This window comes from Molossus molossus, unplaced genomic scaffold (assembly GCF_014108415.1).
Source record: "Molossus molossus isolate mMolMol1 unplaced genomic scaffold, mMolMol1.p scaffold_m16_p_4, whole genome shotgun sequence".
Taxonomy (NCBI): Eukaryota; Metazoa; Chordata; class Mammalia; order Chiroptera; family Molossidae; genus Molossus; species Molossus molossus.
In genome coordinates this window covers 49,092,828-49,164,916 of record NW_023425377.1, presented here as the reverse complement: position 1 = coordinate 49,164,916, position 72,089 = coordinate 49,092,828, and the positions used below count along the sequence as shown (strand labels likewise).

Genomic DNA, 72,089 nt, shown 5'->3' with positions numbered 1-72,089 from the left:
CAGTGTCTTGGAATGTAGCCATGGTGATTTGCATAAAAGAATTTCCAGAAGGTGTGATGTATGCTGATTTTTTATTTTTTTTTTATAAATTTTTTATTTATTTTTTTGTTACAGATATTTTAACTTTTTTACCCCATTGGCACCCCCTTCCCCAACCTACCCCAGTCCTGTCCCCAGCTTAGTTGTCCATGTCCATTGGTCATGCATACATGCATATACATTCTGTGGTTTATCTCTTTCCACCCTCCCACACCCCTCTTCTGAGGGATGTCAGTCTGTGCCCTACTTCCATGTATCTGGGTCTACTGTATTCCTCAGACTGTTATGTTCATTATATTCTGTATGTAAGTGAGATCATGTGGTATTTGTCTTTTTCTGCTTGGCTTATTTCACTTAGGATAATACTTTCCAGGTCACTCCATGTCGTCTCAAAGGATAAGAGATCTTTCTTTCTTACCGCTGCATAGTACTCCATTGTGTATATGTACCACTGCTTTTTTATCCATTCATCTACTGATGGACACTTGGGCTGTTTCCAGATCTTAGCTATTATAAATAGTGCTGCTATGAACATGGGGGTACATATAATCTTCCTGATTGGTGTTTCAGGCTTCTTAGGGTATATTCCTAGCAGTGGGATCACAGGGTCAAATGGAAGTTCAATGTTTAATTTTTTGAGGTAACACCATATTGTTTTCCACAGCGGCTGCACCAGTCTGCATTCCCACCAGCAGTGTATTAGAGTCCCCTTTTCTCCACACCCTCGCCAAGACTTGCAGTTTGATGATTTGTTGATGGCGGCCATTCTGACAGGTGTGTGGTAATATCTCCTTATTGTTTTAATTTGCATCTCTCTGATGATTAGTGATTTTGTGCATTTCTTCATATGTCTCTAACCATTTATATGTCCTGTTTGGAGAGGTGTCTATTCAGCTCCTCTGCCCATATTTTAATTGGGTTCTTTGTCTTCCTTTTGTTGAGTTGTATGAGCACTCTATATATATTGGAAATTAACCCCTTATTTGATACATCATTGGCAATGATGTTCTCCCATACAGTGGGTTGCCATTCCATTTTGATGATTGTTTCTTTTGCTGTGCAGAAGCTTTTTAGTTTGATGTAGTCCCATGTGTTCATTTTCTCCTTTGTTTCTGTTGCCTTAGGTGATGTATCAGTGAAAATTCTGCTCCGTATGATGTCTGGAATTTTGTTGCCTACATTTTCTTCTAGAATTTTTATGGATTCACGGGTCACATTTAAGTCTTTTATCCATTTTGACTTTATTTTTGTGTATGGTGTAAGTTGATGGTCTAGTTTCATTTTTTTGCATGTAGCTGTCCAATTTTCCCAACACCATTTATTAAAGAGGCTGTCTTTACTCCACTGTATGCTCTTGCCACCTTTGTCAAATATTAATTGAGCGTATTGCTTTGGGTCCATTTCTGGGTTCTCAGTTCTGTTCCACTGGTCTATATGCCTGTTCTTGTGCCAGTACCAGGCTGTTTTGGTTACAGTGGCTTTGTAGTATAACCTGATATCTGGTATTGTGATCCCACCTACTTTGTTCTTCCTTTTCAAGATTGCTGTGGCTATTCGGGGTCTTTTTTGGTTCCATATGAACTTTTGAAGTATTTGTTCTAGTTCTATAAAATATGTCGTTGGTATTTTGATGGGGATTGCATTGAATCTATAGATTGCTTTGGGTAGTATGGACATTATAATGATGTTAATTCTTCCAATCCATGAACAGGGTATGTGCTTCCACTTTTTTATATCTTCCTCTATTTCTTTTTTCAATGACCTGTAGTTTTCTGCAAATAGGTGCTTTACTTCTTTGGTTAAGTTTATTCCTAGGTATCTTAATTTTTTTGGCGTGATGGTAAATGGGATTGTTTTTTCAGTTTCTCTTTCTGTGAGTTCATCATTGGTGTACAAGAATGCCGTCGATTTTGACGTTAATTTTGTATCCTGCTACTTTGCCAAATTCATTTATTAAGTCTAGTAGATTTTTGATGGAGTCTTCAGCGTTTTCTATGTATAATATCATGTCATCTACAAATAATGACAGTTTCACTTCTTCCTTTCCAGTTTGGATCCCTTTTATTTTTTCTTCATGTCTGATGGCTGTGACTAAGACTTCCAGTACTATGTTAAATAAGAGTGGTGAAAGTGGACATCCCTGTCTTGTTCCTGTTCTTAAGGGAAATGCTTTTAGTTTCTGTCCATTGAGTATGATGTTGGCTGTAGGTCTTTCTTATATGACCTTTATTATGTCGAGATATGATCCCTCTATTCCCACATTGCTGAGCGTTTTTATCAGAAATGGATGCTGGATTTTGTCGAATGCTTTTTCAGCATCTTTTGATATGATCATGTGGTTTTTATTCTTCATTTTGTTTATGTGGTGTATCACATTTATTGATATGCAAATATTGTACCAGCCTTGCATCCCTGGGATGAATCCCACTTGGTCATGGTGAATAATGTTTTTGATGTATTTCTGGATCCGATTTGCTAATATTTTGTTCAGGATTTTGGCGTCTATGTTCATCAGGGATATTGGCCTGTAGTTTTCTTTCTTCGTAGTGTCTTTTTCTGGTTTTGGAATTAGAATTATGCTGGCCTCATAGAACGTGTTTGGAAGTCTTCCTTGTTCTTGAATTTTTTGAAATAGTTTGAGGAGAATGGGTGTTAGTTCTTCTTTGAATGTTCGGTAAAACTCCCTCATGAAGCCATCTGGCCCTGGGCTTTTGTTTGCTGGGAGAGTCTTGATTACCTCTTCAATTTCCTGAGTTGTTATTGGTCTGTTCAAGTTTTCTATCTCTTCTGGGTCTAGATTTGGGAGACTGTGTGTTTCTAGAAATTTGTCCATTTCGCTTAGATTTTCGAATTTGTTGCCATATAGTTGTTCATAGTAGTTGTCAATGATCTTTTGTATTTCTGTGGTGTAAGTTGTTATCTCTCCTCTTTCATTTCTGATTTTGTGTATTTGGGTTCTCTCTCTTTGTTTCTTGGTGAATCCAGCTAAGGGTCCATCAATCTTGTTTATCTTTTCGAAAAACCAGCTCTTAGTTTCATTGATCCTTTGAATTGTTTTTTTGGTCTCTATGTCATTTATTTCTGCTCTGATCTTTACTATTTCCTTCCTTCTACTTGCTCTGGGCTTTTCTTTTTGTTTGCTTTCTAATTCTTTAGGTTGTGAGGTTAGACAGTCAATTAGAAATTTTTCTTGTTTTTTGAGGTAGGCCTGTAGTGCTATGAACTTGCCTCTCAGAACTGCTTTCGCTGCATCCCATAGATTTTGTGTTGTTGTGTGTTCATTTTCATTGGTTTCCAGGAAGTTTTTAATTTCTTCCTTGATCTCCTCGGTTACCCATTCATTGTTTAATAACATGCTATTTAGCGTCCATGTGTTGAAATGTCTTTGCATGTTCTTGTTGCAATTGATTTCTAGTTCCATGCCATTGTGATCTGAGAAGATGCTTGATATGATTTCAATCTTCTTGAACTTGTGGAGATTTAGTTTGTGTCCTATCATGTGGTCTATCTTTGAGAATGTCCCATGTGCACTTGAGAAGAATGTGTATTCTGTAGTTTGGGGGTGTAATTCTCTGTAGATATCTATTAAATCCATTTGGTCTAGTGCTTCATTTAGAGTCTCTGTTTCCTTGCTAATTTTTTGCCAAGAGGATCTATCCAGTGCTGTCAACAGGGTGTTGAAGTCCCCTGCTATAATTGTATTGTTGTTGATTTCTCCTTGGAAGTCCTCCAGAAGATTTTTAATATATTTTGGTGCTCCTATATTGGGTGCATATATGTTTATAGGTTATATCTTCCTGTTGGGTAGATCCTTTCAATATTACGTAGTGGCCTTCTTTGTCTCTAGTTATGGTCTTCATTTTGAAATCTATTTTATCAGATATGAGAATTGCTACCCCAGCTTTTTTTTGCTTTCCATTTGCTTGGAAAATTTTTTTCCATCCCTTCACTTTCAACCTATGTGAGTCTTTTGTTGTGAGGTGGGTCTCTTGTAAATAATATATAGATGAGTCATGCTTTCTTATCCAATCAGCTCCTCTGTGTTTTTTTATGGGAGCATTCAATCCATTTACATTTAAGGTGATTATTGATATGTACTTAGTTATTGCCATTTTTGTTTAGTGTGGTTCTATTTTTCTTCCCATATCTACTGCTAATTACAGCAGTCCTTTTAACATTTCTTGCAGTGCTGCTTTGGTGCTAATGTATTCCCTTAGCCTTTTTTTGTCTGGGAAGCTCTTTATTTGACCTTCTATTTTGAATGATAGCCTTGATGGGTAGAGTAGTCTTGGATTCAGATTCTTGTTTTTCATGACTTTGATTACTTCATGCCAGTCTCTTCTGGCCTGTAGTGTTTCTTGTGAGAAGTCAGCTGAGAGCCTTATGGGGTTTCCTTTGTAGGTAACCTGTTGCTTATCTCTTGCTGGTTTTAGGATTCTCTATTTGTCTTTAATTTGTGGCATTTTAATTACTATGTGTCTTGCTGTGGGCCTGTTTGGGTTCTTCTTACTTGGGCCTCTCTGTGCTTCTTGAACTTGAATGCCTTCTTCCTTCACCAAATTGGGGAAGTTTTCTGTCACTATTTCTTTGAATATATTCTCTATCCCTTGCTCATTTTCTTCTTCTTCGGGGACTCCTATGATGCGAATATTATTACGTTTCCAGTTGTCCCACAGTTCTCTTAAGCTGTCTTCCTGTTTTATAATAGTTTTTTTCTTTTGTTTTTCTGATTGGTTGGTTTTTCTACCCTGTCTTCTAATTCACTGATCCGGTCCTCAGCTTCCTCTACTCTGCTTTTCAAACCTTCCAATTTGTTTTTCATTTCTGATATGTCATTTTTTATCTCTTCTTGATGGTTTTTAATTTCCAATTTGCTTATTTTCAGTGTCTCTATGTCCTTGCTCATGCTGTTCAGCTTCCTGAAGATCATGGCTCTGAATTCTAGCTCTGTTAACATGCCTAATTGCTCCACATTGATCTCATCTTCAGTGGAGGTCTCTTGCTCTTTCATTTGGCTTCTGTTTCTGTGTTTCACCATTTTGGCTCTCCCAGTGGGCTTTGGAGCCTGTCAAGTTTTCCCTGTGGGTGTTGGTGTTCTGCTGTTTGTGACTCCCTCTCCTGTGTTAAGATGAGTGAGGGAGGACCCATGTTGAACACCACTGTCAAGTCTTACTTTCCTGGTTAAAGTTGCTAGGCCAGGAAAGGTACTGTTATCCTCTAACTTTTTGCCTGGAGGCTAGCAGTCGAGGTTACTTGATGAGTTTTAGGTTGTCAGTTGATTGAAAAGCTCCCTCAGGTGCTCAACACAAGGGGATTTCACAAGGGTGGGGCAGATGCTGGTTGTTAATGAGCCTCAATTAGCACTTCAGTGGCCCACAGGGTGGGGTTGCGTCTCCAAGGGAGGGGCTGCTGCCTCTCCCCAGAGCCCTGGGATCGAGCAATGTGGCTACCGTCCTGAGTGGCTGCACTCAGCAAAAGCTCTGAGTGCCCTCCAAATCCCAAGTGTCCCGACACAGTTCCCATCCAGTCTGCCCTCCCTCTGCCGGAGCCCAAGGTGAGTGGCTGTGGCTGTTTTAGCCTCTGTCCCGGCTCTGCGCTGTGGAGCCGCCTGGGAGTGTAACCCGAGGGCGCCGCTCACAGCTAAGGCCGCTGCCGAGCTGCCGACTGTGGGCTCCCAGCCCCCCTCTCTCGCTTTCGCAAGCCTACCAGGATCGAGTCAGTGTCCCTGGTTATATGGTCCTCACAAGCTGCTTTTCTGTTGCTTTTTCCCGTCAATCTGTCTGTTTTATAGTTGTAATTCCAGTTTGGTTCTGGGAGACGGTCTGTGCAGCCTCCATTCACTCTGCCGCCATTTTTCTATCTCGTGTATGCTGATTTTTAATGAACCTCAATTTGCATTTTTTGTCTCACCTGGGAAAGGCTGAATCTCTAAGGGGGTGTGTGGTGCTCTGCTGCTTTTCCTACAGCTCTGGGAAGAAGCACACTGGCCACCATCCTTTTTGGCCACAACTCAGCAAAAACTCTGAGTGCCCTCCAAATCTTGGTGTCTGCACAGAGTTCTAGTCCTTTCTGCTCTCCTTCTGCAGTAGCTTCTTGGTAAGTGGTTGTGGTTATTTTAGCTCTCTGTCTTGGTTCTCTGCACTGTGGAGCGGGCTTGGTCTTTATTCCTTAAGGGTGCTGCTCACAGCTAAGACTGCTGCTGTTGTGGGCTCCAGCCTGCCACCCTCTGAAGCCTCCGCTGATCCTGCCAGTGTCCCTGGTTATATGGTTCTGTCCTGCTGCTTTTCTGTTGCTTTTTTTTTTTGAGGATTTGTCTTTATTTTAGTTGTAATTCCAGTTTCATCCTGGGATATCCTGTGCTACCTTCTATTCACTCTACCTCTGTTTTCTACATCCTCTATGCCTATCTTGTGCACAGCTGGGGTGTACAGGCCTTCCTGGTGCCCCTGCACCCTACAGGTCCTGAGGGTAACTGGATCACACAGTCCCTTTGGGGACCCGGCTCTATGCCTATGTTATGGGCTGCTGGGTTGCAGAGGCCTCTGGTGTTCCCACACCCCGCAGGTCCAGTGGGCGGGCAGCTAGATCACACCAGTCTCTCTAGGACTCTGGCGTCCCACTGCTTTTGTGAGCTACTGGACCGCACAGGCCTCTGTGGAGCCCCAGGTCCCGCCACTGGAGGCTGGGGAGTGCTCCTGCCCCATGGAGCTCAACTCTTGCTCACCTTTTGTTGTACTTTTTGGGATGAGTCTCAGCTGCTGGTCTGTGCTTCTGTTGCCTGGGGATGGATGTCTGCTCCCCAACCTCTGTTGCTGGGGGTATATCTTGACTCTGATCAGGCTGCTACTATGTGGGATGGTGCTGGGTTCCGGGCTGTCTGTGGCTTTTGTGACCAGCACCTTGGGAGCTCACTACTTTGCACTGATTAGTGTTGACACAGAGTGTCCCCTGGTCCAATGGTGCCAGGTGTGCTGTTGGGCTCGTGTTCCAACACATTCCTGATAAAAACTCTCAGCAAAGTCGGAATAGAGGGATTATACTTCAATATAATAAAGACCATGTATACCCTGGCTGGTTTGAATCAGCAGTTAGATCATCAACCTGTGGACTGGAGAGTCCTGGGTTCAGTTCTCACTAATGGTATGAATCTCAGTTGCAGTTTGTCCCCAGCCCTGGTTGGGAACCTGTAGATTGCAACCACTCGATGTATCTCTTTTACATTGATGTTTCTTCTCTCTCTTTCTTCTCTCCTCTCTCCCTCCCACTTTATCTGAAGATAAATGCAGAAATGTCCTTGAGTGAGGATAAAAAAATAAAAACGAAAGACCATATATGACGAACCTCAAAGGGAAAAATTTTAAAATGTTTCCCTTAAGAGTAGGAACAAGACTGAGTTGTCCACTTTCACCACTCTTGTTGACATAGCACTAGAAGTCCTAGCCACAGCAATCAAAAAAGAAGAAAAAATAAAAAGCATCCAAATTGGAATGAAGGATGTGAAACTCAGTAGTAGCAGACGACATGATATTGTATATAGAAAACCCTAAAGATTCTACCAAAAAAAAAAAAAAAAAATGAATAGGTTTAATAAATGAATTTGGCAAAGTGGCAGGACACAAAATTAACATCTGAAACTGATGGCATTTTTATATACCAATAATAAACTCTCAAAATGAGAATCTATAAAAACAATTCCATTTACCATTGCAACGAAAAATTAAGATGCATAGTAATAAACTTAACCAAGGAGGTAAAAGTTCTGTACTAAGAAAACTACAGGGCATTGAAGAAAAATAGAGAAACATACAAACAAGTGGAAGAATATACTGTGTTCATGGATTGGAAGAATTAACATCATTAAAATTTCCATACTACCCAAAGCAATCTATAGTTTCAATATAATTCCCATTAATACACCAATAGCATAATTCACAGATCTGAAACAAATATTCCAAAAATTTATATGGAATTGAAAAGATCCTGAATAGCCACAGCAATCTTGAGAAAGTAGAACAAAGTTGGAGGGGTGACAATAGTGGATATCAACTTATACTACAAAGTCATTCTAATCAAAACAACCTGGTATTGGCACAAGAACAGACATATAGATCAATAGAACAGAACAGAGAACCCAGATATTGACCAATACCATATGGTCAATTAATATTTGGCAAAGGAAGCAAGAACACACAATAGAGTACAGACTGTCTTTTCAATAAATTGTGTTGGAATAATTGGACAGGAACATGCAAAAAGATGAAATTAGACCACCAACTTACATCATACGCAAGAATAAACTCAAAATGTATAAAAGATTTAAATGTAACTCGTGACACCATAAGAATTCTAGAAGAAACCATAGGAAGAAAGATCTGAGACATCTCATGTAGCAGAATTTTCACTGGTAGATAGCCTAGGGCAAGGTAAACAGAAAAATAAACAAACAAATGGGACTACATCAAAATAAAAAGCTTCTGCACAGGAAAACAAACTATCAACAAAATGAAAGGGATCCCACCACATGGGAGAACATATTTGCCAATGATGTATCTGATAAGTGGTTAATTTCCAAAATATACAAAGAATTCATACAACTTAACAAAGGGATGATAAACAACCCAATTAAAAAAATGGACAGAGGACGTAAATAGACACTTTCCCAAAGAGGACATACAGATAGCCAAGAGACATGAAAAAATGCTCAAAGCCACTAATCATCAGAAAGATGCAAATTAAAATGATAATGAGATATCACCACATAGATATCACTTGCCAGAATGACTAGCATCAACAAATCAACAAATATCAAGTGCTGTTGAGGATGTGGAGAAAAGGGAACCCTAGTACGTTGCTGATGGGAATGCAGACTGGTGCAGCCACTATGGTAAAAAGTATGGAATTTCCTCAAAAAATTAAAAATGGAATTTCTATTTGACCCAGTGATTTTACTTTGAGGAACATACCCTTAGAAGCTTGATACATCAATCTGAAAGAATATATGTATCCCTATGTTCATAGCAGTGCTAATTACAATAGCCAAGATCTGGAAACAGCCCAAGTGCCTATCAGTAGATGAGTGGATAAAAAAATCTGTGGTACATTTACACAATGGAATACTATGCAACTTAAATAAGGATCTATCACCCTTTGAGACAGCAGGGACAACCTAGAGAGTATTATCTTAAGTGAATAATCCAATCAGAGAAAGACAAGTGTCACGTGATCTTACTTACATGTGGATTCTAGTAAACAACATAAACTGATGAACAAAATAGATCCAGAGATATGGAAGCATGTAGCAAACTGATTACTCTCAGTTGGAAGGCAGGGTGGAAAGAGATTAACCAAAGAATTTATATGCATATATGCATAACCCATGGACACAGACCATAGTGCAGTGTAGGCCTGGGGTGGGGGTGGGAACTGGGTACAGGGGATCAATGGGGAAAAATAGGAGACATCTGTAATACTTTCAACAATAATCATACATTTAAAATAAGTAAATAATAATAATGTTTAAAGTTTTGTTTTCCTGTTAGTAGTGCTTGACTTCATTTCACAAATTTTGGTATATTCTTTCCAAAATCATGCAAAGAAAATATTTTCTAGTTTTCCTTGTAATTTCCTCCTTGGTACTTTGGTAATTTAGAGGTGTGTCATTTAATTTCCAAATATTTGGGGATTCTCCAGATACAATTTTCTTTATTTCTAGTTCCATGTTCATTTTCCTGATTTTTGCATGCCTGGTAGTTTTTAACTAGATATCAGACGATATGAATTTTATCTTGTTGAGTGCTGGATATTTTTGAATTCCTACAAATATTCTTGAGTTTTGTTCTGGGATGTCAAGTTTTTGGAAACAATTTAACCATTTTTGTTTTTGTTCTTAAGCTTTGTTAGGTGGGATTGTAACAGTCCCATCAAAGGTATGTATTTGGGTTGCAGATATAAATAATTAGGGCCTCCAATATTGTCGAGCTCCAGATTCTCTTCAGACATGTTTGCCTTTGCGGTCAAATACACCACATTAATAGAGATATTTGTAATTAAGATTATGGCCTGGAGTCCTTGGAGTAGCAAGTTGGGTTTCAAACTTCTCTCACAATCCATTTGATAAGTGGATGAAATCAGATAATAACCAGAGGCACAAAGCTTGCAATCTCTGGTGACTGCAGCACTGATAATTATTGACTAATTATTATAGTATAAAAACTATATCACAAAATGGCAATAATTTCTATTACACATCTATTTATTGTCTTAGACATTTTCTGGGACAAAAGCCAGAGCTAAATCTAATTTAAAAAAAAAAGGTTTGGAATGAGACCAAATTTGTTCCCAGAGAAAATTGTTGAAGCAGAGCTGTCCCCCAAAATCACCACAGACAGACTGACAGAGATGATGCCACAGTTGGGGCTGCAAGTGTCAGAGGTGGGCACAGAAGCCTGATGTCCCCATGTTTGTGTCTCAAATAAAAGGGATGGGAATCACAAGGTATTTCTCATCATACTCAGGCTCATCCCCATTTGAAAGTAGTTGCACCTAAGAACTACACCTTGTCCCTATCACTTTCATATTGAACTATGCAAACACAGGGGATTAGGCATGGGGGCAGAGAAAAAAGGAGGGGAGATGGGTCTATGGAGACCATATGTGAAACTATATATGAAACTGCCAGATTCACTCTGACCTCTAATCCATTTGAAAAAACATCAAAGAGCAGTCCCACACAGGCTATAAAAATAATAAAGAGCAGATGGTCTACTGGTTGCACAGTACTTAATGGGAATGTAAAATAGCCCGACTTACAGGGAAGCTGCAAAACATTGACAGTAGCTCAAACTGACCCTGGAACCACAGTTAGAAACCTTCACAAAGGTGCCTGAACCTATGTGTATGGGGGAATACCTGAGCACCTCATATCTGAGCACTCTTACAAAGTTGGTTCAAGTCTGCATGAGTTCATTGCTAACTTAAACCTATACTAGGTCAGAAGCCTATTGGAATCTGACCAATGAACTGTGCTCCCATCTAATGAAAAAATGTAGGGGATGCAGACTAAGAAAAAAAGCTTTCTTAAAGTGATAATTAAAGCATGCTATGTGAGTGGCTATATAAATAATGACAATTCAAACTAGAAAGCATAACTTTGTTCTTTGTGATTGAGGTAAAATTGTGCTGTGAGATTTGGAAAAGTCATAAAGGGGATCATTGTGGGATATGAGAAAGAAGAGACATTAAGATCATCTCACATTTTTTCCCTGAGTAGTTAAAAAGATGAAATTTCCATTAACTGAAATATTTTGTTTAACCATAAATAGGTGCTGAATTTTGTTACATACTTTTTCTGCCTCTATTGATCTGATCATATAATGTTTATTTTTCATTTTGTGTAATGGTACATCACATTTCTTGCTTTGCAAGTATTAAACAATCCTAGCATCCCTAGAATAAATCCCATCTGAGGGTTGTCAGTCTGTATCCTACTTCCACCTCTCTGGATCTACCCTATTCCTCAGACTGTTATGTTCATTATATTCCACAAATAAGTGAGATTATGTATTTGTCTTTTTCTGCTTGGCTTGTTTTGCTTAGGGTAATACTTTTCAGGTCCCTCCATATCATCTCAGAGGATAAGAGATCTTTCTTACAGCTGCATAGTACTCCATTGTGTATATGAACCACAGCTTTTTTATCCATTCGTCTACTGATAAACTCTTGGGCTGTTTCCAGATCTTAGCTATTGTAAATAGTGCTGCTGTGAACATGGGGGTACATATATTTTTTCAGATTGGTGTTTCAGGCTTCTTAGGGTATATTCTTAGAAGCGGGATCACTGGGTCAAATGGAAGTTCAATTTTTAATTTTTTGAGGTAACACCATATTGTTTTCCATAGTGGCTGCACCAGTCTGCATTCCCATGTAGTCTATCTTTGAGACTGTCCCATGTGCACTTGAGGAGAATATAAATTCTGCAGTTTTGGCGTGTAATTTCCTGTAGATATTTATTAAATCCATTTGACCTAGCCCTTCATTTAGAGTCTGTGTTTCCTTGTTAATTTTTTGTCTTGAAGATCCATCCAGTGATGTCAGCGGGGTATTCAAGTCCCCTGCTATGATTATATTGCTGTTGATTTCTCCTTTGAAGTCCTCCAAAAAATTTTTAATATATGCTAGTGCTGCTAAATTGGATGCATATTTGTTTACCAAGGTTATATCTTGCTGTTGGATAGATCCTTTCAATATTATGTAGTGGCCTTCTTTTTCTCCATATATGGCCTTCATTTTGAAATCTACTTTATCAGATATGAGTATTTCTACCCCTGCTTTTTTGCTTTCTGTTTGCTTGAAAGATTTTTTTCATCCCTTCACTTTCACCCTATGTGAGTCTTTTTTTGTGGGGTGGGTCTCTTATAAACGACAAATATGTGAGTAATGCTTTCTTATCCAGTCAGCTACTCTGTGTCTTTTTATCACAGCATTCAAATCATTCACATTTAAGGTGATAATTGATATGTACTTATTTATTGCCATTTTTGTTTAGTGTAGTTCTATTTTTCTTCCTATTTCTTCTACTAATTACAGCAGTCATTTTAGCATATCTTTTAGTGCTCGTTTGGTGTTAATGTATTCCATTAGCCTCTTTTTGTCTGGAAAGCTTTTTATTTGACCTTCTATTTTGAATGATAGCCTTGCTGGATAGAGTAGTCTTGGACTCAGATCGTTGTTTTTCATGACCTTGATTACTTCATGCCACTCCCTTCTGACCTGTGGTATTTCTGTTGAGAAGTTAGCTGAAAGCCTTACAGGGTTTCCTCTGTAGGTAACCTGTTGCTTATTTCGTGCTGCTTTTAGGATACTCTCTTTGTCTTTAATTTTTGACATTTTAATTACTCTGTGTCTTGGCGTGGGCCTGTTTGGGTTCTTCTTACTTGGGGCTCTCTGTGCTTCTTGAACTTGAATGCCTTCTTTCTTCACCAACTTAGGGAACTTTTCTGTCACTATTTCTTCAAATATATTCCCTAACCCTTGCCCATTTTCTTCCTCTTCAGGGACTCCTATGATGCGAATGTTATTACATTTCCAGTTGTCCCACAGTTCTCTTAAGCTGTCTTCCTCGTTTTTAATTGTTGTTGTTTTTTTCTTTTGGTTTTCTAATTGGTTGATTTTTTTTCTACCCTGTCTTCTAATTCACTGGTCCAGTACTTGGCTTCCTCTACTCTGCTGGTTAATCTTTCCACTGTGTTCTTAATTTCTGATCTGTCATTCTTCATTTCCACTTGGTTCGTTTTCAATATTTCTATTTCTTTACTCATGATGCTGATGTCCTTACTCATGCTGTTGAACTTCCTCAAGATCATGGTTCTGAACTCTAGCTCTGATAATTTGATTAGCTGCATCTCATTGATCTCATACTTGATAGAGTTGTCTTGTTCGTTCATTTGGGATTTGTTTCTTTGTTTCACCATTTTGGCTATCTCAGTGGGCTTCGGAGCCTGCCAAATTTTCCCTTTGGTGTTGGTGTTCTGCTGTTTGTGGCTCCCTCTGCTGGGTTTGGATGAGCCTAGGTAGGCCCATGTTAAACACCACTGTAAAGTCTTACTTTCCTGCGTAGATTTGCATGCCCAGGAAAGGTTCAGTTATCCTCTAGCTTTTTCCTGGAGGCTAGTAGTATCAGTAACACAGTGCCTTGGAATGTGGCCCTGCTGTTCTGCATTAGAGGATTTCCAGAGAGTGGGATAGATGCTCGTTGTTAATGAACCTCAATTTGCATTTCTTTGGCACACCGGGGAAGGCTGAATCCCTGAAGGGGGGGTGGGCTGCTGCTTTTTTCCACAGCTCTGGGAAGGAGCACACTGCGCACTGTTTTTTGTGGCTGCAACTCAGCAAAAGCTCTGAGTGCCCTCCAAATGCCAAGGGTCCCCTTAGTGTACCAGCCCAGTTTGCCCTCCCTGTGCCATAGCCTCCAGGTGAGTGACTGTGGCTATTTTAGTGCTCTGTCCTGGCTCTCTGCACTGTGGAGCGGACTTGGTCTTTATTCCTTAAAGGCGCTGCCCCCAGCTAAGACTGCTGCTTTCCATGGGCTCCCAGCTTGCCACCCTCTCTGATCCTAGCAGTGTTCCCTGGTTATATGGTCCTGTCCTGCTGCTTTTCTGTTGCTTTTTCCCGATGATTTGTCTTTATTTTAGTTGTAATTCTCATTTGGTTGTGGGAGATCATCTGTGTAGGTTCTATTCACTCTGCCTGCATTTTCACATCCTCTATGCCTATGTTGCTCAGCTGGGTCACACAGGCCTTCCCGTTGCCCCCGCACTCTTCAGATTCCACAGGTAGCTGGATCGCACAGTACCTTTGGGGACCTGGCTCTATGCCTATGTTATGAGCTGCTGTGTTCCACAGGCCTCTCTGGTGCTTCAGCATCCCACAGGTCCCATGGGTAACTGGATGGTACAGTCCTGCTGGGTCACGCAGGCCTCTCTGGTCCTCAATGCCCCACAGGTCCTGTGAGTAACTAGATTTCACAGTCCGTGCTGGGTTGCACAGGGCTCTCTGGTGCGTCAGCACCCTGCAGGTCTCGTGGGTAACTGGATGGCACAGTCCCTGCTGGGTCATGCAGGCCTCTCTGGTGCTTTGGCACCCCACATGCCCAGTGGGTAACCAGATCATGCAGTCTCTGCTTGGTGGCACAGACCTCTCTGGTGCTGCAGCACAAAGCAGGTCCCATGGGTAACTAGATCCCATAGTCCCTGCTGGGTCTCACAGGCCTCTCTGGCATTTCAGCACCCCGTGGGTCCTGGGGGTAACTAGATCGCACAGTTTCTTCTGGGTCACAGAGGCCTCTCTGGTGCCCCCACACACTGCATTTCCTGTGGGCGGGCAGCTGGATTGCACAAGTCTCTCTAGGGTTCCAGCTTCCCACTGCTCTTGTTTTTTTTTTTTTGTCTCTCTGTCATTTATTTCTGCTCTGATCTTTACTATTTCCTTCCTTCTACTTGCTCTGGGCTTTTCTTTTTGTTTGCTTTCTAGTTCTTTAAGGTATGAGGTTAGATAGTCTATTACACATTTTTCTTGTTTCTTGAGGTAGGCCTGTAGTGCTATGAACTTCCCTCTCATAACTGCTTTCACTGCATCCCATAGATTTTGTGTTGTTGTGTGTTCATTTTCATTGGTTTCCTGGAAGTTTTCATTTCTTCCTTGATCTCCTCGGTAACCCGTTCATTGTTTAATAACGTGCTATTTAGCCTCCATGTGTTCAAATGTCTTTGCATGTTTTTGTTGCAATTGATTTCTAGTTTCATGCCATTGTGATCTGAGAAGATGCTTGATATAATTTTAATCTTCTTCAAGTTGTAGAGAATTAGTTTTTGTCCTAACATGTGGTCTCTCATTGAGAATGTCCCATGTGCACTTGAGAAGAATGTAAATTCTCTAGTTTTGGGGTGTAATTCTCTGTAGATATTTATTAAATTTATTTGGTTTAGTGCTTCATTTGGATTCTCTGTTTCCTTGCTAATTTTTTGTCTAGAGGATCTATCCAGTGATGTCAGCAGGGTGTTGAAGTCCCCTGCTATGATTGTATTGCTGTCAATTTCTCCTTTGAAGTCCTCCAGAAGATTTTTAATATATTTTGGTGCTCCTATATTTGGTGTTCATATATGTTTATCAAGGTTATATCTTCCTTTTGGATAGATCCTTTCAATATTATGTAGTGACCTTCTTTGTCTCTAGTTATGGCCTTCATTTTGAAATCCATTTTATCAGATATGAGTATTGCTACCCCAGCTTTTTTTCCTTTCTGTTTGCTTGGAAGATTTTTTTCCATCCCTTCACTTTCACCCTATGTGGTCCTTTGTTGTGAGGTGGGTCTCTTGTAAACAACATATAGATAAGTCATGCTTTCTTATCCAATCAGCTACTCTGTGTCTTTTGATCGGAGCATACAATCCATTTACAATTAAGGTGATTACTGATATGTATTTATTTATTGCCATTTTTGTTTAGTTTTGTTATATTTTTCTTCCTGTTTCTTCTACTACTTACAGCAGTCCTTTTAACATTTCCTGCAGTGCTGGTTTGGTGTTAGTGTATTCCCTTAGCCTTTTTTGTCTGGATAGCTCTTTATTTGACCTATTTTGAATGATAGCCTTGCTGTGTAGAGTAGTCTTGGATTCAGATCCTTGTTTTTCATGACCTTGATTACCTCATTCCATTCCCTTCTGGCCTGTAGTGTTTCTGTTGAGAAGTCAGCTGATAGCATTATGGGGTGCCTTTGTAGGTAACCTGTTGTTTATCTTTTGCTCCTTTTACAATTCTTTTTGTCTTTAATTTTTGGCATTTTAATTACTGTGTTTCTTGGTGTAGGCCTGTTTGGGTTCTTCTTACTTGGGGCTCTCTGTGCTTCTTGAACTTGAATGTCTACTTCCTTCACTAAATTAGGGAAGTTTTCTGTCACTATTTCTTAAAATATATTCTCTAACCCTTGTCCAGTTCTTCCTCTTCAGAGACTCCTATGATGTGAGTGTTATTACATTTCCAGTTGTCCCACAGTTCTCTTAAGCTGTCTTCCTGTGTTTTCATTGTTTTTCCTTTTGTTTTTCTGATTGGTTGATTTTTTTCTATCCTGTCTTCTAATTCACTGATCTGGTCCTCAGCTTTCTCTACTCTGCTGTTAAGACCTTCCAATGTGTTCTTTATTTCTGCTATGTCATTCTTGATTTCTTCTTTGTGGTTTTTAATTTCCAATTGGTTGATATTTAACATTTCTATGTCTTTACCATGGTGCTGATGTCCTTACTCATGCTGTTGAGCTTTCTCAAGATCATGGCTCTGAATTCTAGCTCAATTAACTTATTTAACTGCTCCACATTTATCTCATCTTTGATAGATATCTCTTATTCTTTCATTTGGCTTTTGTTTTTTTTGTTTAACCATTTTGGCTATTACAGTGGGCTTTGGAGCCTGCCAAATTTTCCCTTTGGGTGTTGGTGTTCTGCTGTTTGTGGCACCCTCTACTGGGTTTGGATAAGTGAGCGAGGACCCACATTAAACACTACTGTCAAGTTTTACTTTCCTGGTTAGAGTTGCTAGCCCAGGAATGGTTCAGTTATCCTCTAGTTAATTTCCCGGAGGCTATCAGTAGTGGTTACTTGAAGAGCCTTGGGTGCTCAGTTGAATGAAAAAACCCCTGAGGTGCTCAGTGTAAGGCGATTTCCCCAGGGTGGGGAAGATGCTGGTTGTTAATAAGCCTCAATTTGCATTTCAATGGCCACCTGGGTGGGGTTGAATCTTCGAGGGAGGGGCCACCACCTCTCCCCAGAGCCCTAGGAAGAAGTAAGATGTCCACCATCCTGCTTGGCTGCTACTCAGCAAAAGCTCTCAGCACCCTCCAAATCCCAAGTGTCCCCACACAGTTCTAGTCCAGTCTGACCTCTCTCTGCCAGAGCCCAAGTTGAGTGGCTGTGGCTATTTTAGCATCTGTCTCGGCTCTGGACTATGGAGCCGCTTGGGAGTTTAACCCGAGGGCACTGCTCTCAGCTAAGGCCACTGCTGTCTGTGGGCTCCCAGCCCCCCTATCACGCCTCTGCCATCCTATGAGAATTGAGTCAGTGTCCCTGGTTATATGATCCTCACAAGCTGCTTTTCTGTTGCTTTTTCCTGAAGATTTGTCTTTATTTTAGTTTTAATTCCAGTTTGGTTCTGGGAGATGATCTGTGTAGCTTCCATTCACTCTGCCATGATTTTGGAATTTGCTTTTAATATTTTTTTTCCAATACATTTTCTCATGTAAGAGAAATAAAAGAATATATAAACAAATGGGACTACATCAAGTTAAAACATTTTTGAACAGCAAAGGAAACCATCAACCAAACAAAATGACAACCTACTGAGTGAAAGAAGATATTTGCCAATGACACATCCTATAAGGGGTTAATATTAAAATTTTATAAAGAATTTAACAACTCAACTCCAAAAAACAAACAATCCATTTAAAAAATGGGCAGAAGACCTGAATAGACACTTCTCTGAAGAGGACAGACAGATGACCAATATACATATAAAAAGGTGCTCAACATCAATAATCATCATAGAAATGCAAATTAAACCACAGTGAGATATCACCTCATATCTGCCAGAATGGTTATCATAAATAAATCAGTAAACAATAAATGTTCAGGAGGATGTGGAGAAAAGGGAACCCTCGTCTTGGGATTGTAAATTGGTGTGGCCACTATGAAAAACAGTATGTAGGTTCCTCAAAAATTTCAAAATAGAAAACTGGGAAGTATGGTGTTGACACTGAGCAGTGTTGGAATCCTTTTTTAGTTCAGAGACAGTCTCTAAAAGTTTCTTATTAACTTCCTGAAGAGAAGAAATTTTTATCTGAGAGTTCAGAAACAGTCTTTAAAATTTTCTTATTAACTTCATGAAGAGAAGAAAATTTATTTGTGCTCATTTTAGAGGCTTCTATTTTTCAACCAATGTAAGCATTCAGTTCAATTTTAGAGCCTGCTTTTTTCCAATTGAGCATGTAAAATATTAACTCAGGCTATCAAAATAACCCCATTTTGGACACCTTAAGCTAAAATCACTTTTAATTAAATTTCTCTATTTGGTAGATATTTGAAAGTTGAGGTTCCATACGAATTGTACATTAAACTTGCCAGAGTACTAATGGGAAAGTTGACTGTTGTGGGACTTTTTGGCCAAAGGGTACCATTTTCCATGTTAATTTTTATTTTTATTTTGAGCCAATTAAAAAACAAACAAACATGAAATTAAAAGCAGCCACATAAGAACAGCTCAAATAAAGCCAGAAACCACTACCTAAAGCAGGTTGTTTGGGGATTCTAAGAGCAGACTTATCCTAGTTCACCTGATTTGAAGCAGAGAGTCAATGGAGTACATGGGCCTTTGCTGGTACCAAACAGCTGGTCCAGGTTCCTGAGGTGGTCCTGGGTGGGCTTCTTCAAAATTCTGCCTTATTATACCAAGTATATGTTCATGTAAGAATGTCCAAACCTAAAGAGAATTTTTCTAAAAATGTATCTTAGTCAAACAAAGGATATTCCTGGAAGCAAGATTCAACAGACTGAGATAAATACTTCAGCAAATAACAATTTCTAGTTTCTTTTATTAACTTGGAAGTGAGAAGAAACCTTAAGGAAGATTACCTGAAGGTGGGAAAGAGGCAGGGATCAGATTACAGGTTGCAAAATTATGTGTTCTCTTGAGGGTCTTCTCCTTTAGAAGAATGTGTCTGAAAAGGTAGTCATGCTTTAGAAGGAGGGGTTTGAAAGAGACATTTCAAAGGTTCATTTACCTAGATGCACAGAAACAATGGACAGGGTTTGCTTAAGACAAAGATAAGCCTTTTACTAAAGAAGTTATATGCCTGGGGTGTGACTACCCAGCATGACCTGTCCAGTTAGGAATTTATGATCAGATAACTCTGAGAGGTTATTTTCCATAGAACCTATTATTTATCCACAAAAACAGCATACAACGTTCTTCCCCAAACACATTGTATAAAAGATCACTGTCAGCTCCAAGATGGCAGATATCTTTTCCATGTAGCTTGGCTGCTGGTACTTTAGACTATATGACCCAGGTACTGGCCCCATTTTTTCTGGCTAGCATATGGCTCAATAAACCCTTTCTTTCAGAAAAGCTTTCAGCTGAGATTGTTTTTAACAAGGCAACTAGGGTTACAATTGAGTTAATTGCTTAGTGGTATTGGAAAAATACTAGTTGGACAGTTAATAAGCCCTTCTGTGGATGGATGTTGAGCTGCAGACAGAGTTGACATTAGCAAGTAAGCCCACAAAGGTTCTGATTGACATCACTTTTTAAATAATTTTAACATTAGCCCTGGCCAGTTTGGCTCAGCGGTTAGAGCGTCGGCCTGCGGTCTGGAGAGACCCGGGTTCGGTTCCCGCTAAGGGCACGTACTTCGGTTGCAGTTTGTCCCCGGCCCTGGTTGGTCGTGCGGGTGGCAGCCACTCGATGTGTCCCTTCATGTCGATGTTTCTCTCTCTCTCTCCCTTCCTCACTCTCCCTCCCACTCTATCTGTACAGAAAATGGAAAAATATCCTCGGGTGAGGATGAAAAAAAAAATAATAATAATAATTTTAACATTATATTTTGCTTACTTTAAAAAACTCTCTCTCTGCCATTTGAAGAATTCAATATTTTCTTTTTAAAATCATTTTTTATTTTCAATTACAGTTGACTTACATCATTATGTTAGTTTCAGCTGTACACCCCAGTAAACAGACATTACATAACTTAATAAGTAATCACTGCAATAGATCCCATACCCATCCAGCACCATGCCTAATTATTAGAATATTATTGACTATATTCTCTATGTTGTACTTTACATTCCCATGATCATTCTGTAACAACCAATTTGTACTTTTTAATCCCTTCATCTTTTTTGCCCATTCCCCAACACCCTCCCATTTGGCAACCAATAAAAGTTCTCTGTATCTATCAGTCTATTTCTGTTCTGCTTGTTCATTTTGTTTGTAGATTCAATTGTTGATAGATATGTATTTATTGCCATTTTATTGTTCACATTTCTTCTTCTTCTTTGAGACCTTTAACATATCCTATAGTACTGGTTTGGTGGTGATGAACTCTTTTAGCCTTGTGTGCGCGTGTGTGTGTCTGGGAAGTTCTTTCCATGTTCTTTGATTCTAAATGATAGCTTTGCAGGATAGAGTAATACTGGTTGTAGGTGCTTGCTTTTCTTTTCTTTTTTTTAGAATAGAAAGTTTTTTATTTGATTTTTAGATTTTTAGACATAAATCTTTCTCTTTGGCAATTTTTATTAATTTATTTTTGTTAGATATTTCTCATTTTTCCCTCCTAGACACTCTCTTCCCCATCCCGCCCCCCTTCCCAGCATTGTTGTCTATGCATATAAGTTCTTTGGTTTATCTCATCTACAGGCCCCCTTCCACCCTCATCCTCTGAGGTTTGTCAGTCTGAACCATACTTCTTTCTATGTCTCTGGGTCTATTTTGTTCATCAGCTTATTTTGTTCTTTATATTCCACAAATAAGTGAGATGAGTAGGTCCCTGCTTTTCATCACTGAATATTTCTTGCCAGTACTTTTTGGCCTGCAAAGTTTATTATGAGAGATCAACTGACAGTCTTATGAGAGCTCCCTTGTAGGTAACTAACTGCTTTTCTCTTGCTGCTTTTCAGATTTTCTATTGGTCTTTAACCTTGTGCATTTTAATTGTGATGTGTTTTGGTGTGGGCCTCTTTGGGTTCATCTTGTTTGGAACTCTCTACACTTCCTGGACTTGTATGTCTGTTTCCTTCATCAAGTTAGGGAAGTTTTCTGTCATTATTTTTTTAAATAGGTTTTCAATGTCTTGCTTTCTCTCTTCTTCCAGCACCCCCACGATGCAAATGTTGATATGCTTGAACTTGTCCCAGAGGCTCCTTACACTATCTTCATAATTTTGCCTTTTTTTTTTTTCTGTTCTCATTGGATGTTTTTCGCTTTCTTATATTCCAAATCAATTATTTGATTCTCGGCTTTACCTACTCTACTGTTCATTCCCTATAAATTAGTCTTTGTTTTAGTTATTGCTTACTTTTAAAAACTCTCTCTGCCATTTGAAGAATTCAATATTCTCTTTTTTAAATAATTTTTTATTTTCAATTATAGTCAACATACATTATGTTAGTGTCAGGTGTACACCCAGTACATTACATAACTTAATAAGTGATCACCCGAGTAGATCCCACACCCATTTAGCACCATGTCTAGTTATTAGAATATTGCTGACTATATTATTAACTATTTCTGACTGGTTATTTTTTATGCTGTTGAGATCCTCACTAAGATCCTTGAGCATCCTTATAACCAGTGTTTTGACCTCTACATCTAGTAGATTACTTGTCTTCATTTTGCTATTTTTCTGGAGTTTTGTTCTGTTCTTTCATTTGGGATATACAGTGATACCTCAGTTCTCGAACATAATTCGTTCCAGGAGGACGGTCGAGAATGAAATTGTTCGAGAACCGAAGCAATGAAACCCAATAGGAAATAATGGAAACTGGATTAATTCGTTCCAAGCCCCAGAAAATGCCTATTTACTGGCCTAATTTGTATATAATATGTAGAAAAACATAAGTCTCAACAAGAAATAAAAGTGTACAGTATGTCTAAGGGTTAAATTCAGTGTAAAGCGTGACTCTCTCCACAAAGCGTGACTCTCTCCACAAAGCGTGACTCTCTCTCTGCACTCACACTGATGACGCAAGCAAGGCGCTCTGGGCCGAATGAACGCCATTCGGCTCAACTCGGCTCATCTCGGAAGTTCGAGTTCCAAATATTTGTTCGGATTCCAAGACAAAAGTTTCTCGAATCTCCTGGTCGAATACCGATTTGGTCGAAATCCGAGGCGTTCGAGAACCGAGGTATCACTGTATTTCGTTGTCTCCTCCTTTTGTCAGCTTCCCTGTGTTTGTTTCTGGGTAGAGCTGCTTTGTCTCTAATGTAGTTGGTGTCCTGTAGGGTCCAGTGGCACAGCCTCCCTAGTCAACCCAGCTAGGTACTCAAGGAGTACTCCCTGTGTGGGTTATACACCCTTCTGTTGTAATTGAGTCTTTTTTTCCCCCTTTATTAATTTTACAGAGAGAGGAAGTGAGAGGGAGAGAGAAATAGAAACATCAATGAGATAGAACATTGATTGGCCACCTCCAGCATGCCCTCCACTGGGGATTGGGCCCACAACCTGGGCATGTGCCCTGACCAGGACTCGAACCGGCAGCCTCTTGGTGCATGGCTTGATGCTCAACCACTGACCCACACCAGCCGGGCTGTAATTGAATCTTGATTGCTGTTGGCACATCAATGGAAGGCATTTACTCAGGCTAATCAGCTACAAGGACTAGCTATGACCACTGACCATCAACCTTCAACTGCCTTGGAGGGTCAGCTGTATAGTGACCCACTACAGAAAGCAAGACTTACTTCAGCAGAGCTCTGGTATCCACTGAGTCCACCCCTTGACTGTGTTGCTTGTGGAAATAGTTGGATAGCAGTGCTTTGACATGATCAGAAGCTGGGTGTGATGGCTCTGGGGCCTCTCTGGAAGTGCAGGTCAAGCAAGGTCAGTCACTGCCTGTGTTCTGCCTGGGGCCACCAGGCAGAAGGTGCAAAACAATCTGCTTATAGCTGCTTCTTGTGCTGGGCTTAGAGGAGCTCAGGCAAGGCCAAGCTGTGAACCAAGGCTCACTGCTGCTAGTACTGAGCCTGGGGCCACTTAACAACACACATGGGGCTCACTAAGGCCAGATGCTGCTTGTTTGAGAGATTTTAGGGAAATCTGAAGCATGAACCATGACAGGCCATTTGTATGAAAAAGCCACTGGAAGCAGCTTAGGTGGGCCCAAAAGTTGGGTGGGGCAAACAGTGCAAGCCAGGTTGATGAAGTCTCAAATATGGTGCCGATCTGCTGGCTCTGTAGGGGAGGGGCTCATCAAAGGAACAATGGCCTCTGCCAGCACTTTTGTCTGAGAAAAAGCTGCCTCTTTAGCTTTCACCCTGATCTCATTCTCTCCCCATATGTCTCTGGTGACTTTCAACCTGCTGTCCCTGCACTGGAGCTCAGAGGGAGTGAGTCCAAGTAAGTCCATGCATAAGCCCTTTAAGAGGAACTACCTGGGACTCCAGTAGCCTCAGCCTCCTTCAGTCTCAATCCCTGATGGTTTTCTTTTTTTATTATTTAATTAAGTTATTTATTTTTGTTACAGATGTTTCTCCCCCCCCCCTCCCTACCCTCTCCCCAGCTTTGCTGTCCATGTCCGTTGTTCATGCATACATGCATATAAGTTCTGTGGTTTATCTCTCCCCCAACTCCCTCTTCTGGGGATAGTCAGCCTGATGGTTTTTACAGCCAGAAGTAATGGGGACTTCTCTTCCGAGCTCAGGGGTCTGGTATGGGACTGGGATTCCTCCCACCTCAGTGGGGAACTCCACAGCTGAGATATACCACCTGATTTTTATCCATAACATGTAAGTGTTGGACCAGCCCTTCTGCATCTCTACTCCTCCTACCTGTCTTGGTGTGGCTTCTTCTTTTATTTCATAGTTACAGGATTTCCATTCAGATTGATTTCAGGCAATTCTGAATGATGTTCAGTTCTGCAGTTTAGTTGTAATTTTGACGTGGTTGTGGGAGGAGGCAAGTACTGTGGTTACCTGCACCACCATACCATCTCGGAAGTCTCAATATTTTCTTGACCAGAGCCCTCATTGCTTTGTTGTCACCATATACACTCTCTGAAAAGCAGTGCATTATTTGACAGTGTTTATTCAATGGATAAGAAGGAATTGTTTAAAAAAATTTACCATGACTCCCAAATTGATGAAATATCTGGTTTCAGGGCCTGGATACCCCATTTTCTAATAAAATGCTTAACTGCTGACAGAACTCTGATTAAAGACCCATGTTCAGGATCTTTCATTAATCAGGAAAGAAGCCTTAGTGGACAATTGTTTTTAGCAGATCTAGAGGGTGGCACATCAGAGTTTTACACCTATGGGCACTGCATCATTTTAAGAGTTTTCTGCTGAGTGGGGAGAGGGCTATTTAAAGGTATGAAGAAGCCCCCACCAGGTAGCTAAGCTGATTGGAGCATCATCTCATACACTAAGGCAATTGTAGGTTCGATTCCCCCATCAGGGTACATTCCTAGGTTGCAGGTTCAATCCCCAGTCGGGGTGAGCATAGGAAGCAACCAATCGATGTTCTCCCCCACCCATTCTTCTCTCTCTCAAATCAATAAACATATCCTCAGGTGATGATTAAAAAAAATAAAGGAATGAAGAAGAGAGAACATAATCTTCCTTTTGTAGAAGAGTACAAATGAAAACTGTGGCCTCAAAACTATGTACTCCTAGGATAGCTTTCATCTATACATAGATACACAAGCATCTGCAAACTCTAGAATAACTCATGATATAGTATACTAGCCTGTACAGAATGTTTTCAGCAACATATGTTACTTTCTTTATTATGGCAAACTATACATAATGTAAAATTTACCAAATTAATAATTTTAAGTGTACAGTTCAGTAGTATTAAATGCACTCATAATGTACAATCATCACCATGTGCCACCAAACTTATCTTGTAATAGTAAAATGCTGTACCCATTAAACATTAATTCCCCATTTCCCCACCCTCCCACCCCAGCTCCTGACAATCACTTTCTGTCTCTATGATTTGACTCATCTAAGTATGTCATGTAAGTGTAATTACAGAGTATTTTTCTTTTTGCAATTGGCTTATTACAGCAGCATCTTTTTAAAAACTATCATTACTCGTGTCTGAAAATGATAAATTAAAAAACCCTTGAGATAGAGTCATTATCTTGTCTATTGTGAGCCATTGATTAATGACAGATAAAGAATTTTGTTTTAGTTTGTTTTCTGCTTCTTGTTCTGTTTTTCTTTTCTTGCCTTTCCAGGGGTTACTGAAAATTTTTTAGAATTTCATCTTGATTTATTATAGTGCTTTAAAAATATGACTTTGAATATATATATGTATATATAATTATATATTTATATATATTAATATATATGTATATGTTAGTGGTTGGTCTAGATAACAGCATATATATATAACTTACCAGTCAGCAAAATGCAGAAATCTTACTTCCATTTAGGTCCTTCTGCCTCCACACTTAAAAAATATAATTATCCTGAAAAAGCTGAGCAGGAGTTGAGCCCCACAGGGCAGCAGCACTCACCAGCTGTCAGCAGCGGGACCTGGGGCTCCACAGAGGCCTGTGAAGTCCAGCAGCTCACAAGAGCAGTGGGAAGCCGGAACCTGAAGAGACTGGTATGATCCAGCTGCCCACCCGCAGAAACTGTAGGGTGCAGGGGCACCAGAGAGGCCTGAGCGACCCAGCAGGGATGTGCGATCTACTTACCACAGAACCTGCGTGGTGCTGAAGCACCAGAGAGGCCTGTGTGACCCAGCAGCCCATAACATAGGCATAGAGCCCGGTCCCCAAAGGGACTGTGAGATCCAGCTACACGCGGAACCTGCAGGGTGCAGGGGCACCAGGAAGGCCTGTGTGACCCAGCTGCACACAAGATAGGCATAGAGGATGTGAAAATGGAGGCAGAGTGAATATAAGCTACACAGACAATCTCCCAGGACCAAACGGGAATTACAACTAAAATAAAGACTTAAATGTGACTCATGAATCTGTAAAAATCTTAGAAGAAAATGTAGGCATCAAAATTTTAGACATCATGTGCAGCAGAATTTTCACTGATACATCACCTAAGGCAACAGAAACAAAGGATAAAATGAACACATGGAACTACATCAAACTCAAAAGCTTCTGCACAGCAAAAAATACAATCATCAAAATGGAAAGGCAACCCACTGTATGGGAGAGCATCATTGCCAATGATATATCAGATAAGGGGTTAATTTTCAATATATATAGAGTGCTCATACAACTCAACAAAAGGAAGACAAAGAACCCAATTAAAAAATGAGCAGAAGAACTAAATAGACACCTCTCCTAACAGGACATACAAATGGCTAAGAGACATATGAAGAAATGCTCAACATCACTAATCATCAGAGTGATGCAAATTAAAACAACAATGAGGTATCACCTCACACCTGTTAGAAAGGCTGCTATCAACAAATCATCAAACAACAAGTGTTGGCGAGGGTGTGGAGAAATGGGGACTCTAGTGCACTGCTGGTGGGAATGCAGACTGGTGCAGCCACTATGGAAAACAATATGGTGTTACCTCAAAAAATTAAAAATTCAACTTCCATTTGACCCAGTGATCCCAATTCTAGGAATATACCCTAAGAAGCCTGAAACACCAATCAGAAAGAATATATGTACCCCCATATTCATAGCAGCACTATTTACAATAGCTAAGATCTGGAAACAGCCCAAATGTCCATCAGTAGAAGAATGGATAAAAAAGCTGTCATACATATTCTCAATGTAGTACTATGCAGCTTTAAGAAAGAAAGATCTTTTATCCTTTGAGATGACATGGATGGACCTGGAAAGTATTATCCTAAGCAAAACAAGCCAAACAGAGAAGGACAAGTATCATATGATCTCACTTATTTGTGGAATATAATGAACATAACAGTCTGAGGAATGGGATAGTCCCAGAGACGTGGAAGTGGGTTACAGACTGACAATCCCCAGAAGAGGGGGTGATTGAGGAGAGATAAACCACAGAACTTATATGCATGTATGCATGAACAATGGACATAGACAACAAAGCTGGGGACAGGGCAGGGAGGGAGTGGGAGTGGAGAATGGGTGAGGGAAAAAGGAGAAACATCCGTAACAAAAATAAATAAATAAATTTTTAAAAAGTAAAATAAAAAAGAAAAAATATATATGATTATCCTAAGTATTTCTTTTATATACATTTAGTAGCACATCAAATGACAGTATCATTTTGTTTCATCCCTCATGTATGATTTAAGAAACTCATAAATAGGACAATCTATTTCATTTATCCCTATCTTTACCCCCTCTGATGTTGTTTTCTCATTTCCCCTGTTCCAAACTTTTCCTGTCATTGTTTACTTTGTTTAGAGTATTTTCTTTAAGTACTTAATGTTTAGTTGGATAAGTTCTATGTGGTATACCACCCTTTCCCTGGTTTGACTAAGAGGAATAGGTTGTCTTAGGACTTTTTGACTGTGTCTGCTGGAGGTTATGGCTCGGAAGCTTCTGCAACATCTAAGCTGAGAAATATGGAAGGTGATAGGGATAACAAGAGAATTTACCAGCATGTTGTTCTTCAGCCCTGAAGTTCTAAAACGGCTTATCTTCTTTCTACATTTTAGAGTCTTTCTATGCTTGTTTGTTGTGTTATTTCCAGTGTTTTTTAGTTGTTAGAGGGATGAACTGGAGGGAATGGAGCTACCCTGTTTTGGCTCAAACCCCAGACACAGAGTGTTTCCCAAATTTTATCATGAAAAATTTTAAACACAAAGTAAAATTGAAAGCATTTTACATTTAACACCTGTATACCGTCACCTAGATTCTATCATTAATATGTTACTAAATTTGTTTTATCATGATTTTTAATAGCTAAACTTGGCAAAACCCCAAATGTCTATCTACAGTATAGTGGGTATACCTACATGCAATAACAAGAGTGAAACTGATAAATTATTTAGAGAACACAGCACACAAAAATACAGTTGTATGATTATATTATATAAAGTTAGGTAAGACTATTGTATAAGGATGTATGAATGGGTGGTAAAACTATAAAAGCACAAAAAATATCTATCTCAAAAGTCAGGATAGTAGCAGTGATTAGGAATGAAGTACTGAGTGTTAGCAGGGATCTAATTCTCAACCTGTGTGGAAGTTTACAGGGGTGTTCTCTTTATAATTGTGAAATATAGAATAAAATGGTATCACTTTATAAGGGCCTTTAAAATGGAGCCAGGAGGCTATTAATGAAATGGGTCTTATGCACATCCTAACCAAACAGAATATGAACCATCTGAATCAGAATACCCAAATTGCAATTTCTTTTAATCCCAAATAAACACTTTTTCTTTGCTTGATTTTTGTCTACTGAAAATTTTCAGTTAACATATCCATGTGTTATACTAAAATATATATGTTCTAATGGGTTTTCTGTGTATATATTTCACATTTTTAAAAGGTATGAGAAACATGATTCTATTTTTGTTTCATAGACACAAATGTGTATATATGTATACACAATAGCATATATAAATATTTGTTATCAATTTTTCTGATTTATAATGAACGGTTCATTTTCATATGGTAAACGACAAAGCACCTTTTCTTTAAAAATTATACATATATAATATTTCAAAATGATATCAAAATTTTGAACATTTGACCCTGTCCAGTTTGGCTCAGCAGTTAAAGTGTCAGCCTGCGAGCCAGAGAGACCTGGGTTCAGTTCCGCTAAGGGCATGTACCTCGGATGCAGTTCGTCCCCAGCCCCAGTTGGGGTCGTGTGGGCGGCAACCAGTCAATGTGTCGCTCCCACATTGATGTTTCTCTTTCTTTCTTCCTCCCTCTCTCCCTCTCGCTCTATCTGAAGATGAATGCAAAAATGTCCTCGGGTGAGGATTCAAAAAAAATTTTTTTTTGAACATTTGAATAGAAAATGGCCTAAGTACAGGCAATTAACTTCAGAAAATATCCAAATGTTTCAATAAACATAAGACATTATATTGCATTTCACAAACACTCAAAATTAGATATTAAAAATTGCTCTATATAAAAAAAAAAAGCATTTTCTAAAAAAAAGCATTAAAAATAAAAAAAATCAATAATAGGCATGGGTGCTAGGCACATATTGTCATGTATTTTAAAACCTTCCAGGAAAGCAACTATGTAACAGAGTGAAATGCTGGGTTTCTCTGATTTCATCTTGTGTTCAAGACTGCATTGTTGCCCAGGCCTTCAGGCTAATAGCTCTTCCTAATCATTAAAAGAGGTCTCCTTCCTGCCTGTTTTTATCAAAACAGTCCCTTCCATTTTCCCTTCCATTGACAAAATAGAAGCCTGAACTCTTGTTACTTTCTGTGAACAAAAAGGGGCCAAATGCTAACCTGACAAGTTTAGGGAACTCAAAGACCTAAAGTAACCACAAAGGATGGTTTGAAATTAAAACTTTTTAATGAAAAGCAGTTTATGGCAGGTAGTCATGTCCTAGGCTGGCATCTTCCCTGACAAAGGTTTATCTTTACCTTAACTGAAACTGTCTATTGTCTTTTTGCACCTAGGATAACATATCTTTGAAAAGACAAAGGAATTTTCCTTTTTCCGGACCCCCTCAAAGCACAGGCATAACTCTGAGTATACCACAAATTCCCTTCTAGTTGACTGTTATCTATGCTGTACCCCACTATGTAAAAGAAGTGTGTGTCTATCACTTTACTTTTCATCCAATCCCAGAGGTTCCCCTGCTTTCCTTTCTCCCACCTCTCTAATCTATCACCAGTGGATTTCATGTAATTCACTTGCGTATTCTATTTTGATTGTAATGTGTAAAATAAGGTGCAAAACTGCCATTCTCTGGAGCATTATCTCAATCCCTTGAGATTTTGCTTCCCAGAAATTGTCGACAGTTTTGGCTCAAATGAACTCAAAAAATTCTTCACAGGTTTGAATGTTTCTTTTATTTCTTTAATATTTTTATTTAATTAATTAATTTATTTTAGTTACAGATGTTTCTCCTTTTCCCCCCACTGATCCCCCCCTCTCCCTCCCTCCCTCCCTGCCCCCATTTGTTGTCCATGTCCATTGTTCATACATACATGCATACAAGCTCTGTGCTTTATCTCTCCCCCAACTCCCCCTCTTCTGGAGATTATCAGTCTGTACCCCAATTCCACGTCTCTGGGACTACCCCATTCCTCAGACTGTTATGTTCATTATATTCCACAAATAAGTGAGATCATATGATACTTGTCTTTCTCTATTTGGCTTGTTTCGCTTAGGATGACAAGTTCTTCGCTTAGGATGACAATATCCAGGTTCTTCCAAGTCATCTCATAGGATAAAAAATCTTTCTTACAGCTGCATAGTACTCCATTGTGTATATGTATGACAGCTTTTTTATCTGTTCATCCACTGATGGACATTTGGGCTGTTTCCAGATCTTACCTGTTGTAAATAGTGCTGCTATAAACATGGGGGTACATATATTCTTTGTGATTGATGTTTCAGGCCTCTTAGGGTATATTCCTAGAAGTGGGATCACTGGGTGAAATGGAAGTTCAGTTTTTAATTTTTTGAGGTAACACCATATTGTTTTCCGTAGTGGCTGCACCAGTCAGCATTCCCACCAGCAGTGTACTAGGGTCCCCTTTTCTCCACACACTCACCAACACTTATTGGTTGATGATTTGTGGATAAAGGCCATTCTGACAGGTGTGAGGTGATACCTCATTGTTGTTTTAATTTGCATCACTCTGATGATTAGTGATGTTGAGCATTTCTTCATATGTCTCTTAGCCATTTGTATGTCCTGTTAGGAGAGGTGTCTATTTAGTTCCTCTGCTCATTTTTTAATTGGGTTCTTTGTCTTCCTTTTGTTGAGTTGTATGAGCACTCTATATATATTGGAAATTAACCCCTTATTTGATATATCATTGGCAATGATGCTCTCCCATACAGTGGGTTGCCTTTCCATTTTGATGATTGTATTTTTCGCTGTGCAGAAGCTTTTGAGTTTGATGTAGTTCCATGTGTTCATTGTCTCTTTGGTTCCTTTTGTCTTGGGTGATGTATCAGTGAAAATTCTGCTACGTATGATGTCTGAAATTTTGTTGCCTACAGTTTCTTCTAGGATTTTTATGGATTCATGAGTCACATTTAAGATCTTTTATCCAATTTGAGTTTATTCTTGTGTATGGTGTAAATTGATGGTCTAGTTTCATGTTTTTTTTGCATGTAGATGTCCAATTTTTCCAACACCATTTATTAAAGAGGCTGTCTTGACTCCACTGTATGCTCTTGCCACCTTTGTCAAATATTAATTGAGCATATTGCCTTGAGTCCATTTCTGGGTTCTCTGTTCTGTTCCACTGACCTATATACCTGTTCTTGTGCCAGTACCAGGCTGTTTCGATTACAGTGGCTTTGTAGTGTAACCTGAAATCTGGTAATGTGATCCCTCCTACTTTGTTCATCTTTTTCAAGATTGCTGTGGCTATTCAAGGTCTTTTTTGTTTCCATATGAACTTTTGAAGTATTTGTTCTAGTTCTATGAAATATGTCGTTGGTATTTTGATGGGGATTGCATTGAATCTATAGATTGCTTTGGGTGGTATGGACATTTTAATGATGTTAATTCTTTCAATTGATGAACAAAGTATGTGCTTCCACTTTTTTATATCTTTCTCTATTTCATTTTCCAATGACCTGTAGTTTTCTGCGAATAGGCCCATTATTTCTTTGGTTAAGTTTATTCCTAGGTATCTTAATTTATTTGCTGCAATGGTACATAGGATTGTTTTCTTAGTTTCTCTTTCTGTGAGTTCATGGGTGTATAAGAATGCCATCAATATATAGACCAGTGGAACAGAACAGAAAATCCAGAAATAGACCCAAGGCAATATGCTCAATTAATATGTGACAAAGGAGGCAAGAGCATACAGTGGAGTAAGGACAGCCTCTTTAATAAATGGTGTTGGAAAAATTGGACAGTGACATACAAAAAATATGAAACTGGACCATCAAAATACTCCATACACAAGAATGAACTCAAAATAGATAAAAGATCTTAAATGTGACTCATAAATCCATAAAAATCCTAGAAGAAACTGTAGGCAACAAAATTTCAGACATCATACACAGCAGAATTTTCACTGATACATCACCTAAGGCAACAGAAACAAAGGAGAAAATGAACACATGGAACTGCATCAAACTCAAAAGCTTCTGCACAGTGAAAGATACAATCATCAAAACGGAAAGGCTACTCATTGTATGGGAGAGCATCATTGCCAATGATATATCAGATAAGGAGTTAATTTCCAATATATATAGAGTGCTCATACAACTCAACAAAAGGAAGACAAAGAACCCAATTAAAAACTGAGCAGAAGAACTAAATAGACACCTCTCCTAACAGGACATACAAATGGCTAAGAGACATATGAAAAAATGCTCAACATCACTAATCATCAGAGTGATGCAAATTAAAACAACAATGAGGTATCACCTCACACCTGTCAGAATGGCCTTCATCCACAAATCATCAAACAACAAGTGTTGGCAAGCGTGTGGAGAAAAGGGGACTCTAGTACACTGCTGGTGGGAATGCAGACTGGTGCAGCCACTACGGAAAACAATATGGTGTTACCTCAAAAAATTAAAAATTCAACTTCCATTTGACCCAGTGATCCCACTTCTAGTAATATACCCTAAGAAGCCTGAAACACCAATCAGAAAGAATATATGTACAGCCATGTTTGTAGCAACACTATTTACAACAGCTAAGAACTGGAAACAGCCCAAGTGTCCATCAGTAGATGAATGGATCAAAAAGCTGTGGTACATATACACAACGGAGTATTATGCAGCTGTAAGAAAAAAAGATCTCTTATCCTTTGAGACGACATGGAGGGACCTGGAAAGTATTATCCTAAGCGAAACAAGCCAAACAGAGAAAGACAAGTATCATATGATATCTCTTATTTGTGGAATATCTCATGGGGAATGGGATAGTCCCAAAGATGTAGAAGTGGGGTACACACTGACAATCTCATGTAAAGGGGGTGATGGGGGAGAGATAAACCACAGAACTTGGATGCATGTATGCATGACCAATGGACATGGACAACAAAGCTAGGGACAGGCCGCAGTGGGAAGGGGAGGAGGGAATCAATGGGGGGGGGGGGAGAAAGGAGATACATCTGTAATAAAAATGAATTAATTAATTTAAAAAAAAAAGAATGCCATCAATTTCTTGATGTTAATTTTGTATCTTGTTACTTTGCCAAATTCATTTATTAAGTCTAGTAAATTTTTTATGTAGTCTTTGGGGTTTCCTATGTATAGTATCATGTCATCTGTGAATAATGACAGTTTCACTTCCTCCTTTCCAATTTGGATCCCTTTTATTTTTACTTCCTGTCTGATTGCTGTGGCTAAGACTTCCAGTACAATGTTAAATAAGAGTGGTGAAAGTGGGCATCCCTGTCTTGTTCCTGTTCTTAAGGGAAATGCTTTTAATTTTTGCCCATTGAGTATGATGTTGGCTGTAGGTCTTTCATTCTGTCGAGATATGATCCCTCTATTCCCAGATTGCGGAGTGTTTTTATCAGAAATGGATGCTAGATTTTGTCGAAGGCTTTTTCAGCATCTATTGATGTGATCATGTGGTTTCTATTCTTCATTTTATTTATGTGGTATATCGCGTTTATTGATTTGCGAATATTGTACCAGCCTTGCATCTCTGGGATGAATCCCACTTGGTTATGGTGAATAATTTTTTTGATGTATTGTTGGATCGGATTTGCTTGTACTTTGTTCAGGATTTTGGCATCTATGTTCATCAGGGATATTGGCCTGTAGTTTTCTTTCCTTGTAGTGTCTTGTTTTGGTTTTGGAATTAGAAATATGCTGGCCTCATAAAACGAGTTTGGAAGCCTTCCTTCCTGTTGAACTTTTTGAAATAGTTTGAGGAGAATAGGTGTTAGTTCTTTCTTGAATGTTCTTAGAACTCCCCTGTGAAGCCATCTGGGCCTGGGTTTTTGTTTGCTGGTTGATTACTTCTTTAATATCCTTAGTTGTTATTGGTCTGTCAAGTTTTCAATCTTTTTTCGGTTCAGTTTTGGGAGACTATGTGTTCCTAGAAATTTGTCCATTTCACTTAGATTGTCTAATTTGTTGCCATATAATTGTTCATAGTAGTTGTTAATGATCTTTTGTATTTCTGTGGTGTAAGTTGTTATCCCTCCTCTTTCATTTCTGATTTTGTGTATTTGGGTTCTCTCTCTTTGTTTCTTGGTGAGTCTAGCTAGGGGTCCATCAATCTTGTTTATCTTTTCAAACAACCAGCTCTTTGTTTCATTGATCCTTTGAACTGTGTGTTTTTTTTTGACTCTGTGTCATTTATTTCTGCTCTGATGTTTACTATTTCCTTCCTTCTACTTGCTCTGGGTTTTTCTTTTTGTTTGCTCTCTAGTTCTTTAAGTTGTGAGGTTAAATAGTCTATTAGAATCCTCTCACACAGACCTTTGCTGAATTAAAGTTTGTAAGTAAATGATTTTAAAGAAAAAAAAATAGTCTATTAGAAATTTTTATTGTTTCTTGAGGTAGGCCTCTAGTGCTATGAACTTCCCACTCAGAACTGCTTTTGCTGCATCCCATAGATATTGTGTTGTTGTGTATTCATTTTCATTGGTTTCCAGGAGGTTTTTCATTTCTTCCTTGATCTCCTTGGTAACCCATTCATTGTTTAATAACATGCTATTTAGCTTCCATGTGTTCAAATGTCTTTGCATGTCTTATTGCAATTGATTTCTAGTTGCATGCCATTGTGATCTGAGAAGATGCTTGATATGATTTCAATCTTCTGAACTTGTAGAAACTTAGTTTATGTGCTAACATGTGGTCTATCTTTGAGAATGTCCCATGTGCACTTGAGAGGAATGTGAATCTGTAGTTTTGGGGTGTAATTTTCTGTAGACATCTATTAAATTCATTTGGTCTAGTGCTTCATTTAGAGTGTCTGTTTCCTTGCTAATTTTTTGTCTAGAGGATCTATCCAGTGATGTTAGAGGGGTGTTTAAGTCCCCTGCCAAAACTGCATTGCTATCAATTTCTCCTTTGAAGTCTTCTAGAAGATTTTTAATATAATTTGGTGTTTCTATATTGGGTGCATATATGTTTATCAAGGTTATATCTTCAATTTGGATAGATCCTTTCAATATTATGCAGTGGCCTTCTTTGTCTCTAGTTATGGCCTTCATTTTGAAATCTACTTTATCAGATATGAATATTGCTACCCCAGCTTTTTTTTCTTTTCATTTGCTTGGAAGATTTTTTTCCATCCCTTCACTTTCAACCTATGTAATTCTTTTGTTGTGAGGTGGGTCTCTTGTAAACAACATATAGATGAGTCATGCTTTCTTATTCAGTCAGCTACTTTGTGTCTTTTGATTGAAGCGTTCAATTCATTTACATTTAAGGTGATTATTGATATGTATTCATCTATTGCCATTTTTCTTTAGTGTGGTTATATTTTTCTTCCTATTTCTCCAGCTAATTACAGCAGTCCTTTTAACATTTCTTGCAGTGCTGGTTTGGTGCTAATGTATCCCGTAGTTTTGTTTTGTTTTTTGTTTTGTCTGGAAATCTCTGTATTTGACCTTCAATTCGAATAATAGCCTTGCTGGGTAGAGTAGTCTTGGATTCAGATCTTTGTTTTTCATGACCTTGATTACCTCATGCCATTCCCTTCTGGCCTGTAGTGTTTCTTGTGAGAAGTCAGCTGAGAGCCTTATGGGGTTTCCTTTGTAGGTAACCTGTTGCTTCTGTCTTGCTGCTTTTAGGATTCTCTCTTTGTCTTTAATTTTTGGCATTTTGATTACTATGTTTCTTGGTGTGGGCCTGTTTGGGTTCTTCTTACTTGGGGCGCTCTGTGCTTCTTGAAATTGAATGCCTTCTTCCTTCACCAAATTAGGGAAGTTTTCTGTCACTATTTCTTCAAATATATTCTCTAACCCTTGCTCATTTTCTTCTTCTTCCAGGACTCCTATGATGCAAATGTTATTATGTTTCCAGTTGTCCCGGAGTTCTCTTAAGCTGTCTTCCTGTTTTTTAATTGTTTTTTCCTTTTGTTTTTCTGATTGGTTGATTTTTTTCTACCCTGTCTTCTAATTCACTGATCCGGTCCTCAGCTTCCTCTACTCTGCTATTTAGACCTTCCAATGTGTTCTTTATTTCTGATATATCATTCTTGATTTCTTTTTGGTGGTTTTTAATTTCCAACTTGTTGATTTTCAACATTTCTATGTCTTTACTCATGGTGGTCATGTCCTTACACATGTTGTTGAGCTTCCTCAAGATCATGGCTCTGAATTCTAGTTCTGTTAACTTGCTTAACTGAACTTCATTGATCTCATCTTTGGTAGAGGCCTCTTGTTCTTTCATTTGGCTTTTGTTTCTGTTTTTCACCATTTTGGCTATCACAGTGGGTTTGGTGTTCTGCTGTTTGTGGCTCCCTCTCCTGGGTTTGGATGAGCTAAGGAGGACCCACGTTAAACACCACTGTGAAGTCTTACTTTCCTGGTTAGAGTTGGTAGTCTAGGAATGGTACAGTTATCCTCTAGCTTTTTGCCTGGAGGCTATTAGTAGTGGTTACCTGAAGAGCCTTGGCTTCTCAATTGAATAAAAAATTCCCTCAGGTGCTCAGCGTAAGGGGATTTCCCAAGGGCGGGGCAGATGCTGGTTGTTAATGGTCCTCAATTTGCATTTCAATGGCCACCAGGTGGTGTTGAATCTCTGATAGAGGGGCTGCCTTCTGTCTCCAGAGTCCTGGGAAGGAGTAAGGTGACCACAGTCCTGCATGGCTGCAACTCAGCAAAAGCTCTGAGTGCCCTCCAAATCCCGAGTATCCCTACACAGTTCCAGTCCAGTCTGCCCTCCCTCTGCTGGAGCCCAAGGTAAGTGGCTGGACTATTTTATCCTGTGTCCCGGTGGAGCCGCTTGGGAGTTCAACCCAAGGGCGCTGGTCACAGCTAAGGCCGCTGTTCACAGCTAAGGCTGCTGCCGACCGTGGGCTCCCAGCCCCCCTCTCGCATCGCCGCAAGCCTACTAGGATTGAGTCAGTGTCCCTGGTTATGTGGTCCTCCAAGCTGCTTTTCTGTTGCTTTTTCCTGATGATTTGTCTTTATTTTTGTTGTAATTCCAGTTTGGTCCTGGGAGATGGTCTGTGTTGTTTCCATTCACTCCACCGCCATTTTGAAATTGCCTGAATATTTCTTATGTTGATATTTCTTTTCTTTTTTTTTTTTTTTATCCTCACTCGAGGACATTTTTGCATTTTTTGTTCAGACAGAGCATGAGGGAGAGAGAGAGGAAGAGAGAGAAAGAGAAACATCAATATGAAGGGACACATCGAGTGGTTGCCACCCGCACGACCAACCAGGGCCGGGGACAAACTGCAACCGAGATACGTGCCCTTAGCGGGAACCAAACCTGGGTCTCTCTGTACCGCAGGCTGACGCTCTAACAGCTGAGCAAAACCGGCCAGGGCTTATGTTGATATTTCTTAAGATGGATTAAGATAGGACTCCTATCTTCTCAGTTGGCACCTCCTTGATCAATAAATCTTTCATTATCTCAAATTCTGATGTTTTGAGTTTTGGTTTTCAGAGAGTTGGGTGCACAGTCTTTGGACTGGTAACAACTAGGCAATGTGCTTAAAATTCTAACAGTCCTTGATCTAGCAATTCAATTTCAAAGAATTTAAACAAAGAAAATAATCTTCAAACATATAACTACAAGAATATTAGTGGAGCAAAACAATGGAAATAATATAACTAACGATAATGGGGATTTAGTTAAATATATTTAAATAAATGAGCTTAGTTTAGTTAAATATATTTAACAAAAAATTAATTAGGTGAAATGGCATGCACTGAAGCCACTAAAAACACTACTGAAGGCCCAGCCAGTGTGGTTCAGTGGACTGAGCACTGTCCTATGGACTGAGAAGTCCTGGTTTGTTTCTGCCCGGTTGTGGGCTCTAGCCCCAGTAGGCGGTCTGCAGGAGGCAGGCCACTGATGTTTCTCTCTGCCATCATGTTTCTATCTCTCTCTCTGAAAAATCAATAAAAATATATTTAAAAACAACAACAACAAAAAACACTACCGAGGGCCCTGCCTGGTTTGGCTGAGCAGTTAGAGTGTCGGCCTGCGGTCCAGAGACACCCAGGTTTGGTTCCCACTAAGGGCATGTACCTTAGTTGCAGTTTGTCCCCAGCCCTGGTTGGGTTGTGTGGGTGGCAGCCCCTTGATGTGTCCCTTTCACATCGGTGTTTCTCTCTTTCTCTCTCTCCCTCTTTCCCACTCTACCTGAACAAAAAGATGGAAAAATGTCCTCGAGTGAGGATTAAAAAAAAAACAAAAAAAAAACACTACTGAGGGACAATATTTACTGGCAAATTCAAATGTTCAAAGCATATTCTTAAGTGGGGAAAAAAAAAACAAGATAGTTACAGTTGCTATTTGCAATATTGCATTTTGTTAAAATGAGAGCAGCAGTGATTGAGAGATTAATATGTAGTTCAGAGGTCTGTTAAAAGATGTTCACTAAAACGTTTACTACTTATTTCTGCGTGGTGACATCAAGTGTATTTTCCTTTTACTTAAAATATATTTTAAATGGGGTAGGTATTTGGTTAGTAAAATTTTAAAAATTAACTGTTGACTTCTCAGTGACTGCACTGCCCCTCCCCTCCCGCACTGCCTGGGACTCTTCCCTCCATTCTCGTCTTGTGGATTACAGAGGCCACCCTACTTACTCTCCCAAATGGGCCCAGGTCCCCCCGACCCTACCCTTTCACTTTTTTCCATAACGCTTATCTTGTAAACAGTTAAATAATTACGTTCAGGTCTTAGTGTATGTTCCCTACCTCCTCAAAACGTTCTAGGGAGCAATAATCAATGAATGGTGTTTGTTTTGTTCGCTGACATATTTTCAGCTGCCTACAATAGGCTTGGCACACATCCACTTTCGTGGAATGACGGAGGGGAAATTAATTTTGTCATGCCTGTCATCTGCTAGCCTTACCATCATCTATGCAGATACAGTGTAACAAAAATACCACAGTCAGCGAACCTACCCTTCCTTACCAAGGAACCAGGAACCCAGGGCTCTGCACACTTCGGGTGGCACCAAGTCCGGAAATGGGGTCTGGGGACTGACAGGCTCACTAGCACCTCTGCCGCTCGCACAGACTCAGAGAACTACACTTCCCAGAATCCTCGGGTTCTCGCGTGGGCTACATTTCTCAGAGATTCTCCGCCCCTCCGGGACCTGCTACTGGAGCTGGACATTTGCTGCCAGAGTGATCAGCTTCCCGCCCAGAGCCCTAGAGGAGTCTCGACCGGAGGCAGCTGTCTGGTCGGGGTAGTTCTGGAGCATCTCTCCTGCGGACGGCGGCCGGTGGAGGCCCCGCCCCCCCCCCCCCCTCGGGAGAGCGGAGGCCTGGCAAGGTGAGCGGTGGAGGGGCAGCCGAGAGAGGACCGCGGCCTTGGATGTGCAAGAGAGGCGCCAGCGGGGCCTTTGTTGGGCGAGGGAGAGCCAAGGGTCGGGAATCTCGGCTCTGCCTTTCAGTCCCTCGTGAACCGTCCCCGTGAACGTGCCCCTGAACGTGGCAGGTCGGGCATTACGTTCCCATTGGCCCCAGGCCCCAACTACCCTCCTGCTTCCTCCCCGACCGTTAACTGAGTGCTACCTGCCCGGCCCCTACCGGTGTTTGAATTTGCTGCGGGCCATCAGGGAGCAGGGAGCGTCAGGAAAGGTTTTCCTCCCCTTATCATCCCCACTGTTCTCCCGGGTGGCAGGTTTTATGATCTGCTTTCCACGAGAAGTGAGCTGCTGGCTCCCCCCAAAAGCAAAGTCAGGACCTTGATCCAGCTGGGTCTTTGGTTTCTGTTCCCACTCCTCAGATAGCAGCCCCCTCCCTGCCATAGGAAAGCTGATGTTTACCCATTCCGAAGCAGTTTTCTCTAAATATCTGGAAATTGATAACTTTACAGGAAAGGGAGGTAGTGGGTGGGAAAAGCTTGTGGTGAAAAGTTGGCGCATGCACGCAGTGAAGTTGGAGTGGATGCGCCAAAGCGCCTCTGTGGTAGGAATCCTGGTGCGCCCTCACTGGCTGTGAGCTGGGGCAAGTGCTACCCCTCTGCCTTCAGTTTTCTGGTCTGTGAAATGAGGGTACTGACAATGCCAGCAGGGTTGTGGGATAAAATGATGTGGCGGTGCCTGGCACACGGTGAGGCGCTGTGACTTTGCTGCTGGCTAAACGAGTGCTTGGTCCTTTTTCTCTGAGTCAGGGGAAGAGTTGGAGCATGGCATGGACCAGGGTGGTCCAGTCCTTCTCTCTGGTCCTCACGGCTCCCCGCTCCTCCTGACTTCCCTCTTTGAGGGCACATGGAGTCATTCTCAGGTGGTGGAAGGATGTGAGAGCTGGTGAGTGTGATTAGTAGAAAATAGAAGGGGTTTGCTTCTCTCTCTTGGCTCCCATTTTCTTCTCTCAGATCTGCCTTCTGGAGACTGCCTGACCTCAGAGAGAAGAGCCCAGAAAGAGGAAATGGCTACTGAACAGAGGGAAGCAAGGTCCCAGGTGAGTTCATTGTATCTTAGATCATAGGGACATACTTTTTTTTTGTTTTGTTTTGTTTGTTTATTTGTTTTCCCTCAAACTGAAGTTCTCTACCCAATGCAATCTTTGCCAGTATTTGGAGCCCAAATCTTTTTCCCTTTGAAGAGTTGATCCACCTTGGTGGATGGTGGATTCTGTAGTGAATGCTTGCCTTCTCCCCCCAATCCATGTCTAGTGTTTCCGTTTTCTTTTCTTTCCCTAATAGACACTTTTATTCATTAATTTCAATTAACTACATGATTACTAATTTGACAGGTAAGATGCCACACATCTTACGTCACTTGGGGCAGAACAAACAAACAGCACAGTTGGCAGAGTTCCTTTCTGGTCCTACTTCCTTGGTTCACCCATATCTCCCTCCATACCCTTGGCAAGAATGCTTTCCTTTTTCTTTCCATCCCTCAGAATCCTCATGATACCTTCCCTACGCTTCTCTAATCCATAGTTTTTCATTTTTTCTCCCTTTTACTTTGGGTCCTGTACCTTGCTTCTACCACTCTTGAAAACTGATCTTTATGTGTAGGAATGAGGGAAGGACCTCATACAGTGAACCAGTGTTTGAACAAAGGATAGCCATGTTGTAGGGGACACAGCTGGGGAGGTCTCTTGACTCTGAGGGCAAAGAGAAGACTCCTCAGGAAGCATCAGGGAGGGTTTCATGGGGTATTAGTAGTGGAGATATTGGTAGTATATACAGTGGTTAGGAAGGGGAGCTTTTGAGTCAGATAGCCAGGTTTGAACCCATATCCAATGTTGTCATTTATGGGCCTTGGGCAAATACCTCCACCTCTCTGCCTCAATTTTCTCACCTGTAAAATGGTAATAACAAAAGTACCTACCTCATAGGTTAGGTGAGAGGGTCACATAAATTAGTGCATGGAAAATGTTTAGATCAGGGCCTGGCAAAATATATGGTTGTCGTGGTAGCTGAACGATGTTTTTCTAGTAATAATACAATTAATGTTGATAGAAACTGTTGCACAGTGTTCCTAGGACCCAAAATATACTTGTTCTTTCTTTACTCATTTTTTTTTAAATAGATAGAGCAGGAGGGAAAGAGGGAGGAAGAGAGAGAGAAACATCGATGTGAGAAAGACACATTGACTGGTTGCCACCCACATGACCCCAACAGGGACCAGGGACAAACTGCAACCGAGGTACGTGCCCTTAAAAGGAACCAAACCTGGGACTCTGGTCCATGGGCCGATGCTCTAACCACTTAGCAAACCAGCCCGGGCTTCATCTTCATCTAACAATAATAGGTAATGTTGCTGAGAATGTCCTGAGGGCTTTACCTTTGTTCTCACTTTCATAACTGCACAGCAATTATTATCCCCATTTTACATGTGAGGAAACGGGAGCTCAGAGAAGTCAAGTAACCTGAATTCAAACCCAAGTGTGTGTGGCTTCTAAGTTCATGCTTGTTATCATCCAGCCATTGCTCTGGTGATCTTTCAGAACACAGGGCAGACCCAGCCATGTGTTACTAGGGCTCTTCTGCACTATGACATTATCTTTTGGACCCATGTAATTTGGTGGTATTTGATTTTCTGAGGCTACAGCTAGGGCCTCCCATTGCATATAGGGGCTGCTTTTTCCCAAGGCTTTGCCATTCCATTTCAACAGAGCGAAGTTGCTCTCTTGCCCAGAATCTTTTCCATCCTTGTGTGTGAGTGAATCCTGTAGGGCATTTTCCCTAACCTTGTCTGCTGTTCATATGTCAGTACTACATGGACCTGTGTGTAAAACTCACTAACAGGATGTTTATGACTGGAGAGAGAATATGCTGACTTCTGGGTTAAAAAAAAACTTTTTTATTTTATTTTATTTTTTATTTTTTTTGAATCTTTATTGTTGAATGTAGAATGTATTATAGATGTTCCTCATTTTTCCCCCATTGACCCCCTCCTCCCCACTCCCGCCCCCCTCCTGCCTTTTCCCACACTATTGTCTGTGTCCATTGGTTATGCATATAAGTTCTTTGGTTTATTTCTTCCCACACCTAACCCTTTTCCCCTTGAGGTTTGTCAGTCTAGCAATGAATTTGTACTTCTTAATCCCTTCACCTTTTTCACCCATTCCCCCAACCCCCATCCCATCTTGCAACCAACAAAATGTTCTCTGTATCTATGAGAGTGTTTCTGTTCTGCCTGTTCATTTTGTTTGTAGATTCCATTGTCGATAGATATGTATTCATTGCCATTTTGTTTGTTTATATATTTTATCTTTTTCTTCAAAAAGACCCTTCATCATTTCATATAATAACGATTTAGTGGTGATGAACTCCTTTAACTTTTTCTTATCTGGGAAACTCTTTATATGGCCATTGATTCTAAATGACAGCTTTGCAGGATAGAGTAATCTTGGTTGTAGGTTCTTGCTTTTCATCACTCTGAATATTTTTTGCCACTCCCTTCTGGCCTGCAAAGTTTCTTTTGAGAAATCAGTTGACAGTCTTATGGGAACTCCCTTGGAGGTAACTAACTGCTTTTCTCTTGCTGCTTTTAAGATTCTGTCTTTGTCTTGAAACTTTTGCATTTTGATGATGATGTGTCTTGGTGTGGGCCTCTTGGGATTCATTTTTTTTGGGACTCTCTGTGCTTCCTGGACTTCAGGTTTTTCCTAAATTCTTTCAAACGAGCAGCATCTGGTCTCAGCTAGCCCCATACCGCTCATTAAGTAATACACAGAAACAAACACAGGGAGGCAGCCAGAATGAAGAGACAAAGAAACAGGTCCCAAATGAAAGAACAGAACAAAACCCCAAGAAAAGAACTAAGTGAAATGGAGATAAGCAACCTAACAGATGCTGAGTTTAAAATACTGCTTATAAGGATGCTCAGTGAACTTAGTGAGAACGTCAGTGAACTTAGTGAGGGCCTCAAGAGCATAAAAAAGGACCAGTCAGAAATGATGGATGCACAGTCAGAAATGAAGGAGACATTAACTGAATGAAAGCATAATTTACACAGATTCAATAGTAGAGTACCTAAATCCAAGAGGCAAATCATCGATTTGGAATATAAGGAAGAAAAAAACGCCCAATCAAAACAGCAAAAAGAAAAAAGAATCCAAAAAAATGAGGATAGTGTAAGAAGCCCCTGGGACAACTTCAAGCATACCAACATTCGCATCTTGGGAGTGCCAGAAGGAGAAGAGCGAGAACAAGAAATTGAAAACCTGTTTGAAACAATAATGGCAGAAAACTTTCCTAACTTGGTGAAGAAAATTTTAATTATTGTCCTTCCTCTGTCACTAATAAATTTATGTGACCTGGGGTCTTGACTGCCCTGAACTATGTATTCGTCATCTCTAAAATGAGGAGTGAACTAGGAGATGGCATACAGTCCTGTACAGCTACACTTTTTCTTTCATTGTTCAAATTATTTCATGTGTTTTTCTTCTCTACTATTTGGGCTTTAAGTTCTTTTGAGGGCAAGATAATTTTTTGTATTCCCTTATATGCCAGTAAGTTATCTTATTACACATGTTACATGCTCATATTAAAAAGTCAGAGAGCCCTGGCCGGTTTGGCTTAGCAGTTAGAGCATTGGCTTGTGGTCCAGAGAGACCCACTAAGGGCACGTATCTCGGTTGCAGTTTGTCCCTGGCCCTGGATGTGTCATGCGGGTGGCAGCCACCCGATGTGTACCTTTCACGTCGATGTTTTTTTCTCTCTCTCTCTTCCTCTCTCTCCCTCCCACTCTATCTGAACAAAAAATGGAAAAATATCCTCGGGTAAGGATTAAAAAATAATAATAATAATAAGTCAGAGAATAAAAAATACGTATATAAAGAAGAAATTAAAATCACTATTACCCCAACATCTGGATATAATCACTGTCACCCCTTCGGTATGCATCCCTTAGAATAATTTTTTATGCACCTTTATTTAGGTACATATGTTTGTATGTATGTATTTATTTTACCATTTTAACTTTTTTGTTGTGACAAAATATACATAACAAAATTTACCACTTTAGCCCTGGCTGGTTTCCTAAGCAGTTAGAGCATCGGCCTGCGGTCTAGAGAGGCCCTGGTTGGGTCATGGGGGTGGCAGCCACTCAGTGTGTCCCTTTCACATCGATGTTTCTCTCTTCCTCTCTCTCCCTCCTACTCTATCTGAACAAAAAATGGAATGATGTTCTCAGGTGAGGATAAAAAAATAATAATTAATTTTTTAAAAATGTTCCACTTTAACCCTTTTCGAATGTATAATTCAGTGGCGTTAAATACATTCATATTGTTGTATAACAGTCACTGCCATCCATCTCCCATATAGGGATTATCTCATTTATTTCTTAACCTATGAGGTAGGTGTTGACAGGGAGTTTGACAGAGAAGTTAAGAATGGCAGCTTGGCCCTGGATGGTTTGGCTCAGCAGTTAGAGCATCAGCCTGTGGACCAAAGGGTCATGGGTTTGATTCCTGGTCAAGGGCATGTACCTGGGTTGCAGGTTCAATCCCCGGCCTTGGTCAGGGTCGTGTGGGAGGCAACCAATCAATGTGTCTCTCTCACATCAATGTTTCTCTCTCTCCTCTCTCTCTCTCTCCCCCACCCCTTCCCTTTCTCCCTTCCACTCTATCTAAAAATCAATGGAAAAATATCCTCAGGTGAAGATTAACAAAAAAAACCACCTGGCCGGTGTGGCTCAGTGGATTGAGCGTCACCCCATGGACTGAGAGGTCTCGGTTCAATTCCTGGTCAGGGCACATACCCAGGTCACAGGCTCGATTCCCCAGGAGGCAGCTGATCAATGTTTCTATCTCTGTCCCTTCTTCTCTCGCTCTCAAAAAAAAAAAAAAAAAAAAAAAAAAAAAAAAAAAAATCAATAAAAACTTATTAAAAAACACAACAACAAAAAAGAATGACACCTTGAACATTCACTTGAATTAGAATTCCATTTCTACCACTGAGCAGCTGTAATATTGTAATTTATGATATAAAATATGTATTTGGTTTTTTGTCCCTGTTCCTGGCACATAGCTTCCAAAGCACTTATAATCCTGAAATAACTTCAAAGTAATAAAGGTGAAATGGCTGTGTTGTTACTCATAACCAGCCCTTTCAATCACACCAGAGTTTATATTAATGAGGTGACTTTAGGAAAGCCCCTGAGGATTGGGGCTGTTTGCCAGAGAAACCAACCCTGATTAGAAGGTTGGAACTTTCAGCCTTTCACCACCTCTGCTTTCTGCGGGCTGGAGGTTGAATCAGTCCTGCCTGTGTAATGAGTTAATCAGTCATGCATATGTAATGGTCAGTGATTTAATCCCTCATGCCTTTGTAATGAAGCTTCCATAAAAACCCAAAAGGACAGGATTCTGAAAGTTTCCTGGTTGATGAATGAACATGTGGAGATTCAAGAAGAGTGGCATATCCAGAGAGGGTGTGGAAGCTCTGTTCCCCTTTCCCCAAAGCTCGCCCTATGCATCTCTTCATTGGTTGTTCCAGAGTTGTATCCTTTTATAACAAACTGGTAATCTAGTAAGTAAGTTGTTTTTCTGAGTTATATGAGCCACTCTAGCAAATTAATTGAACCTGAGGAGTAGGTTGTGGCAATCTCTGAATAAGCATTTCATGGTAACCCATCTACCTCCCCACTGCCACCTTTTTCACTCTGTGATGGGTGGTCCTGGGTGAGCTGGGATGGCTTGTCTTTACAGATGTCAGTGACATTCAAGGATGTGGCTGTGCTCTTTACAAGGGATGAATGGAGAAAGCTGCGTCCTTCTCAGAGAAACTTGTACCAGGATGTGATGTTGGAAAACTACAATAACCTGGTCTCACTGGGTAAGGAAGTTTTCCCTGTAGATACAGAATTCAGAAATGGGGATAACTCAGCACCTGCTTCTTCTCTGAATAAAAGCCATGAGTCATCAGAAACTTTAGCTGGGTTTTGCCTTAGATTGTACAAATTGGATCTCCAAAAATAAATATTAAAAATCTTTTTCCTTTCTATAGGCATTGAATTGCCCCATGGATGACATAGTCGATACAGATATACATTAGAAATTCCCTTCCAGTTCAGGCATTATTTTCCTATTACGATTGTACTGTGTTTGGTTGTTCATCTCTCAGCTGAGAGCACCCCTCAACCCTCTTTCTTCATTGACCTACCACTTGTCTTTCCTAATTCTCTTTTTCAATTCAGAAATTGGGATAACTTAGCACCTGCTTTTCTGAATAAGTGCTGTGTGTTGTCTAATAAACTTTTTCTGAGTTTTGCTGTGAGATCCTTATGGGATCTCTACAAATAAATCTTAAAAACATATCCCCCCTTATAGGCATGGAATTGCCCCATCTACGGGAATGGAGGAGGTAGGGTTGATAATCATCCCCTTCCCTCTATATAATTACACATTAGAAGTTTCTTCGTGGTTCAGGCATTATTTCCTTGCAACAATTGTTTGTATGTCTTTCAGCAGGGTGCTTTGTTCAGTCTCTGGACCTACCACTTGCCTTTTCCTCTTGTCTTTTCTAGGGATCAGCATACTTTTTCTCTAAAGGGCCAGGTAGTAAACATTTTAGGCTTTGTGGGCCACATGTGATCTCTGCTCCCCCCCCCCCCCGCCCCCGCAACCATTCTTTCTTCAAGGGCCATACATAAATAGTCTAGATTTCAACTATGACCTATATACTTTGCTGACCACTGCTGTCATTGAAAGGGAGACAGATAGTGTTTTCTCATTTTGAACAAGCTACTTGGTACATAATCCTTTCCATAGATAACTATTTATAAATTTAATTCAGTCTATATATTTAACATATTCCATCTTCTATAGGAAGCCAATAGCACCCTATTACTCAAGGCTGTGTGTTTATGGTATTTCCCTAATGTACAACTAGTTATTACATAGTCATGTCCTACAAGTCCCTTCATTTTTCCTAACACACCTCTTATTATGGGGGTACAACTTTAGCACCTCACAGAAGCTCTTTGTACCATGCCCTGAGTTTTCCACTCAGATCTGAGATACACCTCTCTGTGTCAAAACAAAACCAAGTTGTTTTTTTCTTTTTCTTTCTGTCTATGAACAGGACTCCCATTTTCCAAACCAAAAGTGATTTCCCTGTTGCAGCAAGGAGAAGAGCCCTGGAAGGTGGAGAAAGAAAGTCTTGGGGGCTCCTCTCTCGGTGAGTGGGAGGCTGACATGCTCAGGAATTGCTGAAGGCAAAGGTCTGGTTAATATGTGGATGGTGCAGGTTGCAGATGATGGTCAGGAAGGTTTCTCCAAGGTTCTCGGTTTACAGGAAGTGGGGGAGAAGGGACCCCAGACAAGAGCTTCCTCTTTTTTCCCTGGTAATTACTTCAGAAATGAATCTGTCAGGATCTATTTTCTTATTCTTTCCTGTTGTTTCAAAGGAGGGCAATATTCTCATGTGTTCATTTAGCAAACATGGTCTATTTAAGGACTTGCAAGTAGTTCATTCTGACTGAAGTTCAGGGTATGTGCATGGGGAAAGAAGGAGACAAGGAAAAACAATTTTAGAAAACTTGATGGAGCCTATTATAAAGTGCTTTGGTACAGTTCTTCGAGATGTGCACTGTCTGATGAGTGACTGCGGAGGATTTTAAGCAGAAGAATTCTGTGGTCTTTTATATCTTAGAAAAGTTGGTAAATCAGAAACAGTTTAACGTCTTTCAGTAAAGGCATAGCTGAAGAAGCTTTGGTTTGTCCCTACTCTGGCATATGGTCAGAAAGAGAGCACCTGATGTGGACAGAGCTCCCTTCAAGGCATGTTAAGAACTAAAGCAAGTTCTAGAATATTACTATGTTGTGTTACCATTTATGTTTAAAGAAAATTATGTAGATGTTTGTCTATAGGTATAATATACAGGTAAGTACAGAGAAGTTAGGGGCACAGCTTAGTAACAGTTACTTTTGGAATGGAATCTAGAATGAGTGGGATGAAAGGGGGCTTTATTTGCATGTGATCTTAATTTTTTACATGGAGAATAATTCATAAAGTCCTTAGTAATTTGAAATTAATAGCAGTCAAATTAGAAACATTGCTAGGGATAGATTTAAAGTGAAGCAAAACTGGATATGGAAAGTTTCTGGAGACTGTTGCATGAAGTAGGCAGGATGTAATAGAGCCTGGATGAAGGCATGTGCAGTGGGATTCAGAAGGGAAAAGGAGGGGCCCCTTGTTAAGGATATAGGACGAATTTTGTGTGGCATTGGTTTCATTTAAGATGTGAATGAAATACTCTGGTAGAGATTACTGATGGGCAGTTGTATAAAGTATACGGAATTGGAACTCAAAGGAGGTCAGGGAGCAATTTGTACAAAGATGGCATTTGAAGCCTTGAGTTGACCAAGTAAGGGAACAGAGCAAAGGAAAGAGAACTTCAACATTTATGAGGTAGATTTAAAAAGAAGAATCCTGAGAGAAATGGGATAGGTGGTTATGTAGAAAGTTGGGGACAGAAGGATGCAGGTCCTATACTGGTGGAGATCCCTGTTGAGACAAGTGTTCATGAACTGAGCGCACATACAATGTGGACTGACAAATTCCAGCTAGGACCTCTTGGGAAAGATACAAAGTGCTGAGAACATAGATCAAGAGGGGTCAGTGTCTGCAAAGCTTCCCTGAGGAAGGGTGGATCCAAAGATGGGGAGAAGCATTTGAGACATAGGAAAGGGCACGTGTGAGCGTCCAGAGAAAGGAGGCCAGTGTGTGCAGACAGGAACGAGGAGAGAGGAGAGTGTCAGTCTCACTGTTAGCCCTGGACTGAGCCTGCCTGAAAGGTTAGAGTAAGAGAAAAAAGAATCTCTTTCCCCTGTGTGTGCTTTGGGAGCCTCTGCTTGATGAAGGAGTCTCCCTTCCTGAGTGACATGAGTATTTGTTGGATTAAATGGAATAGAAGGTAGGACTGGAGTCCAAACCTGTTCAGAGAGATGCTTGGGCCATGTGGCAGTGGGGTTGGAGTCCTTAGTCATTCCCCATCCCAGGTTTGAGAAGACCTCCCTGAAGGAAAACCATGAGTTGATGTCTAAAGGAAGTAAGGACATCACAGCTGAGCAATATGTGCATTTCTGTGGGATGGGATGAACCTTCTCTTTCCTCAAAGATGAAAATTATACGGGATGTTCTAGGATGCTGACGTGTGGTTGTGTCTGTTCTGTACCCCTGGTGAGTTCCCCATCAGCCTAGACTAAAACATGACCTCTGAACAGCTTCCTTTCCCAGGGGCTTAGGTGAAGGACCTGGATATTCTTGGAAGTACCTCCAAGTGTTGACTCTAGACAAGAACCAAAAACCTACCCTTCAAACAGCCATGACGGAAAAGCTTATGCTCTTAGGCTAGGACTTTGAGAACCTATAGTTGCCTCAAAATTTGCTTTAAAAAAATTGTTTTCATTTTAAAACTATTCACAAATAGGAAAAACAAAACAAAAAATAAAAACTGTCATCCCTGGGTGTGTATGTTTTAAATCGAGAAATGGGAGGAGATGATTCATTGGTTGTGTGTCTCATCTGAGTTTCTTGCTTAAGAAATGTGTGCTAAGTCGAATCACTGAGATTATGCTTTCTGGAAGAGTTATAGTTAAGAATACGATTATACAAACTTGAGCATTCCATGAGTTTGACTTACACTCAACTGTGGACATATACATGAAATTTAAAATTTCAAAATCCAGTGATGACCTGGATAAACCATTACCTCCATTACCTGTTTTTCTTATCTTTATCGTTTCCTGTGTTTTTTTTAATGCAAGAAGCCATGCAGGGTAGACAGAACCTGTGCAGGGTAGTCAGCTTCAGGGGGCATGGTGGGCTGCCTTCTACCCAGATTTTCTGGGGCTGCCATGTACACAGGGTGGGGCATCTTTTTCTAATTTGCACAAAAGTGCTATCAGGGTGGGTAGCAATATGCAATGGTTTTATTTAGTGAATTTCTTACAAGGTAAAAATGGAGCCCAAATACTCTGTAGTTGTGGTAATGTGTTTGTTAATTTTGTTTCTGTCTCCTGTTCTTCCCATCAAAGACTCCAACGTGGGCCCTCCACCTTCCTCCTGCCACCAATATCCACTCTCCTTGTAGCTGCCAAAATGATTTAATTAATTAATCAATTTATTTATTTAAAGCACAACTCTTTTTATTGACATAAAAAGTGCTATAGAGGGTTGTGTTGGGATGAAAAGCAAGTTACAGAACAATTCACAGGGTAGTGTTCCCAACATATATTTAACACACACACAGACACAAAACAATACTTGATATTTTTAAGGGTATATTATACACAAGTGAATTTAAAAATAAAAATCAGGAAGGTTATTTTTTTTTATTGTTGAAAGTATTACAGATGTGCTCGCTTTTTTCCCTCATTGACCCCCCCCCCACTCACTCCCCACTCCTGCTTTTTCCAAACTATTGTCTGTGTCCATTGGCTGTGCATATATGCATATAAGTTCTTTGCTTAAGCTCTTCCCAACCCCTACCCCACCCCATTCCCTCTGAGGTTTGTCAGTCTGTTCCCTACTTCCATGTCTCTGGATTTATTTTGATCGACAGCTTATTTTGTTTATGATATTCCACAAATAATTGAGATCATGTGGTACTTGTCTTTCCTGGACTGGCTTATTTCACTCAGCATAATACTCTCCAGGACCCTCTATGTTGTCTTAAAGGGTAAGAGAGAGTTTTTTCTTACAACTGCATAGTATTCCATTGTGTAAATATACCATGTCTTTTATTTTATTTTTTTTAAAATACATTTTTGTTGATTTTTTAGAGAGAGAGGAAGGGAGACAAGATAGAAACATCATCAATGTGAGAGAGAAACATCGATCTCCTCCCTCCAGTACACCCCCTGCTGAGAATCAAGCCCGCAACCCCGGGCATGTGCCCTGACTGGGAATTGAACCAGGACCTGTCAGTCAATGGGATGAAGCTCATTCCACTGAGCCACATTGGCTGGGCTACCACAGCTTTTTTGTCCACTCATCTACTGATGGACACTTGGGTTGTTTCTAGATCTTAGCAATTGTAAATAGGGCTGTTATGAACATAGGGGTGCATATATTCTTTTTGATTGGTGTTTCGGGCTTTTTAGGATATAGTCCTAGAAGTGGAATCACTGGGTCAAATGGCAATTTCATTTTTAATTTTTGAGGAAACACCATAGTGTTTTCCATAGTGGCTGCAACATCTGCATTCCCATCAGCAGTGTAATAGAATCCCCTTTCCTCCACACCCTCGCCAGCACTTGTTTGATGATTTGTTGATGGCAGCCATTCTGACAGGTGTGAGGTGATACCTCATTGTTGTTTTAATTTGCATCTCTCTGATGATTATTGACATTGAGCATTTTTTCATGTCTGATGGCCATTTATATGTCTTGTTTGGAGAAGTGTCTATTCAGGTCCTCTGCCCATTGTTTGATTGGATTGTCTTCCTTTTGTTGAGTTGGATGAGTATTCTATATATTTTGGATATGAACCTCTTTTCCAGTATATCATTGGCAAATATGTTCTCCCAGGGAGTGGGTTTCCTTTTTATTTTGATTCTGGTTTCTTTTGCTGTGCAGACACTGTTTAATTTGATGTAGTCCCATGTATCAATTTTTTTCCTTTGTTTCTGTTGCCCTAGGCAATGTATCAGTGAAAATTGTACTACGTGTGATGTCTGAGATTTTTCTGCCTATGTTTTCTTCTAGGATTCCGATGGTTTCACAACTTACATTTAAGTCTTTTGTCCATCTTGAGTTTATTCTTGTGTATGGTGTTAATTGGTGATCTAATTTCGTTTGTTTGCATGTACTTGTCCAATTTTCCCAACACCATTTATTGAAGAGACTGTCTTTTCTCCATTGTATACTCTTGCCTCTTTTGTCGAATATTAATTGCACATAATGTCGATATCTGGGTTCTCTTTTCTGTTCCATTGATATATATATATGCCTGTTCTGTTTTGATTACATGGCTGTGTACTATAACTTGATATATGGTATTGTAATCCTTCCCACTTTGTTCTTCTTTTTCAAGATTGCTGTGGCTATTTGGGGTCTTCTTTGGTTCCATATAAACTTTTGGGGTATTTGTTCTAGGTCTGTGAAATATGCCTTTGGTACTTTAATAGGAATTGCATTGAATCTATACATTACTTTGGGTAGTAGGGACGTTTTAATGATGTTGGTTTTTCTAATCCTAGAATGTGGTATATGTTTCTACTTTTTTATATATTCCTCTATTTCTTTTTTCAATATCCTGTAGTTTTCTGAGAACAGGTCTTTTGAAGTTTATTCTTAGGTACTTTTTGTTTTCATTGCAATGGTAAATGGAATTGCTTTTTAGTTTCCCTTTCTAACTGTTAATTTTTGGTATATAAGAATGCCATCGATTTCTGGATGTTAATTTTGTATCCTGCTGCTTTGCCAAATTCATTTATTAAATCTAGTAGATTTTTGATGGAGTCGTTAGGGTTTTCTATCTACAATATCAGGTCATCTTTGAATAATGACAATTTCACTTTCTCCTTTCCAATTTGGATGCCTTTAATTTTTTCTTCTTGTCTAATTGCTGTGACTAAGACTTCTAGTACTAGGTTAATTAAGAGTGGTAAAAGCAGGTATCCCTATTTTGTTCCTGTTCTTAAGGAAATGCTTTTAGTTTTTGTCCATTGAGTATTACTGGATTTGATTTGCTAATATCTTCTGAGGATTTTGGCATCTGTGTTCATCAGGGATGTTGGCCTGTAGGTTTCTTTCTTTGTAGTGTCTTTGTAGTGTCTTTTTGGAATTAGGATTATGCTGACCTCATAAAAAGAGATTGGAAGCCTTCCTTCCTGTTGAGTTTTTGGAATAGTTTGATAAGAATATGTGTGAATTCTTCTTTCAGTGTTTGGTAAAACTCCCCTGTGAAGCTGTCTAGACCCGGGCTTTTGTTTGCTGGGAGTTTCTTGATTACAGATTCAATTTTCTTAGTTGTTGTTGGTCTGCTCCAGTTTTCTGACTCTTCCCAGTTCAGTTTTGGGAAGCTGTGTGATTCTAGAAATTTGTCCATTTCACCTAGGTTGTCCAATTTGTTGGCATATAATTGTTCGTAGTATTTTCTAACAATCCTTTGTATTTCTGTGGTGTCAGTTGTTGTTTCTCCTCTTTTGTTTCTGATTTTGTTTATTTGGGTCTTCTCTCTTTGTTTCTTGGTGAGTCTGGTAAGTGTTCATCAATCTTGTTTATCTTTTCAAAGATCCAAGTCTTGGTTTCATTCATCTTTTGAATTTTTTTTTTTTAGTTTCTATGTCATTTATTTCCACTCTGACCTTTATTCTTTCTTTCCTTCTACATGATCTGGGTTTTTCTCTTCTTGTCTTTTCTCTTTTGAAACCTCAGAACACCATTTATTTTATTTTGCACAAAATCTCTCGACAGAACATAACTATTAGTACGTTCCACATTACTAAAAAGCCCACCACCAAACAAAAACCTTCCCCGAAGAGGGACCCATCTATCCCAAATACACCCAGTATCCTACATAGATGGTTGCTCAGGGTTCTCATATCAAGGAAGCATCACCCTGGCCTAGGGGATGGTCCTTTTTTCTTGATCAAGACCTTCAGGCCACAGAACAGCCACAGTGGCACATGGTCTTCTGGTGCCAAGACTTATTCCCACCTGACCCTGCCTCAGCCTTTTTTGCCATGGCCTCCTGGACCCTTTGGATCTTATTGATGAGCAAGGAAAAAGCCTCTTCTACACCTTGCTGTGTTTTGGCTGAGGTCTCCTCAAAGGGGGCCCTCCAGCTCTTCACAAGGGCTATAGCAGCAGCATGAGCATCTCCAATGGTGGTCACAAGGTTGCACTTGTTGCCCACAAGGACAAGGGGCCGGGTATAGTGAGGACCCCAGGTGGCTCGCATTTGCTGCAGCTGGGTTAGAGATGAGTGGTCATCGAGGGTGAAGACACCCAGCACACCATCCCCAATAGTCAAGCACTGGTCATGCAGGGCCTTATGAATGACCTGCCTGGCTGTGTCCAACACATTCAGAATGTAGCCCCCATGGTCCAGGGTTACCTTCTTCCAGTAGGAATCCTGGATTGTGGGATCATGGTCTTCCACAAAGCACTGGTGGTTCAGCTGGATAGTCAGTGCGCTCTTGCCCACACCACTTGCGCCCACCACCACTGCCTTGTACTCTGACAGCTGCTTGCCCCTGGAAGGTGCCTAAGCCCTGTGGCTCTCCTCCTGGGCATTAAGGCTCCAGGAGCCCAGGCCCAGATCAAGCATGCTAAGCTTTTTTGGTGGTGCCATGCTCAGGTAAGAAATACGGACAGCGGGCCCTGCAACTCAGTCCTGGAGAGGACGTTGCCCTGGGGCCCGAACTCACTGCAGCTCTGACAGGCAATCTGGATTCTTCTTTCTGTTTACTTTTTAGCTCTTTAAGTTTTAGGATTAGATAGTCTATTAGGAATTTTTCTTGTTTCTTAAGGTAGGCCTATAATGCTATGAACTTCCTTCTCAGGACTGCTTTTGCTATGTCCCATATTTTATGCTGTTGTGTGTTCATTTTAATTAGTTTTCGGGAGGTTTCCTTGATTTCCTTTGTAACCCATTCATTAATAACATGCTGTTTAGCTCCATGTGTTTTAATGTTTTTGACTGTTTTTATTGTAATTAATGTCTAGTTTTATGCCATTGGGTTCTGAGGCATAAATGATTTCGATCTTCTTGAACTTGTAGAGACTTAGTTTTCTGGCCAAACATGTGGTCTATCTGAGAATATCCCGTGTGCACTTGAGAAGAATGTGTATTCTGCAGTTTGGGGATATAATTCTCTGTAAATATCTATTAAATCCATCGGTTGTAGTGCATTGTTTAGGGTCTGTTTCCTTGTTAATTTTTTATCTAGAGGATCTAGTGATGTCAGTGGGGTTTTGAAGTCCCCTGCTATAATTGTATTGCTATTGATTTCTTCCTTTGAAGTCATCCAGAAGTTTTTAATATATTTTGGTGCTCCTATATTAGGTTCATATATGTTTAACCAAGGTTACATTCTCCTGTTGGATAGATCCTTTCAATATTATGTAGTGACCTTTGTGTATTGTTATGGCTTTCATGTTTAAGTCTATTTTATCATATATAAGTATTACTACCTCAGCTTTTTTTTCATTTCCATGTACTTGGAAAAGTTTTTTCCACCCCTTCATTTTCGACCTGTGCGAGTCTTCTGTGGTGAGGTGAGTAGGTTCTTTTTTTTTTTTTTAATTTTTTTATTTATATTTTTGTTACAGATGTTTCTCCTTTTTTACCCCATTGGCACCCCCCTTCCCCACCCCACACCCGCCCCGACCCCAGCTTTGTGGTCCATGTCTATTGGTTATGGTGAGTGGGTTCTTATAGACCACATTTATATGGGTCATGCGTTCTTATCCATTTAGCTACTCTATGTGTTTTGATTGGAGCATTTAATTCATTTACATTTAAGCTTATTATTGATATGTGTCCTTATTGATTGCTATTTTTATTTATTATGCCTCTGTTTTTTTCTCTGTTTCTTCTGCTTATTAAAATAGTCCCTTTAACATTTCTTGCAGTGCTGGTTTTTTGCTGCTATATTCCTTTACCTTTTTTTTGTGTGTCTGGGAAGCTCTTTATTTCACCTACTATTTTGAATGATAGCCTTGCTAGATAGAATAATCTTGGATTTAGATCCTTGTTTTTCATTACCTTGAATACTTTATGCCATTCCCTTCTGGCCTGTAGTGTTTCTGTTGAGAAATCAGCTGACAGCATTAAGGGGCCTCCTTTGTAGGTAACCTGTTGCTCTTCTCTTGCTGACTTTATGATTCTCAATTTGTCTTTAATCTTTGTTCAAAATGATTTATATAAAAGGTGATCATGGTATCTCACTCCCATGCTCAAAATCAATAGTGGCTTCATAAAGCACAATCCAAAGACCCCAGCATGGCCTTCAAAGACCTACACGGTCTGACCCTGGCCACCTCTGCACCTCTTTCTGCTCTACCCTTTTTTTGAGGATTATAATGACTCTTGCTGCCTCGCAGTTCTTCTGGCAGGCCCTGTAGGCTCCCATCTTAGCGCTTCTGCATTTGCGTTTTTCTCTGCTGGACCATTCTTCTTGACAGTCACGAGCCCATATGACTCACTTCCTTATGTTGCACAGGTTTCTACTCAGATAGTACTTTCCTGAAGGCACAGCTCATCTGAAACACAGCTCATTATCCTGTTCATTCTTTTTATTTTTTAAAAAATTTCCTTTTTCTTTTTCTTTTGAATTTTAGTCATTTACAGTTTACATTAAATATTATTTTGTATTAGTTTCAGGTGTATAGCATTGTCATTGACAATCATATACTTTACAAAGTATTCCCCCTGATATTTTCAGTACCGACCTGACACCATATATAGTTATTACATTATTATTGACTATATTTCCTATGCTAAACTTTATATCCCCTTGATTATTTTGTAACTACCAACCTGTGCTTCTCAGTGCCTTCACATTTTTTACTCAGTTTCCCAGCCCCTTTCCCCTCTGGCAACCATCAGTTCTCTATCTACGAGTCTGTTTCTGGGTTTTGTTGTTGCTACTTTTTAATTTTGTTCTTTAGATCTTACATATAATTGAAATTATGTGGTATTTGTCTTTCTCTGTCTGACTTATTTCACTTAGTATAATACCCTTGAGGTCCATCTATACAGTTGCAAATGGTACGATTTTTTGCTTTTTTATGCCTGAGTAATATTCTATTCTATATATGTATCACAGCTTTTTTAGCCAGTCATCTATTGACAGGCACTTGGGTTGCTTCCATAGCTTGGCTATTGTAAATAACACTGCAATGAACATAGGCATGCATATATTCTTTCTAATTAATGTTTTGGGTTTCTTTGGATATATACCCAGAAATAGAATCATTGGGTCATAAAGCAGTTCTGTTTTTAATTTTTTGAGGATCCTCCATACTGTTTTCCGTAGTGGCTACATCAGCATTTCCACAACAGTGCACAGGGGTTCCCATTTCTCCACATCCTTGACAACACTTGTTGTTTGTTGATTTATTGATGATAGCCACTTGGACAGGTATGAAGGTGATGCCTCATTGTGGTTTTAATTTGCATCTCTCTGATTATTAGTGACTTTGAGCATCTTTTCCTATGTCTGCTGGCCATCTGTATGTCCTCTTTGGAGAAGTGTCTATTCAGGTTGACTGTGCATTGTTTTAAATTGAATTGTTTCTTTTGTTGGTGTTGATTTGTCTGAGTTCTTTATAAATTTGGATATTAACCCTTTACCATATATATCTTTGGCATGTATGTTCTCTTATTCAGTAGGTTGTCTTTTTGTTTTGTTGATGGTTTCCTTTGCTGGCTACCTATTAGGTGCAGTGTAAGAAAGAGCCTCTGGTGGTGTGCGAGTTGCATTGGTTCCTTTCCTAGAGCCACACAACTCAGTCTGTCCTGGATTCTGCCCAGACCTCATTGAGAGCCTGAGCTAGGCAGAATGGGCCTGTAGGAGCTGAGAAGGTGAGGCTAGTGGATCTCCCGTGGGGATGAGTGTGGTGCCAGTCAGACTCACAGGAAGGTGTAGGGAATGGCCCCAGCCTCAGAGCCACACACTTAGTCTCTGACACTCCCTGAGTCCACCCATATGTCTATACCCCAGACCCAACCAGCTGACTCCTCCACAATGTGTGAGTTTTGCAGGTGCAGTGAGAGGGAGGCATAGGGGAGGAACTATTGCATTTCTCCAGGCTGATGCTGTATACAGGGAAGTGCTCAATCCAGGAAAGATGACATCTGTTGGTAGTGTGGGAGTAAGCACAGGGACCCTGTTGGCTCTGCTCCCTTCAGCCCTCTCCCTCAAGCCACACAATTCCATCTATCTTCATACGAGTGTAGTCCATTCTGAGCCATCTTCCCTCCAGCGGAACCCAGGGTGAATAGCTGTGAACAAGATTTTTGGGCGCTGGCCCTTTAAGAGGGTGCCTGGATTTCTAGCAAACTCCTGTATCTCCCTAGTAGAACAAATTCCCACTGATTTTCATAGCCAGATGTTATATGGGCTCCTTTTCCTGACTCTCTTGCTCTGGGCTGGCCAGTCTGGTAGGAGTCGAGACTCCACACTCTTCATGGGGGACCTCTGCAACTGAGAGATCCCTCTGGATTCCCAGCTGCTACATGTGGGTGTGGGGCCAGCCTCCTTCCTGTCTCTGCCCTTCCTGCCAGTTTCTATGTGGCTTCTTTTGTAAATCCTTGGTTATAAGACATCTGCTCAGCTATTCTTAAGTTGGTTTTTCAGATTGTTTGTTCTGTATTTTAGTTGTAACTCTAGTTTGGTTCTGGGAGGAGGTATGTGTAACTTGCACCCACTTCGCTGCCATCTTGGATCCATCCTCATTTTTTATCCCCTCACCATGCTTTATTTTCCTGACAGTGCTTATTAATGCCTAGTAGTACGTGTTTGTGTATTATCTGTCTCTTCCTCGGAATTATAAACTCCCTTATGCCAGCTTGTCTGTTTCATTTGTTCCCATTTTCCTAGTAGTTAAAATAATGCCTGGTCAGAGTAGGCTTCCAGTTAGTGAATGCATGAATGACTTGGCTAGGTCAGTGATGATGGAGACAGAAAGAAGTGAACCAGTTTCTGAGACTTTTGGGAGACAGCAGGACTTGGAAATGGACTAAATGTGGAAGATGAAGGAAATGAAGTTGTCAAGGATGATTGCTTGGTTTGTGGCTTGTTCGGGGCTAGACAGTAATAGCATTCACTGAGAGAGTGCCACTGGAAGGAGATCAGATTTGAAAGATGGTATAAATTTGGTTTTGGTTGTGTTAAATATAGTTGTCTTTGGTTGACCTTGTTATCCAGGTGGAGATATCAAGTAGCCTCTTAGATTTGGAGTACTGCCACTCTGAATGTAGACTAGGTATGGAATGTAAATTTGGGAGATCCTGGTCAATGTTAGATAATTAAAATAGTAGCTGAATTTTAGTTAATATATGGAGTTTGGATTAAATTAAGAGTAAGAAAGAGCTATTACCCTGGGCAGTGTGGCTCAGAAGTTAGAGTATTGGCCCACGCACTGAAGTGTTATGGGTTTGATTTCCAGTCAAGGGCATGTGCCTGGGTTGCAGGTTCGATCCCTGGCCCTGGATGGGGCACTTGGAGGAGGCAGCCAATCGATGAATCTATCACACATCAATGTTTTTCTCTCTCTTTCCCCCCTCTCTCCTTCCCTTCCATTCTCTCTCAAAAAAAAAAAAAAATCCCCAGGTGAAGATTAACCCCCCCCCCCCAAAAAAAAAGGAGAAAAGGAGAGAGGCTGTGATTTAGTTTTGAGGAACTCTGGCATTTCATGGCAAGGTAGAGAGAAATGAAGCCATAGGGAAAACAAGTGGAGGAGTATGATAAGGGGCAACTCAGCAAAGTCAGTTGTCATTGAAGTCAAGGCTCATAGTAGGATTGTTGTCAGTAGAAGTGGGGAGAAATAGATGTTTTTGAGGCATATTACATGGTAGAATAAATAATTGGTAATCAGTTAGCTGAGGGATCTGAGGGAGAGGTGTTGATTTAGAACTGCTGTCATTTACACAGATTGGAGGGAATAATTATTAATTCAGTTTTAGACATGTTGAATATGAGGTGTCTTTGACATATTTAAGTTGTTATTTTGAGTAGGTTGTTGTATAATTGGGTATGGAGAGTAGAGAAGTCATGCCTAGAGTATATGCTTGTAATTGAAGCTGGCCTATGGAATGAGTACAGAGTGAGAAGAGTTGGGGGCTTAGTACTAAATCCCGAGGAACACCAAGGATTAAAGGTGAGGTAGAGGAAAATGAGTGCACAAAGGAAACTGAGAAGCCCACCAATGAGATTGAGGCTGGTGAAAAATGAGAAGAATATGGAGGAAAGTTTGGCATCACTGTAGCTTAGGAAGAGAATGTCTCAAGGAAAAGGAGTGGTCATTATCAGATGCTGCTAAGAGGTACATTAGATGAGAACTGTAAAGAGCATAATGTCTTAGTCACATGGAGGTCATAGTTGCCTTAACAAGGGTAGTGGTGAGGACAGAAACCAGAATGGAGCCAACAGGTCAAGTGGTGAGTGAGCAGGAGGAAATGAACAAGTGTAGGATACTATAGATCCAATGTGAGAAGAGACAACAGCAGTAGCTAGAAGAACTCTGTCATGTATTTTTGAACAACTGTTTCTTTGTGTATTCTCTTTTTCCATTGTCCACTCCAGTGATAGTATACACACACATTATTCCTCCCCTTTCAGTTGATATATGTTGAAACTCTTTCTGTGGCAGTACATAGAGAGCGTCCTCACTCTGGGGAATAGGGAGTAGGTCTTAGGCTGGCTCTCTTTTTGGCTGGGAGAAGAGGTGATTTTGATTGTATGTGGCTTTGGATAATGTTAGCAAGCAGGTCCAGTTTGGGCTAGGATTTTATAAATGGTATGATTGCTAGTTAGCAGTATGGATATTGATTTAAAGCTATACCTTTATCATGTACCCATGTAACCTCCTGATGTATTATATAGTTAGTCTAAATGTTTGTCAAAGAATCTAGTTGAATAAACTGAGATATATTCACACAGTGGAATTCTTGTCAACTGTAAAAAGGAATTAGGAAGACCTCAAGAATTCCACCATGGGGTGATCTCCCAAATATATGAATTAGTGGGAAATATGCAGCACAGTGAGAATAGTACTTTTATCTAAGAAAGGGGTTACCAGGCCAGGCCAATATGACTCAGTGGTTGAGCGTTGACCAAGAGGTCGCAGGTTCAATTCCAGGTCAGGGCACATGGCCAGGTTGTGGGCCAGATCCCCAGGGGAGGCATGCAGGAAGTGGCCAGTCAATGTTCTCTCTTATCAATGTTTCTATCTCTCTCTCCCTCTGCCTTTCTCTCTCTCTAAAATAAAAAAAATTAAAAAGGAAAGGAGTTACCAAAGAATAAAAAAAGTGTGTATTTACTTGTATTAAAAAAACAATAGGGGATAAAAATAGAGTAATAAAAATGGCAACCTTATAACTTAAAGGAAGAAAAAGAAAAAGGAGAGAACAGGGATAGAATTTAGAATATTTTTCAAAGTATCTTTTTTTATACTTTTGACTTTGGAACTATAAAAATGTTTTATGGAATTAAAAAACAAGATTAAATAAAAATGAAAAAGCATTACATAAATATTGAAAACAAAATGAAGCAAATGATCCTAATTGCGTTTCAGGTTGGTGACTTAGTCACATAGAAAATAATTATGTCCAGTGCCTTTATATCATATCGGTTTGAATAAACATCCTTAGTGGTTTATATCTGTGATACTGTGATTTATAATAAAATATATATTTGGTTTTAGTTCCCATTTCTGGCACAGAGCTCCTGAAACCCTTGGAATTTTCTAAGGACTGAGAGCTACAAAGATGTCTTTTGTCATATTAATGAGGTGACTTTGGGCTGCACCTGAGAATGGGGGCTGGTTGCCAATAAATCCAGTCATGTGACTAGAGGGTTGGCACTTTCATTCCCATCCCCTGACCTCTGGAAATGGTAGGGGGGATGGAGATTAAATCAGCTACAAATGGCCAGTGATTTCACAAAACCCAAAAAGGATGGGAGCTTCTGGGAGCTTCTGGGTTGGTAAACAGAGAGAGTTATGTGCTTGGAGAGAACATGGAAGTTCTGTACCTTTTCCTCATACCTTGCCCTGTGCATCTCTTCCATCTGGCTATTACCAAGTTATATTCTTTTATAATAAACTGGTGACCTAGTAAGTAACATGTTTTTCTGTGTTCTGTGAGCTGAGCTAGCAAATTAATTGAATCCAAGGAGGGGGTTGTGGGAACCTCTGATTTATGTAGTTGATCAGATGATAAAACCTGGGCTTTTGACTGATGCCTGAATTGGATAGCAGTCTTGTGGGACTGAACCCTTAACCTGTGAATCTGATGTTCCTCCAGGTAGTTAGAATCATAATTGAGTTGAACTGTAAGACACTCAGCTGGTGTCTGAGAATTGCTTGGTGTTGGTGTGGGAACTGCTCCCCTACTCCCCTCCCCATCACACACTGGAATTGGGTGCAGAACTTTATTATGGGCCAAAATGACTTGAAATGATATTGTTGATTTTGGTGGGTATAATAAGTGTATGGTTTTGTTTACATAGAGTTCTTATTTTTGAGAAATGTGATCTGAAATATGGATGAAATGATATAATATCTGGGATATACTTTAGCATACTCTGGTGGAAGAGTTTTAGGAGTTTGTATTGATGTGCTCAACCTGCTATGATTAAAGTACCACAACTGTATAGCTTAAGACAACAGAAATTTATTGTCTCCCAGTTCTGGAGGCTAAAAGTCCAAAATCAAGGTATTGGCACCCTTAAAACCATTACTTTGATTTGTTTATCTGACAAACTAAAACTGGACAACAAATGGGTCAGGGCCACCTGTCACTACCTGAGCCAATTAAGCAGAAACAAGGTTGAATTGTATATGAGCATTTATTCCAATATTGCTGGAAGTATGGGAGAGCAGTGGGTCTTCCCATAAAATCTGCTCTGAACTCCCTCACTTGCCAGCTGCTTTTAAAGGGTAGAACAACAATGACTATGTGAGAAAGGGCAGTTGGGCAAAAAGGAAAAAAGGGGAGGGGATTGTTTACAGGTAAGCGGGTAGGAATGTTGGGAGGGATTGTAAAAAGTTTTGGGCCAAGGGGGAAGGAACGTGGACCAGGGCTGCAGGGGCTCTTTGCCAGTTAGTCACAGTCAGGAGTCCAGGGTTCCAGTTATCAGGTTGTTAATCTTTCCATGATGTCAGGTAGTCCCCCTTGTCCTCTGATTAGGAGGACATACACCTCCTGCCAGGTCAGAATGAGCTTTTCTTTAATCAGAACAAAGCAATCACAATTAACATTGTAAAGGACAATTAACATTTCCTATAACTATGGTTTGTATGTTACTACAATTAGTTCTCTATTCTATTATTCTCTCCTGCCCTTTTGAAAACTGCTTGCTTCCATTTATTTCATTTTGTTTCTTTTCTAGTGATTCCTCCTTTTCTTTCATTTGAGGGTTGTTTCTTTATCTCACCATTTTCTTAGTCTGGTACTTAGGAGTCCCTTGGCAGGTTGGTGAGTCTAGGGGTGTCAGGTGGTGAGTCTAGGGATGTCAGGTGGTGACCCTGATCTCAATCAGATCCAGCCCAGTTGTCCTGGGATGCTGGACCCTCTCTGCTGGTCCACGATGATTGACGGCTGGTGGCTCCTGTCCCTTTGTTGTGTAGGTGCTGCTGGGGTGCGTGGGTAGGGCTGGGCACTGCTGGGGTGCCTGGGTCCTGCGGGGGCAGGGGTGCCCTGCTGTGCTCTGCTCCCCTAGCATCCTGCTACCTGGTGCCCGACGGGGCTCTGCGGCAGCCAGGTGCAGTTGCCTCAGCAGCAAAGCTACCCTGTGCCAGCCCTCTTTGGTGCAGTGGAGGCTGGTGGTCCAGTGGTCCCCAGAGTAGTCGTGGCCTCGGGGTGCTGGACCCTAGCCTCTCCCTGCTGCCTCCTTCCAAGGAAGATTCAGCAAATCTTCCAAACTGGTGGCGTTTTCCAGCCCCAAACGGAGAAACTTCATGCCAAGCAGTGCACAGTGGTAGCAGGTTGAAGCACTGGAACCATCCGCCCTAAGTTTCCACACTGCCATGCAGATGCTTACTCACATTTCCTCCCACTCACACACACTTGCACACTCTCACACAGTCACCCTTGCACTGGTCTTCCCTGTTGCTATGTTTGGCATGAGCTTTTTATAGGAATAATTTTGAATTTGACCAACTATAGGATAAGATGGGGAGGAATACTTTAGGAAACACGTCTGGAAAGCTGGCTTAGGTCAAATATTTTGATGCTGCCTTTAGCCCTCACACTACCCCTCTATCTAGCCTATGCCTGATCCTTCAAAATCCCAACTTAGAAGTTTCTTCCAAAACACTAACCATTGTCTGTATCCCTTCCCTGCGTGCACTCTCTACTACCTAAGGGTAGGTTAGAGTCTAAGCTCACTTTTGCATCTATTTCTACCTTGCTTTTTTGTTGTAGAAATTATCACATTATGAGGTGATTGCCTATTTGTTCCTTCTCTAATGCTAAACTGTAAACTCCTTGAGGAGGTAAACTGTTTCTTTTCATTACTGGATTCAGAATGTCTTGTGGATCACCAATACCTAGGGTAGAGCCTGGCCCAGGATTTTGAAAGAGGAGTTCTATGTAAGTAAGAGGAACAAATCCTGTGGGAAATAATACTGGAAAGGTGAGAAAGGATCAAATTAAGGGTCAGCAGCAATACTTACTATAGATAAGGATATTCTGAACTTGCATGTGTTAATGATGGTGTTAGAGACATCTTAGTAATGAGATTTAAAAGAATGTGGTGACTGGCTAGACTTGGAATACAGGAGAGGGAAGATTCTAAGATGAAGCTAAGAATTTATGGCAAAGTAACTGAAAAGGTTATGATGTGATGCTGAACTGAGAAACATAGAAATAAGGTTTGAGAAGGAATTGACTGGGTTCAGAGTTAGATAGGCTGAATTTGAAAAGAAAGATACTCAGATGGGAAGTCTAGCAGGTAGTTGGAAATAACCTCTGTAAAGTATTTTGAGAAGAGTCAGGATAGTCATTCACATACAAAGTGTGGGAGTGGATGAAATCATCTAGGGAGAGAAGGATAAACAGAAACATACAGAGAGTTGGCAGAGCTGTGGGAGGGGAATCTAGACCTAATGACAGAGACTAGTCAGGGTGGTGGTTATTAAAAAGGTCATTCTGGTTTCTAAACTTCTGACCTAAGTCTTAAACCTATTCATGAGGTAGGTCAGGCCCAGGCCTGATTCCGGAAGGGAGCAGAAGTTAAACTGCACTTCAGGAGACAGATCTGTAGGCCTGTAGAAAACTTTAAGTAGATCATAAGGAACAATTAGGATGTCCACTATTTGGGACTCATGTCCACTTCATGGGGAAACAAATTAATGACCAAAGCATTGGTATTTTAAAGTAGAGTTGAGATGAAGTTCTCAGTATTGGTATGGACCATTGCAGCTGTAATAACTTCCATTAAAAAATAAAATTACCCTATGTTTCTCTATTTTTCTTTAAACAAAAATTTTCAAAAGTGTTTTTATACTTGATGTTTTTATTTTTATTACCTCCCATTGTTTCTTCTGTGTACACCAGTGGGATTTTCTTCTTTACTATTATACAAAAATCACAGCTATTAAATCCCAGTCAGTGCCCATCATGGCACAATCAGAATTACATTTTTAGTTCTCAAATTATTTGCCAAAGGTGATCACCCACTCCCCCTTAAAGTACTTTTTTCTTTGGCTTCTGGAACACCATACTCTTCTGATTGTCTTCCTTTTCTTCACCTCTAATGTTGCAGTGCCTAAGTGTTTTCTTTTGGTTCTTTGGCTCTAAATAAAACTTATCTACAGATGACTCCCAAATACCTTATTTTAGCCCTGACCTTTTTCTAGTGTCTTCTTTTAGTGTCTATTAAGGTATATTAGCCATAACAAACATATCTGAAACAGAACACCCCCCTCAGACTTGCCCATTTCCTAGTCTTCCCTTCTCAGTAACATATGCCAGCATTCATAATTTTCAGGTTAAAAACCTAGGATTAGCCCTCACTTTTTTATTCCCTCTCAGCACCCAGCATACAGTACATCAGCAAGTCCAGTCCTGTTAGTACTTCCTTAATAATATATCCTGATGCAGTCATCTATATGTCCACCCCCTTTCTCAGCTACACAACTACAGTAGCCTTTAACGTGTTTTCTCTCCTTCCTGCTTCCACTTGTGCCCCACCATTCTGTTCTCTGCATAGTAGCCAACTTGAATGATCTGCAATTTCCTGTGGCTTTTTGTCATGCGTAGAATAAAATTCCAAAGTCCTTACTATAACATATGAGGCCTTAATATGATTTGCCCCTACCTGTTGCTCCAGTTTTATTTACCAGTTTCCTTCTTTCTCACTGCATTCTAGGCACATGGCCTCTTTACTGTTCCTCTGAAGTCACCACATTTTTGTGTTTGCTGTTTCCTTTGACTGGGAAGCTCTTTCTTCACGCTGTGTTTGCTGTTTCCTTTGACTGGGAAGCTCTTTCTTCACGCATCCATATGGCTTTTATTTATTTACTTTTTGTTACTTCATTTTCCCCTTTTCCCAGCACTCACATATATGTACTAAAGTATAAGCTCCAGAACTCTGTATTAGTCATCATGTTCCCTAGAACATTACCTGGCTCATAGTAGGCACTTAATAACTATTTGTTAATGGAAAAGATGTCTACAGCACATGCAAAGATAAAGAAATGTGAAAAGACATGGAGTGCTCCAGAAAATGCATGTAGTTCAGCTTACCTGATAAGAACCTAGGGGAGGGAGATAAAGACAGAGGTGGACAAAGGTCAGATCATGAAATACCTTGATCACCATGTTAAGTACTTGGACCTTATATATAAATCATTAAAGATAAACTGGAGGATCTAAGGAGGTTTACAACATGATAAGATACAGATTTTAGAAGATTACTCTGGCTACAGTGTTGAAACTGAATTGGCAGAGAGCAAGTCTTGAGGCAGGGAGACTAGGTAGGAGAGTATGGGAGACTACAGTAAAGCATGAGAAACAAAATGCCATTCATGTGTTCAAATGTTCAGGGTTCTAGTAAAGGTGTTGGTCACAAAAGTACAGTCTTTGCATACAGGCCTAAGGCAAGATCTGTAACTTTACTTTATTACAAGCTAGAATCCAAATTGCAGAATCTTACTATCTTTTCAGCATATATACTAAACCTAGAACCAGTGACTGATATAGTTACTAGGGAATGTACTCCATTTTTTTGTGGCCACCTTTCATACTTTTGCCCAAATAATGTTTTGAAATTTGATCATTTAATTTATCAAGACTTAGGTGGGGAAGGAGCTAGGAAGATGTTTGGTTGAATATAAAAAACTCCTCTTTCCCTTAAAATAAATAGTAAAGATATGGGTGCATATAAAATTAGTCAATGGGGGTGTGTAGAAAGAAGGGGAAAAAAATCCCAAAGCGTAGGGAATACCAGTTTTAAAAGAGGGGACAGAAAAAGTTATCCATGAAGGAAACTGAGAAGTGAACACTGGTAGAAGAAAAGAGGAAAGTGGAATACATTATGTTCACCAAGCAAAGGAAATATAACATTCACGTTCATATGAAAGTGAATGTCACATAGGAATCTCAAATACAGTGAGATACAAAGGAGCCCTTTAAATGGTTACTTTTAGCCCAGGGAAAAATGCCAAAGTATATGCACAACCATTCCCCTGGTAAAATTCAGTATTCAATTAATTGTGTTCTTACCCAATTTTAATATTTATTGAAATCAGTTTTGTTCTTTACCACTTTATCATATTAGTCCCCTTTTTACCTTTTAATATTTATGCCTCTTATTCTTGATCTTTGACTCTTCTGTTTTGCTTGCACAGTCTCTCATGTTTGATGCAAGAGCAAGGCTGCCTTCCTAACTTTCAGCTTTTGACTTCATGTCTACCTGTGAGCCCTCTGTAGATTAATTCAATAATGTCTTGCTGTTTGAACTGGCCCTGAAACCCTCCCATCACCCATGTAATGTACTGATCTGTAAGACAACTTCTACAAGTAGTTGAATGATGTTTGTGTATGAAATTAATATATAAATAATTGAGAATATTTGAAATTTAAAAAATTAGGAATATATAAATATTTAAGAGAGATCCACAAAACATTTTGTATATAATTTGAATGATCTACAGGTTAATAGGGTATGCTAATCTGCTTGAAAAGAACACTTATGAGAAAAAAAGGAAAAGAACATATATATATATATATATATATATATATATATACATATATACATATATACATATATACGTATATATATAATGTTTTTAAAACACTATATCAACAAAAGACTCAGAAAGACTTAGTTTTTGAACTGAAGCTAAAGGATACAAAGGAATTTGGCATGAGTGAAAGAGGGGAAGACTTTCCAAGTTAGGATTACATAAAGAAGAAAACTGTCATGAAAATAATTTAGAAGTCTATAATGGGCTTTGAACTCCAATCCCAGACTGCCTTCCCAATTCATGCTCTCCTTTTCTCCGTTCTTTATTCACCAATTCTCCTGTTAACTCTTACGCTCACCCTATTTTAAATATGTTTATTTTATTATTTTTCCTACCCTAGTACTTAAGCGCTCATTGATTGTTTTTCTGTACTGCTTAAATTTCTTAAAATGTTCCTCTTAATAATTTTTGGGCAGATACCAAGACCTTATTTAAATATCATAAGTATTTATTTATTCTATACATTTTGGACTCTATAGCCAAAAGCTGTATCACATGAAACATCTTCAGTTTCTTTTTGTCCCCTCCAGGTTGGAAGAGCAGTCATAAAACCACAAAGTCAACTCAAACTCAAGATTCTTCATTTCAGGAGCTGATAATGAAAAGATCCAAAAGGAATGAACCCTGGGTCTTCAAATCAGAAAAATCATGCATATATGAAGACAGATTAGAGAAAAAGCAGAAGAAAAAGGAAAGTGTTCAGATGTTTTCAGTCACCCACAAAAGAATTCTTACTGTAGAAAGAAGACATAAAAATACTGAATTTGGCCAAAACTTTAGCCCTGAGTCAGTCCTTATTAGGAAGCAGATGGTTCCCAGAGAAAAAATACCACCAAAATGTGAAAAACAAGGAAATAGCTTCAAACAGAATTTAAATTTACTTAATCAACTGAAAATCAACACAGCAGAGAAACGATATAAATGTAGTATATGTGAGAAAACCTTTATTAACACTTCATCCCTTCGTAAACATGAGAAAAACCATAGTGGAGAGAAATTATTTAAATGTAAAGAATGTTCAAAAGCCTTTAACCAAAGTTCAGCTCTTATTCAACATCAAATAACCCATACTGGAGAGAAACCCTATGTATGTAAAGAATGTGGGAAAGCCTTTACTCTTAGTACATCCCTTTATAAACACCTGAGAACACATACTGTGGAGAAATCCTATAGATGTAAAGAATGTGGCAAATCTTTCAGTCAAAGGTCAGGTCTTTTTATACATCAAAAAATCCATGCTAGAGAAAACCCCTATAAATATAATCCAGGTAGGAAGTCATCTAATTGCAGCACATCACTTCCTGGAAGTCAGAGAATTTATTCCAGAAAGAAGTCCTATTTATGTAATGAATGTGGCAACACCTTTAAGTCTAGCTCATCCCTTCGTTATCATCAGAGAATTCACACAGGAGAGAAACCTTTTAAATGTAGTGAATGTGGGAGAGCCTTTAGTCAGAGTGCATCTCTTATTCAACATGAAAGAATTCACACGGGAGAAAAGCCCTATAGATGTAATGAATGTGGAAAAGGCTTCACTTCTATTTCACGACTCAATAGACACCGAATAATTCATACTGGTGAGAAGTTTTATAATTGTAATGAATGTGGCAAAGCCTTAAGTTCCCACTCAACACTTATTATTCATGAAAGAATTCATACTGGAGAGAAACCATGTAAATGTAAAGTGTGTGGGAAGGCCTTTAGACAAAGTTCAGCTCTCATTCAACATCAGAGAATGCATACTGGAGAAAGACCCTATAAATGTAATGAGTGTGGGAAAACATTCAGGTGTAATTCATCCCTTAGTAATCATCAGAGAATTCATACTGGAGAGAAACCATATCGATGTGAGGAATGTGGGATATCTTTTGGTCAAAGTTCAGCTCTTATTCAACATCGGAGGATTCATACAGGAGAGAAACCCTTTAAATGTAATACATGTGGGAAGACTTTTAGACAGAGCTCCTCACGTATCGCCCATCAGAGAATTCATACTGGAGAGAAACCTTATGAATGTAGTACATGTGGGAAACTTTTCAACCACAGGTCATCTCTTACTAATCATTATAAAATTCATATTGAAGAGAGCCCCTAGAAAGTAGATTTGCATGTGTGGAAGCCTTAAACCAAAGCTTATCAGAATATATGAGAATGATGGAATAACTGTAGTGGATACATAAAAACCTTTCTATAATTTAGTCATCAGATATTAAATTATAAGAATAAATCTTGACTATGTAATAGGTAATGAGGAAAGTGGAAAGTGTTCATGTCTATAGATACTTTTAAAAATAACCTGAAATGAATTCACAACAGGACACTTTGACTTTAGGCATTTGTCAAATAGAAAAATTGTTTTATCACTACAGCAGTGTACACTAGATATCATATGTGATTGTCAGTAACATCTGGGCCAGGGATGGGGTGTGTGCACTGTAGTTCTCATTTAAAACTATAAACTGGTAATACTTTTTAAAATAACATTTTAATATATAAAAGATGTGATCAAAGAAAGAATACATTTTTAGGGAAAATGACCAAATAAAAGATAAAAATGAACTGTAAACTACCTCTTAGTTTCTGAGGTTTATCCTTTTCCTGACTTGATGTCAAACTTGGTGCATGCATTTCATTTAAAAATAGAAATAAATGTCTCTTGTCTTCCTTTGTTCTTCTAGTAATTGCTGTGAGTTGGGGATTTTCTACCCAATTTATAGTTCTTTTCTCAGAATTGTTTTCTTTGAAATTATTTATTATGAAAATATACTTGCTATACATTGTAAGCTTTTATCTTAGATATAATAAATGGAAAAATCAGCAATTATTTAAAATGTAAAGATATACATACACACACACACACACACACACACACACACACACAAAGAGGAGCTGTCAAAGAAGTTTAATGAATCTCGACACCTGTGCCCAAATATTGAAAGACACATAAATCATTTCATGACATAAAAAGTATGTTATCCTTACTTGGTGTTCTTTAATGTCAATCTCAGGTAAACAAAAGGAATATTTATAAACAACTCAGTAATTTTTTTAAAAAAATCCCAGCTGTTTGGCAGGTACTATACTGCATGGCTGAGAGTTGTAAGAAGATACAGGCCTTCAAGAAGCCATGAATTGAGGGAAAGGAGGTGGAATTCAGGGGCTAGCAGATGAGTAAGTAAATTATTTTGTTAGTATGTAAATATGGTTGTTTTAACAGGCA

The 72,089-nt window shown here is 39.8% G+C and overlaps 1 protein-coding gene and 1 pseudogene across 2 annotated transcripts; one reads left to right on the top strand and one right to left on the bottom strand.

The window, feature by feature from the left end:
* The first annotated feature begins 40,455 nt into the window (after positions 1-40,455).
* Positions 40,456-71,503, top strand: ZNF354A (zinc finger protein 354A). Of its 2 annotated transcripts, XM_036239892.1 has the most exons (4): positions 40,456-40,939; positions 46,646-46,772; positions 48,021-48,116; positions 69,400-71,503. In XM_036239892.1, exons 1-4 carry the CDS (start codon positions 40,907-40,909, stop codon positions 70,962-70,964), a joined length of 1,821 nt encoding a protein of 606 aa, XP_036095785.1. In that variant the 5' UTR covers positions 40,456-40,906; the 3' UTR covers positions 70,965-71,503. The 2 variants fall into 2 exon arrangements, with proteins under 2 accessions (XP_036095785.1, XP_036095786.1); XM_036239893.1 differs by lacking the exons at positions 46,646-46,772; positions 48,021-48,116 and having other exon boundaries at positions 40,898-40,939; positions 69,400-71,464.
* Positions 54,370-55,241, bottom strand: LOC118615216 (annotated as a pseudogene).
* Positions 71,504-72,089: the final 586 nt, after the last annotated feature.

Coding starts and splice junctions, on each gene's coding strand:
- ZNF354A (XM_036239892.1), top strand. CDS start 40,907: ATGGCTACTGAACAGAGGGAAGCAAGGTCCCAG. Junction 40,940..46,645: donor AGAGGGAAGCAAGGTCCCAG/GTGAGTTCATTG, acceptor TTGTCTTTACAG/ATGTCAGTGACATTCAAGGA. Junction 46,773..48,020: donor CAATAACCTGGTCTCACTGG/GTAAGGAAGTTT, acceptor GTCTATGAACAG/GACTCCCATTTTCCAAACCA.